The 71191-nt window shown below is 34.7% G+C and overlaps 7 protein-coding genes and 1 non-coding gene across 11 annotated transcripts in view; 5 read left to right on the top strand and 3 right to left on the bottom strand.

The window, feature by feature from the left end:
* Nucleotides 1-1755: 1755 nt before the first annotated feature.
* Nucleotides 1756-9481, bottom strand: LOC107646486 (receptor-like cytosolic serine/threonine-protein kinase RBK2). Its single transcript, XM_021105441.2, has 9 exons — nt 9355-9481; nt 8245-8378; nt 4536-4934; nt 4149-4442; nt 3566-3723; nt 3410-3489; nt 3182-3317; nt 2955-3104; nt 1756-2023 (listed from the first exon to the last, which is right to left on the bottom strand). The coding sequence occupies exons 1-9, from the start codon at nt 9369-9371 to the stop codon at nt 1946-1948; spliced, it is 1446 nt and encodes a 481-aa protein (XP_020961100.1). The 5' UTR covers nt 9372-9481; the 3' UTR covers nt 1756-1945.
* Nucleotides 9482-20623: 11142 nt separating this feature from the next.
* LOC148554695 (sugar transporter ERD6-like 5) lies at nt 20624-25698 on the top strand. Of its 2 annotated transcripts, XM_088489398.1 has the most exons (18): nt 20624-20969; nt 21047-21109; nt 21928-22017; nt 22128-22187; nt 22381-22446; nt 22548-22613; nt 22738-22813; nt 22891-22955; nt 23102-23194; nt 23281-23361; nt 23449-23533; nt 23643-23686; nt 24398-24460; nt 24542-24601; nt 24691-24744; nt 24915-24974; nt 25045-25159; nt 25235-25698. In XM_088489398.1, the coding sequence occupies exons 1-18, from the start codon at nt 20799-20801 to the stop codon at nt 25363-25365; spliced, it is 1443 nt and encodes a 480-aa protein (XP_088345524.1). In that variant the 5' UTR covers nt 20624-20798; the 3' UTR covers nt 25366-25698. The 2 variants fall into 2 exon arrangements, with proteins under 2 accessions (XP_088345524.1, XP_088345525.1); XM_088489399.1 differs by lacking the exon at nt 24398-24460.
* Nucleotides 25699-26136: 438 nt separating this feature from the next.
* Nucleotides 26137-33988, top strand: LOC107645870 (sugar transporter ERD6-like 5). Of its 3 annotated transcripts, XR_015885682.1 has the most exons (19): nt 26181-26501; nt 26613-26675; nt 26816-26905; nt 26995-27054; nt 27259-27324; nt 27442-27507; nt 27609-27684; nt 27780-27844; nt 27958-28050; nt 28175-28255; nt 28343-28427; nt 28518-28561; nt 28660-28722; nt 28919-28978; nt 29069-29122; nt 29473-29532; nt 29843-29957; nt 30173-30937; nt 33660-33988. XR_015885682.1 is itself a non-coding variant. In XM_016349999.3 (18 exons), the coding sequence occupies exons 1-18, from the start codon at nt 26331-26333 to the stop codon at nt 33788-33790; spliced, it is 1443 nt and encodes a 480-aa protein (XP_016205485.3). In that variant the 5' UTR covers nt 26137-26330; the 3' UTR covers nt 33791-33988. The 3 variants fall into 3 exon arrangements, 2 of the variants coding, with proteins under 2 accessions (XP_016205485.3, XP_088345523.1); XM_016349999.3 differs by lacking the exon at nt 30173-30937 and having other exon boundaries at nt 26137-26501; XM_088489397.1 differs by lacking the exon at nt 30173-30937 and having other exon boundaries at nt 26213-26478.
* A 5188-nt stretch (nt 33989-39176) lies between these two features.
* LOC110263177 (uncharacterized) lies at nt 39177-40355 on the top strand. The gene has a single exon (XM_021104062.2). It carries the CDS (start codon nt 39274-39276, stop codon nt 40231-40233), a length of 960 nt encoding a protein of 319 aa, XP_020959721.1. The 5' UTR covers nt 39177-39273; the 3' UTR covers nt 40234-40355.
* Nucleotides 40356-42828: 2473 nt separating this feature from the next.
* Nucleotides 42829-44304, top strand: LOC110263702 (uncharacterized). Its single transcript, XM_021105440.2, has one exon. It carries the CDS (start codon nt 42829-42831, stop codon nt 44302-44304), a length of 1476 nt encoding a protein of 491 aa, XP_020961099.2.
* Nucleotides 44305-62245: 17941 nt separating this feature from the next.
* Nucleotides 62246-62349, bottom strand: LOC148554694 (small nucleolar RNA R71). The gene has a single exon (XR_015887055.1). It is a non-coding gene; the product is annotated as a small nucleolar RNA R71 (small nucleolar RNA).
* Nucleotides 62350-67621: 5272 nt separating this feature from the next.
* Nucleotides 67622-68215, top strand: LOC148554693 (uncharacterized). Its single transcript, XM_088489512.1, has 2 exons — nt 67622-67672; nt 67748-68215. Exons 1-2 carry the CDS (start codon nt 67622-67624, stop codon nt 68213-68215), a joined length of 519 nt encoding a protein of 172 aa, XP_088345638.1.
* A 1832-nt stretch (nt 68216-70047) lies between these two features.
* Nucleotides 70048-71191, bottom strand: part of LOC148554692 (uncharacterized) — a 3516-nt gene continuing 2372 nt past the window's right edge. Inside the window, exon 1 of the mRNA XM_088490442.1 lies at nt 70048-71191. This exon is cut by the window's right edge and continues 2372 nt beyond it. Coding sequence (XP_088346568.1) covers nt 70048-71191 — 1144 coding nt within the window.

The raw sequence follows: 71191 nt of genomic DNA, 5'->3' as shown, positions 1-71191 counted from the left end.
TAAATTAGAGTTTGGATTAAAAGGTAGTGGTTGAGAGATTTGTAGGAACGAATTGAAGTTGAGCAAAAGAAATCTTATACGTATCTCTCTATTTCTTTCTTTCATCTTGAAAAATAATAAGTTTGATGAGAGATTTTAAACCTCCATTCTTTTTCTTCAATAAGCAAATAAACAAAATCAAAGATCAAAATAATAGTTTTTCAAATCTTTAAGTTCTTCGTCTTTTTATGTATTCGGCCCTCTCTTTTTGATAGACTTCTATTAGCATTGAAAAATAACAACTTAAATATCCTAAACCAGATACATTCCATATGCTTATTATAAGAAGATCATCACACGTTCGAACTTGAGTCAATCTAGATTGGCAAGTTGATCTTAAAAGAGTTATTTCTTTTTTTTTTTTAAACAAACTTATGAAATATTGGTTGTATATCTGTTATTGATTAATTATATAGCAAAACTATCTTTGGGCCCTAACTATGAATCATTCATTGCAGTATATGTCCTATAATTTTGCTGCATATCTTAAACCGCCTAGACATGGTTCAGTTTGGAAGATCACTGGTCCACCTTTCAGTGTAGACAAGAATATATTCTTTTGTCACCTACTGAAAAATTAAAGAAGAAATAGAAAATGAAAGTTCGGGATTGAATAGAAAAAATGATGTAAACTATATAAGTTACAGAGAAGGGGACAATATTATCCTGAAGTTGACCTCTCTACCGAGAGTTGTTGATTGAAAGATCTTAGATCTTATAAAAAAAGACTTCTTATATATTACATTATGTGAGACATATTTTAAAATATATATTGAATTGTATTAGAAATATTTTATTTTCTTGTTAATAAATATCTGACAATCCATGTTTTTAAGATTATACATAATAATAAACTACATTTTTATTGGACTTTTTTTTATGTCTAAAAATATTCATTATATTTTATTATCTTAAGAAACATATTTAAATATTGATTGATATACTAGATAATTATTATATTCTATTATTTTGTTTTAACGTAACAATAAAATTTATATTATCGAAATTTAATATAACATACATATTTTTTTTAACATATTTTAATTATATCTTAATATTTTTTATTCAAAAATTTTTAAAATACATAAATCCCGTGCAGTTGCCCAGGTTATCATGCTAGTATAATAGAAACAGAAAAGGGAGGGGCTAACGAATATTGAAACGTGCAAAATCTAGACTTAGAATTATTTTAGTAATTCTATAATGAGTACTACTACGGTATATTTAGATCGGATGAGTTGACCTGGGGAAAGGAAAATTATTATTGTTTTTAACAATTATGGATGTGTTTGGCTTAGCTTTAAAACATTAAACATACATCTATTTTTTTTTTAATTTCACTTTTTTTTTTTTGTTTAACTTTTTTGTTTGTTAAACACAAACGTGATTCTACTCTTCAATTTAGTTTTACCTAAAATTAGAAATTTATATTAAAAACAAATTAATATATATTTATACATTAATATATAATAATTAATTTAATCATTATTTTTTGTATACACGTATCGTTTTTTTAATAGAAAATCTACTACTTATCAAAACCCCTAAGTCACGATTAAATCTATTGGTTATTATTAAGTTAAACTCCCATCACCTAAATAGACTTGCATCCGACCAATATCAAGCATGTTATAAGTAATCAAAATTAAATTTCCAGAGAGTTCATTTTCATATCATATAAAATAACTAGAGTTTATAACGGGAATAAAGCTCTGCTCTATTTGAAATTACTAAGAAAAAATAACAATAAAGAAGAAAAACGGGATAACATACATAATTAATGGGGACACATAGAAAGCTTTCTGAATATGATGATGTGCCCAATAAGTTCTCAAGAATCCATCCCAATTTGCATTATTGTTTGTTTATATTATTAGGATTCTATGCAGTTTTGGGTGGAAGTAAGTCAAGTAACGCGCCTTGGAGTTCCATCGTTTTCAAATTCGAAGATTATATCTTCTTCAGGTTTCAGCAATTCCATAGTCTGCAGCCAACACTCAAAATAAGTATATATAATAACAATAATAATAAATAAAATTGCATGCATTGTATGTTATTGCACAATTTATCAACTTCTAACTTGAATGTTTGTTTTCGTTTAATTTAGTTTGTTTCTCCCCTCCAAGTATGATGAGTTTCACGTGACAATTATATACTATCTCACGAAATTATTTGCCCCCACAATTTAAAGTTTAAATTGATAAAAAAAATAATTATATCGCTAATACAAAAAGAGAGGTATCACATAAAATTAAAAAAAAATGAGATATATGCATTTTTGTTTAGGTAATTATTATTAGTTAAAAATTGTTAGACAATTGTGTTATTATTAGTTAACACAATTTATTATTTTGATTAATAATTAGCCGACAACATTTAAAAATGTTGACAAAAAATATAGTGTTAGACTACTAAATTAAAAATACTGGATACTAACTAAAAATACGGACCAATATAAATTAAAATTACTAATTTTTAAATTTTTATTATATATATTAATATCTAAATTATTATCTTAGGCAACTATTTTGTTAAAATATATGTACACTAGTAATCTATTAGTTTAGGATGTGGGTTAACGAGATGTTATTTGTGAGACGGATGATGTGGAAGCATTTAATTTTGTTATTAATTACCAAGATGGTTTTGAATTTATTGATCCATTGGTGTTCAAAATAAGAGATATCATGTATTGGAATTGGCGTGTTGACTTTCGTTTGATTATGAGAGATGCAAATACAGTGGCAGATATTATGACAAAGATGGCGATGAAGTTACAACTTTCTCATGTAGAGCTTCTTTCACCTTAGAAGAAGTTTAAGAGTAATCTTAAAAAAGACATCCTTTATTTTATTTTTCTTTATTTAGTTTATTTCAGCAAAAAAATAAGCACAGTAGTAAGAATAAATGCTTGCCTGAACCATGCGAGGACGCAAGAATGGAGAATGCTCAACACAGAGAGAAGCAGTCAAAAGAAGACGTTCCACCTGCTCTATGTCATAATCTTCACCAAGTGATGGATCAACAAGCTCCTTAACATTATGAGCATCAATTAATGGCTTTGCCTATAATAACACATAACACATTATTAATAGCATATATAGTTTTAAGATATATATATATAACATACATGCAAACATACCCATATCAAAATGCTTTGTTGCAAATAATCCAAGGCCTTACGCCCGGTTAAAATCTCCAGCAACAGGATCCCAAATGCATAAACATCTGTTTTCTCATCTACTATTCCATGCGTCAAATATTCAGGAGCAGAATACCTACCAAATTTTATATCCTAAATAATGTTATTAAAATTATGAATAATACTAATTAGTACTATATATTATATTGTAGTGCATTGCATATATACCCAAATGTGCCTTCAAATTTTGTGACATGTTGCTGATCAGCATCTGGTGGCAACCACTTTGCAAGCCCAAAATCACAAATCTGCATAAATTAATTATTATTATTATGGTAATTAAATCAGAAAAAAAGAATAACACTTATTAATATAGTTAATTACCTGTGGCTCAAAATTTTTAGTGAGCAGAATATTATCAGATTTAATATCTCTATGAATGATTCGCCTGTGACAATGATCATGCAAGTACAACAGCCCTCTTGCTATTCCCAGCGCAATATTATACCTTCTATTCCAAGTTAATATGTGCCTATTTGGACCTGAAAATATATACCATCAACTTTAGTAATTAAAAAGTGTCCGGAATATTAAATTGCATATACTTACAAAAATACGGTCATTATATATTTAAATGATAAAATAAAAAATAAATTATATATTTTTTTAATATTTATATATTTTTTCAAAAACATTTCTAAAGTTTAATTGTATTTAATTTTATCCATAACGTTTTAATTTACATAAAAATTATTCCGATCCTGAATGTTGATTTCATCTAAAATATTAAGGATAAAATTAAAATTATTCAAAAATTTTTTTAAAACAAATCAAAAACATTAATTACAAAATTGAATTAAATTAAACTTACTTTACCTAAAATCAAAATGAAAAACATATTAATTATTATTAAAAAAATACTAACTATGATAGAAATTAAGGCATATATAATATGATAAGTAGTGACCATGGAGAATAGAAGCTAAACTTCCAAGTGGAGAAAGTTGGAAGACGAGGCAGAATTCCTTTTCTGAACTGTATCCAATAAGCTTTGCAGTATTAGGATGGTCGATGTAGGCAATGATGTTTAGCTCTTTCAGAAAGCTTGACGATGATGACGTCGACGACGACGAGGAGGACGGCGACGGCGAGTTCTTATTTGCAGCATTAATCCCTTTGTTCAATTTTTTTATAGCTACCATTTCCCCATTCAAACGACCCTTGAAAACATCAGCATACCCACCTCTTCCAATTAAATTCTCTACATACAATTCATAAAAAAAAAAAAAAAAGCAATCATGTAAGAAATTATTTTATTACAATCATGCGTTTAAAAATTATCTGACCTACGTACCTCTGCTAAAATTGTTGGTTGCATGACGAATTTGGAAGGATCTGAAAGCGATGAGCGGAGGAAAATTAAAGTTGCCATGGCCTCGGTTTGGCAGCGGCGGTGGCGGCGGCGGCGGAGGAGGAGGAGGAGGAGGAGGAGGAGGAGAAGAAGAAGAAGGAGGAGGAGGAGAGGGCCTAGTAGTTGATGGTGATGATGATCTTATATTATTATTATTCTTCTTCTTCCATGGCTTAAAGATATTTTTCCATTTGAAGCTTAAACAAGTGGCTGGTGGAGGCAATGAATCTTCATCATGATGATGATGTTGTCGAAAGGGAAAGGGTGGTGGTGTTGTTGATACGGAATATTCAGATCTTGTTGGGGTTAAGGATCTATTATCCCTCTCAATGTGCCTCGACCCTGAAAGACATTACACTCATCAGGATAGAATGTGCACATGATATGTACAAATTAAGGAAAAAAAGGTGAAACTTATGTATAGTCCACTTCATGTGAAGTTGATAATGAAGTCGATAATTTGAGAGCCTGTTAGATCAGGTACGGACCTAGTAAGCACCATGAAGGGCACTTGCCCCCACTGGATTTTTATTTTTTTAAAAAAAAATAATTATATATAATGTATTTTTATTTTAAATTTTAAATGACTCTATTATAAATAAATTAAATTTAATTGACTAAAGTCTCATTTATTTTTTATTTTTTTATTATTTTAAATATTATTTAATTTAATTAAATTTAATTTTTGTGACGTCATTTTTTTATTTTCTTAAATCCTTTTTTATTTTTATATTTTTAACATATTTTTTTTCTTTGTCTAGTAGTCATCTTCTATTCATCAAAAGATAAATTTTAAATTCCCCATAATTTTTTTATATAACTTTCTATGACTCTATATATCTTCCAATTTCATTGTTTCTCTTTTCGATATTTTTAATTGCAAATTTTAATTCAAATAATTATAATTTAGGTATTAATCTAATATTTTATTCTCTTCATGACTTTATATATTTTATTTTATTTTCAATTTATTCATCTTTATTATTTTTTTTATCTTTTGTTCTATTATATGTATCTGTGTTGCATATAAAATTTTAAAATAAATTAATTAATTTACTAATTTAGAATATATTTTTTATTTTTAAAAATAGTAATGACAATATTTTAATTACAATACATAATTAAATAGATGAACAAAATCTTTCATCTAATATTATATCAAAATTAAATTAAAAAATATATAATCAATTTAATTATTTTTAAAAGAAAGAAAAAAAATTGTAAATTAAGGTTCTATTATTTTATATAAACATACTTTTTATATACAGATTTAATTTTTCTAGTATTTATATATAATTCTAGTTTTAAATTATAAATACTAGTATATCATTAGTTGTTAATGTGCCAATTAAATCAGTCTTTTAGTATTAAATGTGTATAAAAAATTAGTTAAGATAATAAATTATTTATAATTTAATTAAAATATTTTAAGTCAAAGTTTTAAAAATAAAAAAATACTTTTTTATAAATTATATATAATGAATAGTATTTTAAGAAAAAATATTCATTCATTTTTTTTTAATGTTTATATCTTCATATAATTAATAATGTTCAACAAAATTTATTCTAGTGTATATATTTTTGCCCCCATTCTTAAAATTTTTTGGATCCGTCACTGCGTTAGATGATAATTTAGTGTCCGTTTAGATAGGTTCATAAGTGACTTTTTTTACTTTTAACTTATAAAAATGTGTAGTATTAATATTTGGTACAATTTTTAAAATAAAATTGTAACTTTTTAAAAGGTTATTTTGGTACTTAAGAAGAAGTTAAAAAATGGTTTTTCTCATAATAAAAAGTTTTTTTATCATTTTTCTCTTAAAATAAGTACTTTTAGAACTAAAAAACTAAACACAAAATAATTTATTTATAAGCTACTTTTAATATAAGCATTTATTGTTTAAATTATTTCTTCAAAAGTAACTTAATTAAGTTGTTTACTCAAACTTGGCCTTAGTCAAATAAGTCAAATCATTTAACGACGTTCAATTATCAACTTCACGTGAAGTCAACTGCATCTGAATTTTCACAAAAAAAAAAATCATTTAAATCACCGTGTTGTTATTAGTAGTGATAAAGTAATATTTTAATTATTTTTAAAGTTATAATTTTATTATTTGTGAATTTTATTATTTTAATTTAAGGATGATTAGTGATGTAAATTAATTCATTTTTTTTAAATGGTTAAATAATTTTAGAGAGATTAGATCGATCTAAAAATTAATTAACAAAATTGATGTGTTAAACTCAACTATTAAAATTAATCCTTATATATTTATATATAAATATATATTATTTAATTTATTTTTAATATATATTTTATGTTAATAATTAATTTTAATACCTACATAGCATATTAGCATGGTTAAATTAATAATTTCGGTGATTTCCTTCTCACGTGATTATTTCCCAAAAGAAAAAATTTGATTAGTCACCAAAAAAAAAAGAAAAATTTTTTTTTTACCAAAAATAAGATACTCGAACCCGCAACTTCTTAATTGAGTATGTGGAGACTATGCCATTTGAGCTATAACTCATTGGCAAAAAAAAAAATGATTGTTACTAAAAATATTTTTTTAATAAAATATTTTTTACAGTCACTAGTTGTCAAACAAGAAGTATTTAATATTATTAAAAAAGTATTTAAACGTCTTTTTGATGGTTGCTTAATTATTAAAAAATTTAATTATTCTATTATTTCATATAATTTCACTAATTTTTTAATTAAATTTTTTTAATTTTTTAATTAAATTTATATATTAGATAAAAGAATTATAATTATTTAAAACAAAAATAATTAAGCCTTTAAAATATTTCATAATCCATCTTACACTAAAAACAAAAATAAATATTTAAAAATTATATTTTTAAACAAAAAAAGTTAGAAAAGGACCTAACTAAGTTTTTATTTAATATAAAGATTCATTACAAATCTAACTAAAAATTAATAAAATTATAAAAACTAATTGAATAATTAAATTTTACTAAAATATTTTTATTGACAATACTTATGTTGACACTTATTTTTACAATAAATAATAGCCAAATATCAATAAAAATATTGTCAATAAAGTTTTTTTTTAGCAAGTATGACCATTAAAGTTATATATATTCGAATATATATATATTTTTTGGCAACTATTGACCATTAATACTTAATAATACTATAATATTTTATGATAATTAATGATCATTAAAATACATTTGAACTTTTTTGACATAATCATTAATTGTAAAGGAAAATACTTTTACAAATAATCACTTTTATACTAATAGTAGTCAATTTATTATTTATGTTAAGTTTTGTTCTAGTAATAAAAATATTTTTATATAAAAATAATAGTTAAAAAATATTAAATAATTTAATATAATATATCTATCCTAATATATTAACTATTATTTTAGGTAAAAATATCTTAATTTGAATAATAGCTTTTATAATCAATGAGTTTAATTTTGATACAATAGTATACAATATTTTACATAATTATTAATCACACTTATTTTTTAGATAATTATATTTAAGTAGTTAATATAAAAATTGATTAATTTTGTTAACATAACCTTAAATTGATCAGATACATTTATTTTATTATTACAGTACATTAAAATTAAATTTATAATTAATAATTAATAACCTAATAATAATTACCTTGCAGTGGAGAAGGAGAAGAAAACAAGAAGCTGGTTCGCCTTCTGGGTTTTGCGGCGAGAGAAGCATCGTCCAATGAGAACTTCTTTTCTGAACCGGCACCATGGCTGCTACTACTTTTCTTCTTTCCAAACCTATCAATTAACACGCAAAATTAAATTAATTATTCTCAAAAACTTAATTAGGAATCGCTGTTTCTGTGCGCAGTCAAATACAAAAAGAAAATGAGAAAGCATTAATATAATATTAAATTAATTTATCTGCATTAATGAATTATCAACGGCATTAAGGATAGAGTTAAAATAAGGAAACACCGCTACATTTTTTTTTTTTGGTTTCAAAATAGACTACTGTTTTAAGAATAAATATTATTATGCATGATAATAATAAATGAAATATATAGACTTTTTTGGACAGGGATTTAGTTATTTTAAAATGACGGTTACGTTTCATATGTTATATATATATTATTAGTAAAAAAGCATTCATATCAAACAATTTTTAATTTGGATCATGCAATGATAAAAAGTATTTTTTTAATGAAGAATGAAAATTATTTTTTGTACAATAGAGAAAAAAATAAAATAATAAAAATATCATGTACAATATATATATGCTTTTTTGAAAAAAATTAATTGTAATTTCTATTTGATAGAAATTCAGATAATGCAATTAATTTTACATAAAATTTATAATTAAGTGTTATTAATATATAATTATCAATTTTATATGAAGTTAACTGCTGAGTCTTTACTTTTTTATTTTGTTTGTTGATGGGTTTTAAATTTTAATAGTATTTTATATATTGGATTGAACAGAAAACCCAGAAAAATATCGGAACATATTTGCACGTGTATGTGCATTATGGTTAATTAATTAATTAATTAAACTCAAATCACCAAATGTGTTGGATCAGAAATTGAGAGATATGATGATGAACACACTGCCAAAACGAAAAACATCGAATAAAACCATGCTCATGCTCATGCTCTTTAAAAAAGAGAGAAAAGCAAAACGTACGAACCACAATGGCGTATGAAAAAGAAAATTAAAAAATAATAACAAGAATAGAAGTATATATAGTATACGAGAAAATGCATGCATATATACCAAAATCTGCTGGCCATTGAATTGATGAGTAGGTGAAGATGATCGATAACAAAAGATTTGAAGGTGATGAAGAATGTAAAGTAGTTCTGGTCTCAGACACTTCCACACACGCCTCTACTCTCCTTTCTGTGTATGCTCTTTTATAGAGTCTAGAGTCTAGATTGTCTTATTTTTAAAGTTTTATTTGTTTTAAGTTAATGTAATTAACTTTAACTTTTTGAAAATAAAAAATGACATTTAATTTGTATTAGCTTCTTTGTACACTTTTAAGAGTGAGACTCCTGAGACTTCTAGATGAGAGTGAAGAGACTATGTTATTTGAACTATATAGTTCGATGGTATATATTTCTATTTTTAAAGAATATAATAATATATATGTATAAAAAATAAAAAATAATATTTACATACTAAAAATAATTTCTATGTATTTATATATAAATATATGTGTAGTTTAATTTATTTTTAATATAGTCACCAAAAAAAATTATTTTTAATATATGTATTTTATATTTTAGTATATAATTTATATATTTATGACTGATTTTAATGTATATATAATAATTTAAAAAATATAATACAAATATCATTTTTTTTATTTCATGGTATAAAAGACAATTTTTTTAATCTTTATTTTTTATAATCACTTTTAATATAAAAATAAAAAAATATATACAAAACAATGCATATAACATTTCTCTCTAAATTATTACTATTATAAGCTTGAATGTTGATATCCTCTAAAAGATTGAGAGGGATATAGAGCAAATTCGTAGATAATTTGGAAGGAAACAAAATGTTAAAAATAAGTTGAAAACTTGTGTATAATTGTTTTTATCTGAAGTTAATAACAAAAAATATTAGATAATTTGATATATTTAATTAATTTATTATTTAATATTATTGAATTATAAATTTTATATAAAAATAATTATTTGACTAAAATATAAAATGTAGGCTAGTCAAACATGAAGAAAAAAAATTATACTTTTCTCCAACTGTATAGTATAGTTTGGTTAAATTATAATATATGTTAAGTTTCAGGATTTTATTTTCTAGTCATAAACATAAATATTAAGTCAAATGAAAAAGAGTTAGAAAATTAATTTTTTCTCTATCCTCTTTTAATTTTATTTGATTTTTTCTTTTTTAAAAGGATGTTTTTGAAGTTGCACGAATAATATATGTTCAAATCTCATTTGGAGAATCTATATATATATTTTGTCCTCTCTTTATTCATTCTATGTTTGCTCTCTCTTTAATGCATATGATTTTTTTTACTTAATAGATGGAAAAAAGATAAAATTTAATGAAACTTAATAATTTTCTAACTTAAATAAATGTTTAGTATTTCTTTAGAGAGTAATATTCTAAAGAATCTTGCTAGCACGTGTTACAAAGACACATTAAAAATGCCATGCAAAAAAATATTTTATTAAAAATAATTATTAAAAAATAAACTTTTTTTATTTCTAATACATTGAATGTATTAAAAATTGAAAATTTTTTAATAAAATAAAATATAAATTCTCTTTAAAGTTAATTAAAAGTTTTAAAAATATCACTAATTTTATTTTGTTCTAATTTTATCCTAAAAATTTTTTATTTACATCAAATATATTTCTAATAGTTAAATTTTCAAAAAATTTAAAACAAATCTAATAATAATACATGACAACTATATCTAGTTTAATTTGCTTATGTTGAAGATTTATTCTTGTGAAATTGTTACTTAATTAGTCATAATTTTTTTTGATAAATTAGCCATTAAGGATATATTTGACACAAATTAAAAATTTTACGAGAAAATTAAAACAAAATAAAACCTAAATATATTTTTGAAACTTTTAACAAATTTCAAGAAAAAAAAATACTTTACCCTTTATGTTATTATCATCTTAAAATGTCGTTAAGACACAAGATACACTACAAGAAAAAAGCTGAATGTCGTCGGATTTAACATTAGAGGTTAGCGGCGAGTTTTCCGTCGGATTGATCGTCGAATTTGGTAATACATTTGTCACCCTAAAATATTACCATCGGAACAACGATATTTCCGACAATAACGTCCATGGTAATATTTGGAGGAAAAAAAAGAAATTTTGGCACGCTACTACCGTCGGATTTACTGGTAGGACGATCTAACGATAAGAATGTATAGTAAAACGCTGCGTTTTGGACACACAAAAAACGTTACCGTCGGATTCATCGAACAATAATAATGTCCTAAATGAAAGTGCAAACATCGTCTCCCCCATTTCAAATTTCACAGTCTCTCTCTCCATCTCCACCCTCTCTCTCATCACTGCCACCACCTCAGTTCTCTGCCCCCTCCCGTCGCCGCCGAGAGCACTGCTGTCGCCACCCCCTTCCTGTCGCCGTCGTCCCTTTATAGATACCCCTATTTCTTCTCCTTCTTCCCTTTGCCTCTCTCTCTCTCTCTCTCTCTCTCTCTCTCTCTCTCTCTCTCTCTCTCTCTCTCTCTCTCTCTCTCTCTCTCTCTCTCTCTCTCTCCTTCGCTGTCACCACCATCTGCCGTTACCACCATCCGTCGCCACAGTAACTTTGGTGACCACTACTGCAACATCCACGTGTTTGCTTATTTCTTGCTTTGTTCTTCATTACAGGTTCTTGAACAACTCTTTTTCAATTCCTTTAATTGTAGTTTAATGTAGCTTAGGTTTGAGTAGAATTTCAACATTAATTATGAATAAGTTTTAAAGTTAGTCCAGTTTAGTTTTCTACTTTTAGCGGATTTAGGTTGATTAAGTCAAGTTAGATTCAATACATTATGTTTAGAATAGTTGAAGTGTTTGGAATTGTCTAATTGTGTTTATTGTTGTGTTGATGATTGTTTTGCTGAGATTGCTAGATAATTTTTTAATTTTAGTTTAATTTAGTTTTGGTTTGAGTAGAATTAGAACTTTAATTTTAAATCAGTTTTAAAGTTAGTTCATTTTAGTTTTTTAATATTAGTGTATTTAGATTGATTAAGTTATGTTTGATTTAATACATTAGATTTTGAATGGTTGCAATATTTAGAATTGTTTAATTGTGTTAATTGCTGCGTTGATGACTATTTTGTTGAGAAATTATTGCTGAGATTGTTAGATAATTTTTTAACTTTAGTTTAATTTAGTTTAGTTTTGAGTACAATTAGAATTTTACTTTTGAATCAGCTTTAAAGTTGGTTCAGTTTAGTTTTTTTAGTGTTGGTGTATTTAGGTTGATTAGGTTATGTTTGACTCACCACATTAGATTTTGAATACTTGAAGTGTTTAGAATTGTTTAATTATGTTAATGCTGTGTTAATGACTGTTTTGCTAAGAAATTGTTGCTAAGATTGTTTGATAATTTGATATATGAAGATATGACGACAGGAAGAGGTGCTGCGGATCAGGCTGCTGGTCGTGATCGTAGCCGTGGTTAGGATAGAGGAAGGGTTTTGTCTGGTACTCATGGGACTTCTGGATCCTTTCCCACTACTCCGATCACCCCTATCATGCCACAGGTTGCGGGTTTAGCGGACCAGCTGTCATTATGATCCCTAACCCCAATTACGTGCCTTCATCTATGGTGAGGACGCTGCCTCCTACCGCTCAGCAGCTCGCATCCACGGCAATTCAGCCTCTAGTGACGGATGCCGCCACGGCCCTTAGTCCAACTATAGAAGTGAGGCAGCATCTGATGCCCCACCACCACGTCCCATCGTACGGTTGCGCATTTGGCCTGATGGCGGCACGGGGTAAGTATCACAGTCAATACTCACGTATTGTTTGTTTATGGTTATCGCTGAAAGTGTTTGAATTGTTTCTAATTTAGTTGATTTAGGTTAGAATGATGGTTATTATTTTCTAGCTTTAATGATTATGGTTCCTGTTATTGCTGAAAGTTCCTGAAAATTGATTCCTTTTTAGTAGATTTAGGTTGATTTGGAATGCTGGTTAATGATTTCTAGCTAGTTTTAATGATTATGGTTTCTGTTATTGCCGAAATTTCTTAAAAATTAATTCCTGTTTAGTCGATTTAGGTTGATTTAGAATGCTGGTAAATGATTTCTAGTTTTAATGATTATAGTTCCTTTTATTACTGAAAGTTCCTGAAAATTGATTCATGTTTAGTAGATTTAGGTTGATTTGGAATGCTAATTAATGATTTCAAGTTTTATTGATTATGATTCCTGTTATTGCTGAAAATTGATTCATGTTTAGTGGATTTAGGTTGATTTGGATAGATTCAAGTTGATTTTTGTTTGTGGATTGTTGTTAGATTTTTGCCGAATCCCAACACATGTGCTCAGAAGATGACCAATATCATCAAACTGATGTACGACCAGCCCTGGCCTAGCTACACGAAGATCCCCGTTGAGACCAGGTAGTGCTGGTTTGAGAAATGGGAGGTAATTACTTTCACTGTTTCTCTTTCAAACCTTTTTAGTTAGTTTATATCCTCTATCTTGCTTAACTAATTTTAACGTTTTTTTGTTGCAGCTGGGCGGGAGCAGCGGACAGGCTGGTTTCGACCAGAGGTAAAGAAGGCCATGTTAATTCATTGGGAGACCAATGTGGGGTTCAGGCATCGGCGTCTCACTAACAGAGCTAACAGGGCATTGGCCAAGTCGTCCAAGTATACCGACGGCTTGACGACCTTCATGAAGACCAAATCCAGGCTGGTAAGTAGTTCCTTTAATTTCGTTAATAACTTCATTATATTCTTTTTGCATACTATTACTAGACATTCTAATAATTTTGTATTTCGATGCAATGTGTAGTTGAAGTCGTTGGACCGCAAGACTACATTGGCGGGGACGTTCAAGTACACCCACACGCTGAAGGAGAACATAGCGAGATTTATTTATCAGCGGTCTCAGGACCATTATGTGAGTAAACATACATATGATTATCTTCTGCTATAAAATTATTAGAAATTAACTGTATATCTGTCTTACTAATCCCAATAACTTGTGTTAACTGCCAAGAGTCCTACACACAGAGACTAGAGGCTGCGACTCAGCAATCTCAGCAAAGTGAAGGACGCTGCCGATGGCTCTGCGGCCTCAATCGTCAATCTCGATGCGGTTTTGTACAAGACCGCCTCAGCCCCATACAGGAACCGCGTATATGGCATGGGGGCGTTCTTCGCCAGTAGTCTCCGCACCTCGACGTTGAGGCCGTCGTCATGCTCTGCTACCAGTCAAGGTGTCGAGCCATCCAGCCCGACGAAGACGTGGATTTGAGGTTGTAGGTGCAGGAGCTTCAGCGCAACCTTCACCAGTAGACTCAAGAGCTTAACAATTATTGGGAGAAGTATCAGGAGATCCTCACCCACATGACATCTACCGATGAGCTCAGGTTGGAGTTTAGGGAGTTGCTGGAGTAGATGCAGCATATGGAGGCTCAGATGGAGGTGTACCAAGCACAGATGTGCGCTGCTGACATCGAACCTGCTGGTGGCTGCACCGTTGCTGGTGGCTGCGGTCCTACTACAGGTGGCCCACGAACATCACCACCTTTTGTGCCGTCGACTCAGGGCCATGGAGCTGACAACGACGATGGCTACCTGAATCTGTAGATATTAGTTTTGTTTATTTATTGTTTCATTGTATTTATTTGATGTACTTGACTTTTAACTTATTTGATCATTGTATTGTTTATTTTAAATAAAAAGTTTTCATTATTTATGAATTAACCACTAGTTGTGTAAAAAAAAAGATAAATTTAAAATTAAAATTGACCATTAATTTCAAATTTAAAAAAAAATTGACATCACCGTCGGAATTACTGTTGGAATCATACGACGGTAATATGGTGCAGAACAATTTTTTTTGGCGCCAATATTACTGTTGAAAAAATTCACCGGTAACCAATTGATTTTCCGAGCTGATTATCCGTCGCAAAATCCGACGATAATCGTAAAATATCCAACAGTAAATATTTACTAGTGAGGGTTATACCGTCCAATTATTTCTGATGGAAAATTCGACGATGAATTGATTAGCGTCGGATTTATTTGACAAATACAACGGTAAATCTGACGGTACTCAACGTTTTTCTTGTAGTGATAGCTAAATCCTATCCGAAAATCAGTCTCCAAACAATTTTTAGTCGGATAATTTAATCCTCGTCAAATTTTAATTACCAAATTCGTCTTAAAAATTTTATTTTATTAGACATATCAATTCTCACGTAAAATGTTAGTAAAAAATTAGATAATTTAATCTTTATTATAAACCCCGAGAAAATAATAAATAGTTAGCGAATAAATTAATTATTAATCAAAGTGATTAGAAAATGGAATTTTTATAGTTTAATGAGATAGAAAAAATTAAAACAAGAATTTTGATACCAATTTTAAAGAATTTGGCCCAAGATTGGGCCGAATAGACGAACCGGACAAACTGGACCCAAAATGGGGCCAAGGCCCAATTCAACCCAATAACCCTTATGAAGACAGCTTCCCCTTCCTCTCTTCTCATCATTCACGCTGCAAAACATTAGGGGAGGAAGGAAGAGAGGTCTCAAACCTTCACTTCAATTCAAACCACCATAACTCTCTGCTCCGAGTCTCGATCGTCGCACCGATTGTGGCCACACGTTCGCTGCGTTAAGCTCTACGATTCTATCAGATCAATTTCATAGGTAAGCTTCAATCTCACCCCAGCCTCTCTATCCCTCAATTTTTGAAATTAAAGAGAATCCAAGTTGAGGAATTATTGATTTTGGTTCTCTAGGTTCAATCTAGCTTGTGGAGCTTGTTGGACTTAGCTCTCTTGGTCCGTGGGTACGGTAAGGATTATTAACTCGAGTTAATTCGTTGAATTAGTGTATGAGTATTGAATTTTATATATGGGTATGTGAAATTAGGTGTGTATACATATATTGGAGTTTGATTTTGGGCATTGAAAGGCTTGGTAGAGGATTAGTGTTGATGCTTTGGGTGATTTTGGACTTTGGAGTTGTGTTTGGCTTTGGTAATTTGTCTTGGACAATACGTGAAAATCGGCCAAAGTATGGTTTAGGTTTCACGTATTTAATATATAATGTTCTGTGAAAATTTAGGCTAGATGACCGTAGGATAGAAATGAATGCTTGAGTATGTAAATTGTTTAGTGCTTCAATGATATGTCTTGAACAAGGTTGGGTTTTGGTTTCATGTTGATATTGGTGTTGTAATTTATGATGATGAGTTAATGATGTGGCTAATGTATGAGGATGAATATGAGTTTGTGATGGTTGATTGATGAATCTTATTGATTAGGTAATAAGTGTTTGGTTTGAGGTTATGTATATATGTGTGTATAAGTTGGTATGTTGATGATTGTTGGCAAGTTTGTGAAGTTTAGGTGGAAAATCTAGTTGATTGAGGTAGGATGTGAAAGTGTTGACATTTAAATTGGTATAATGTTGTGTTGGATATATGTAAAGAAAGTAAGGATTGAGTTTGGTTTTTATAAAAATTGAGGTTTGGACTCATTGTAAAAAAAAATTGCTTTTTGGCCGAATTTTGACAAGCCATAACTTGGCTTCCGGACCCTGAAATGGTTTCAAACTTGTTTTATGTGAAAATAGGGTATGTGAAGTTTATACCGTTCGAAGAACGGAGGAAAAATGATTTAAAATAGAAAAGTTATGTGCATCGAAAGTTTGGTGTTTAATTTAGCAAATTTGCAAATTTCAGACTTAGCCAAAATTTTGATAAAATTCACGCCCACGCGTATGCGTGGCCGACGCGTACGCGTGGCAGGGGCAATTTGTGTACGCGAAACCTTCACACGCATAGGGTAACTACAGCCTCGCGTGTATGCGTGCGCGGGCAAGCCTATGCATACGCGTAATGGGCTAAGTTTGCACGCTCACGCGTATGCGTGGCCCACGCGTACGCGTGACTCCCCTGTTTTCAGCGAAGGTATTTTGTGTTTTAAAGCTCAATTTTGAACCTCCAAACCTCTGTTTTTACCCTTTTAGTCCTAGAACATAATGATAAGCTTAGTTATAAGTTGGAGCTAGGAAATAGGGATAACTTGGGAATGAAGTAAAGGTTAAAGATGATGAATTGTATAAGAAGAAGGTGCATGTATGAACGAGTTTTGATGCTAAGGCTTGAATGATTGATTTTCTACAAGTATTATGAAATGTACGAGGTAAGTAAGAGAGTAATGTAAGAAATTGAGAATTGATGATATTAATTAATCAAGGATAATAAAATGTATGATCAACGAGTTAAGTGAAATTGAGAATGATGAGAAGAGACATGAATTAGTATCAAGAATGAAAATGATATATTATAAGAAATGATTGAATAATTTAAGCTTGGGGCGTTGCCCCCATGTCAGCCGAGATTTTTTCCGTGGTTATTATTGAGCTTGGGGTGTTGTTTCCCCCATGTCAGCCTAGGATTCGTCCCAGGGATAACATTCAGCTTGGGGTATTGCCTTTCCCCTGTCAGCTTGGGGTATTGTTTTCCCCATGTCAACTTGGGGTATTGTCTCTTCTTCCCATGTCAGCTTGGGATTCGTCCCATAGATATTATTGAGCTTGGGGGCGTTCTCTTCCCCATGTCAGCTTGGGAATTCTCCCTATGGTGTATTTTTGAGCTTGAGAACATGTCGGGATGACTACGTAACCGACAGTTGATATCAACGGCCATAGAATAGGCATGCATCATATGCATTTGTATGCCTGACTTGTTTGTGCATTAATTGAAATTTTCTAATTGATTATAATATGCTAATTGTCATAATTGATATCTGTATTCTACCTGTGCTTGCCTTGTCTGTTTGTTTGTCCTTGTATTTACTAGAGATGGAGGAACGAAGGAAGGATAGAAGGGTTTAGTATTTAGGTCAAGTTCTAGTTAAGTTTCGGAACCCTTAGAAGACCACCTCTTATGGTTTCTATTTAATATCTTAAGATTATAATCTGAGTGTCGGCGTTCTAGGATTGCCTCTGACATTCCCAGGACCTTATATATTATGTGCGTAACACCTTTACTATGCTAAGAACTTCCAGTTCTCACCTCATACTGTGTTGTTGTTTTCAGATGCAGGTCGAGAGGACTTCTGAAGCGGAGTAGTCTCTGGATTTTACTTTGATGTACAGTTTTATATATATGTACTTAACTTTCTCTCTGAGTAACTTGTTTATTTTGTTCCACTTAGAGGCTTAAGGAGAGTTAGGGTTTTATCTATGTATTTTGGAGTTTTTGGGATACGTATATATGTATGTGAATATTTTCCGGCCAGCCTTGACTTCGCGGACTGAGTTAGGAGCTTGTTATTTTGTATTTTTGATCCTCTATTCCCAGTTTTGTTATCTTTCACTTGTTAACTATAGCTTTCTTGGCACGCAAGTTATCTCGTTTCTTGAGCGTTGTGGTTTTATTTTGCGATTTTGTTTTACCCGTTTTTCAAGACTCCTAGTTAAATATCTCTTTTCCTATTATATATATATATATATATATATATATATATATATATATATATATATATATATATATACTTTTAGATGTCGTAATATCTTACTATCTCAGTCTTATGACTTAAGCATAAGATTAAGTGTGGTAGAGTGTTACATTTATCATTATTTAATAAAAGATATAATAATTTTAAAAATATTTAAAATTTTTATTTTAGTCTCTCTTTATAAATGAATAATTTGATATGATAAAAACTAATTTTTCTAATAAAATAAAGAAGACTAATTTAGTGATTAAAATTTATTTAAAATTATAATATCAACTAACATTTTTTTAAAAGCTCATTCGAAGTATTATTCTTTTTTATAAGATACACAAATTTTTGTTCTGATCATTAACTATAAAAAAAGCAAAAATATTGTGGGTATATAAAAAGTTAGTCATTATATCTTAAAAAATACTAAATAAACAAGTAATTATTTTTATATCTAAGCTTAATTAAGTCTTTTTTTTTCTTATGTGTCTTTTTTTATTTGATTTTTATTATGTCAATAAGTTATTGAACTAATTTGATTCAATTTAGTTACCAAAATAATTTAGTCATGCAGTATCAATGTTATATTTTTGTAATACATGTATTGTTTTAAAATTTATAATACGGGTAAAGTATTATTTTAGTATCTAATGTTTGGTCTGAATACTAATTTAGGTTTTAACATTTTAAACATTTTATTTCGGTACTTTCATCAAACGCTCTATTTTAATTTCAAAATCTTTTTAAGCGAGTTCAGATCATTAAATTTGACACAAATAATTATATATTAAAGAGTTAATAACATTCGATTTCAGTATATAAGTAAATTTGATTCATCAACAATTTTTTTTTTATTTTGAAGTGTTGATCAACAATTATTTTTTTTATTTTGAAGTGCTGATTATTGATTGTTAAGATTTGGAGTTTTATAAAAAAAAATTGAAGAGAAAAAGTGTTACAAGAAGGTTTTGGTTATATTTTATAATACATGGAAGAAGATATGACTTAACTAATAACATTATTAACGTCCACATCACTCATTCTATTAATTGATAAGTGTCAAATTTAACACGGTAGGAACATATTGAACCTATTTAAAATTTTTTGGAATAGAAATAAAATATTTAAAATGTTTGAAATTAAATTAGAATTTGTCCAAAATCTTGAAGACCAAAATAATATTTTATTCTTTATAACATATTTATATGAAGAATATTAGAGTACTATCAAAATTTTATTATTTTTGATTATTATCTATTTATTAGCTATCAACGTTTAAAAGTATGAAATAAAGTATATGTTATTAGATTATTAAACTAAAGAAATTATTGAGTTGATAATTAAGCAGTAACCTAAAATAATAAATTATAATAACCTCCTATAATATATATGTATTTATATAATGACTAAGTTTTAATATATACTTTATACTTAACATGGTTATATTAAGCTTTGTATCTGAATATTTATGTAAAATTATTTGCATTAAAATTAAATTTTTTTGATAAATAATATTTAAAATTATTTATTAAAAAAATTGTTATGATAAGACATGATGTGTTTTTAATTAATAAAAAATATTATTTATATACTAAAATTAATTATTAAAATAAATTATTATATTTTTGTATAAATATATGTATATGTATAATTGAATTTATATTTAATATATATTTTATATTTTAATAAATATTTTAATGATTGATTTTGATATATATTTACTATAGTTAATAATTAATACGTCTAATAAATTAATTAATGATGAAAAATAAAATAAAATAAAATAAAATAGTATAGAAGGTGTGCATAATAATAATATAATTTATTGTTTCTGATGAAAAAACTAAAAAAAAAAAAATTAGCAGCACCAGTTTTGGTGAAGATGACCACCATTTTTGTCTACTTCATAGTTTTCTAGATTCATTAACTGTAACTCTCTCTCTCTCTCTCTCTCTGTGTGTGTGTGCGTGTTTAGATCTTATTACAGAGACAAAGAACCATGGAGCGTAACAGCACTACTTCTGAAACATGGCAATCATCGATCCCTCTTCTTGTTCATAAGGCTAATAAGGGACCATCATCTTCATCTTCATCTTCATCTTCGATACCCACCGTTCTCATGCTTAGCACTCTTGTTGCTGTTCTTGGTTCTTATGTGTTTGGCTCTGCTGTAACTTCCTTTCTTTTCTTTTCTTTGTTGTCCAATCCATCATCACAGATTCACACTGATGAGTTCTGTTCTTGCAGGTGGGTTATTCATCCCCTTCACAATCTGGAATCATGCATGACCTCAATCTTGCTCTCGCCCAGGTTTTTCTTTCAACTCTCTTAATTTACATGTCTTCAATGAATATAATTTTGATGCACTATGAGTATAGAGTACTTTTACACTTCCATCTAATTACTTAATACCACGCAATATTACATTGATTGGGCTATGTATAAAACGTGGAGAAAAATCCAAAATAGCCCTGACAATTACAAGAAAGACAACGAGGCCCTTGACAAAAAAAAACCTCAATCCAGTTTCTGACAATTACCTCGAAAGGACAACGAGGCCCCTGTGCTAAAAAAAATCAATGTTGTTTTTTTTGGCACAGGAGCTAATCAGTCACAAAAAAAATAATTGGGGCCGGATTGAGTATTTTTTTTTTCTTGGAGGCCTCGTTGTCCTTTCGAGATAATTGTCAGGGCCGGATGGGGTATTCACTTTAAAACGATTTACATGCATCACAATTAAACTCATCTTATATTCATATTCATTGAAGAAAATCTCGAGCTATTCAAGCTGTGATGTTGATGATTTGATGAAGTAGAAGAGAGAGGAAGAGTGAAGGTTGAGAGAGAAGGAGAAAATGAACTCTTCTCATTTCTTGAAATTTTATAGAATAAAAAAAAAAAACTAAAACACTGTTTTGTTAGATGGTTACACTTTATGTACCCTTACTACAATTAATTACAGCTACACATTAAATAATTAACAAGCTAAACTAATTTTTATTCTAATTATCATATGCTAAAATGACTAACTAATTACAACTGAGCTTACATCTACTGTTAATAGAAAATGATCTAGATAACATTCATATTTATCTTTTTGTATTTAATCATTGGATTCTTTCATGCAGTATTCCATTTTTGGTTCAATATTGACAATTGGAGCCATGATTGGTGCCATTCTCAGTGGTACAATAGCAGATTATGTGGGTCGTCGGCTTGTAAGTTCCTCCAATTTTATGTTTTCTTTATATATCAAAGGTGTAGCTTTCACTTGTAATCTTTTACTAATGAACTTCATTTTGGATGCTATGTTATTTTTTCTATGAAGGCCATGGGATTTGCCGAGGTTTTCTGCATATTTGGATGGGTTGCCATATCATTCGCGAAGGTATAAAATTGATTTCATTCCCATATATTGAGCTCTAAGTGTTTGTTGAATTGCTGCTTTTCTTTAAAACCAATGAAGTTAGAGATATAATTAATGAAAGGGTTGCATGAAGATTCTTTGAGTTGAATGTCTTCATTCACAGCATTTCCATTAGTTCAGTTGTTGATATCTAATATATGGTGCTTCTTTGAAGGATGCTTGGTGGCTTTACGTTGGAAGATTGTTTGTGGGATTTGGGATTGGTCTTCTATCTTATGTGGTAGTTATTGTGACATGTAAATAATTTTGCCATCATTGCAGTTCAAACTGTATTCAGTGTCATCCAACACATACAAATGGATAGTTCCCTTTCCATAATAGGTACCGGTTTACGTAGCAGAGATAACACCCAAAAATCTTCGAGGGGGATTCACTACAGTTCATCAGGTAGATCACAGCTGCACTTGATATTCTATTAAATGCTGTTCTATTCTTATCGAGTGTGCCGCTTATGTTTTGCATGCTTTGTGTGTAAGCATATTTTAATCCCTATTCGGTATCATTTTGACAGTTGATGATATGTATTGGGATGTCATTAACTTACCTAATGGGAGCAAACTTGAATTGGCGGGTTGTTTCTCTAATAGGTAATGTTGGTGCTGGTGTTAATGTCAATAAACAAACTTTATGCATAGTACTCACATCGATGTTGTTTCTATCTCAGGAACTATTCCGTGTCTTGTACAGCTTCTGAGCCTTCCCTTTATCCCTGATTCTCCTAGGTGGTTGGTAAGTGGGTGCTAGATGCTGTCAGTTTCTTGATCGAGCTGTCTTGGTTGGAACATAACATGCCAATGCAACTGAAGTTTCTCATCAATATTTTCTCATAGTTGGACTAAAAAGTATCATAACTGTTGCTTCACAATCTTGTGTAGTCAAAGGTTGATCGCATGAAGGAGAGTGATTCTGCTTTGCAGCACCTTAGAGGGAAGAATGCCGATGTTTATCAAGAGGCCACTGAAATTAGAGTATATAATAAGTTTTTGTCCATTAAAAGTTGAGTATGTTTGGTTACAATAACCGGGACATCACTTTGTAAATTAACTTCTCGCAGGAGTATATAGAAACACTTCAGCAGCAAACAGAAGCTAGCCTAGTTGGCTTATTTCAGTTGCAGTATTTGAAGTCACTTACTGTGAGCTCTCTTAACTAAACCAATTTGTGTCATCTACAGCTTATTTTAACTGTTTGCAAACTTCATAATATTTAGTTACTTGCCTAGGTAGGAGTTGGATTGATGATACTGCAGCAGTTTGGAGGGATTAATGGCATTATTTTTTATGCAAATTCTATATTTATCTCTGCTGGTATGTGCTACTCTTTCTTTATGCTTTTATCTAACGACATTTAAAATTGAGTATCAAATGTTATACTTAAAAAATTATTTATACAAAGAAATATTCTCATCTATGACAGGTTTTTCGGAAAGTATTGGTACAGTAGCAATGGTCGTTGTTAAGGTTTATACTTCCTGTTTCACAATTTAAGTAGCATAAAGTATTACTTTGGTCCTCAACATTTGGGCCAAATCCTAATTTAGTCTCTAACGTTTTAAGCGTCCTATTTTAGTTCTAAAAAGTTTCAAACGTCCTATTTCAGTTCAAAAAAGTTTCAAATGGATTCAATGTTGTCCCACTGTTTAATTTGACATGAATAATTAGCATATTGAAGAGGCAATAACAGTCAATTTTAGTATGTAAGTAAAGTCAACTCACCAACGATCACTAACGTAAAAACTTTTCCTTTAATTATGAGGGTTGATGATTGATTGCTAGGTTTTGGATTTTTTTTTTACAAGAAGGAGATCTAGAAGAAGTGTTAAAAGAAGGTTTTAGTTATATTTTTCTAAGGCATAGAAGAAGATGTGACTTAAGAATAATATTTGTTAACATCCACGTCACTCACTCCGTTAACTACTTGTGTCAAATTTAACTGTGGGACAACATTGAACCCATTTGAAACTTTTTGGGACAAAAATATGGCGTTTAGAACATTAGGGACTAAATTAGGATTTGACTCAAATGTTGAGGACCAAAATAGTACTTTATCCATTTTATTATTTCTGTCTACTTAGTGCCATATACGATAAGATGAGATATATGCCACCTTTGTTGAATGTACCCTTCATTCCCACGTCTCTTGACACGATTCCTATCATTTTGGTGCTTTAGATCCCAATGACAACTTTGGGAGTATTTTTGATGGATAAATCTGGTAGAAGACCTTTACTACTGGTACAAAGATTGAACATTTATTTGTACTTAATTGTGGCGCATTCAGTAGATTCTAAATCCAAAAGTTGGATTATTATGCAGGTCTCTGCAGTGGGAACCTGCTTAGGATGTTTTCTTGCTGCTCTATCATTCTTCATGCAGGTTCTTTTAATTACAGAATCTGCTCTAGTAAGTTTCTTTGGCATGAATTCATTTTCTTTTCTTTGACTAGTTCTACTACCTATATGCAGGACATACATAAATGGAAAGAACTCAGTCCAATTTTGGCACTTGTTGGTGTACTGGTAATACGAATCTTCGACTAGAGTGTGAAAATCTCATAAATCTAAATGCAATGTTTCAGTATCTAACTCAAATGGATTCAAAGTCATGAATAAGACTTAATTTGGAAGAAGAATATAAAACTGTTATCTTTCTTAAAGGTAATTTACATTTGAATCTTGATAATGAGCAGGTATATGTAGGATCATACTCCATAGGGATGGGGGCGATTCCGTGGGTTATAATGTCTGAGGTAGCTTCCTCTTACTATGAGATGAGAATTGAGAATCTTAATCATATATAACAATAAATTATTTGTGCAGATATTTCCCATTAATGTGAAAGGCTCTGCTGGAAGCTTTGTGACCTTTGTTAACTGGTTGTGTTCTTGGATTGTCTCATATGCTTTTAACTTCCTCATGAGTTGGAGTTCAGCAGGTATGAATCCTTTTCTTGGTGAGGTATTAAAATATATGAGTGAAGTTGGTTGTTAATTTGTTATGGTTGGGGCAGGAACATTCTTCATATTCTCCGGCGTATGCGGGTTGACAGTTGTATTCGTTGCAAGATTAGTACCAGAGACAAAGGGGCGCACACTTGAACAAATTCAAGCTTCTTTGAATTCATATTCTACAAAGAAATGAATTTGGTTTTCTGGTTCTCCCTGCTTGAAAGGCATATACACAAGTTTGCATGAAGGAAGCAACCAACAAGACTCATACCTTATATATATAATATATAAAGAGAAATGATGTGTGTATCACCTTTTGTGTATACTTCTTTTGTATACCTTCTTTTTATGGTATAAAAAAAACAATTTTTAAATTTTTTTTTTCACTTTTTATCAATCACTTTTAATACAAAATATGAAAAGAATATTAGAGAGATGTGCACAAAAGTAGTGCATGTAATATTTCTGGTCTATAAATATTTGATTTTAGAAATTCAATGTCACACTGTCATGGAAATATTGCTTCGAGGAATACATTTTTTTTTTTTTGGTTTTTAAATGACACTAGGTAGTTATCAATACATACATATATAGTTATTTATGTACAATTATTTAACTAGATATTACTACATTCGAAATAAACTCACAGTTCAGTAGTTAAGTCTTCCAAATTTTTGAGTATGAGGTCGTGTGTTTAACAAAATCCTGAAATCTGTTACAGAATATTCGAACAAACTATAATGATTAAGTTGAAACATTCTTTTTATCTACATATTGGACCGTCATTAATGGTAACTCCATTGTCAATTCCTCAGACCATGCAACAACAAAGAAAGTACAGGAAGAGGCGTTTGTGTTTCACTTTCAGAGTTTTTCTGAAAAGAAGTTAAATATATCCAACAAGAGTAAATAAATAAATAATAAAGGAATTATGTATAAATCTGGGTATGAAGAACTAGTCAATACACCCCATGATTCTTATTATTACTAGATAGATATATTGTATAAATATCTTAACTCAACTCAAGTCAAGACTCATCCACAAGTCACTATCACTCCATCACTGATTGATTCATTATCTTTTCTGTCATAACCTTGAAATTCTGTGTAGCTTCTTTGTGCAGGAGAGGTTGGTCAATCTTGGAGGACAGTAAGAGCATGGAACCAAGCCAATCATGGACTCCTTTGCTTTCCAACACTGAATCACAAGTTCATGGTGTTATTACCTGTGATAAACAGATGATGCAGAGTGAAACTTGTTCCATGCCAGCTACTCTCATACTCACCACCCTTGTTGCTGTCTTTGGTTCTTACGTTTTCGGATCTGCTGTATTTAATAAATTCCCATTTACACTCTTTGGTTTGAGTTTGGAAAAATCATCATCAGAATTCAGTATCATAGTACTAATTATTAATCACTGTCACTGACTGGTTTTGCAGGTTGGATATTCATCACCTGCTCAATCTGGAATCATGGATGAACTCACTCTTGAAGTTGCTGATGTTTGAACCTTTAAATTTGAATCACAACCTTCTTTTCATCATTACATTGAGATGAAGTTCAATTGTTAACTATAATGAGATGCTTGAATTGTGACAGAAAACGCTTAAGCTTATCTACATAAGTATTTCCTTGTATGCAGTATTCATTTTTTGGTTCAATATTGACAATTGGAGCAATAATTGGTGCTTTTGTCAGTGGTAGAATAGCAGATTGTGTTGGACGTCGAGTTGTAAGTTTCTTTTTCTCCGATTTTATGTGTTTAGTTACTCAACTTTCTTATTTTGATGTTCTTTTGTTATTTTGCATTTTGCAAATCAGGCAATGGGATTTGCAGAGGTATTCTGCATCTTGGGATGGCTTGCAATAGCATTCTCAAATGTAGGTTTGTCATTTTTTCGACTTCATTTCTCGAATTAGTCTAGCTATGCCTTTTACTAGAAATTTGTGTTGAGGAAGGTTGCATAATCTTAGTTATCTTTTTTGCAATATTCCAAGCACAATGTCCTTAAATGCAATTAAGGATGGAAGAATCTGTGCCGGTGCTAAGATTCTTGGTATTTAACACTTGCTGCTTGATTGAAGGTTGCTTGGTGGCTTTACATTGGAAGATTGTTGGTAGGGTGTGGAATGGGCCTTCTATCTTATGTGGTAATGTTAAGATTCATAAACTTTCGTATAATTTCAGTTCAAACTTCAAATTGCATTCAGCTGATCAAGTCAAAAGAAACACAAATAATTTTTTTTCCCTTTTATATAACATAACAGGTTCCAGTTTATGTAGCAGAAGTAGCACCGAAGAATCTCCGAGGAGGATTCACCACGGTTCATCAGGTAAAGTGATAAAATATTCTCTCAAATGTCATTCTACTTGCATCATGTTTTACATATTTCATGCATTGGCTTATTCCAAATCCTTATTATTATGTTGACAGCTTATGATTTGTTGTGGGGTATCATTAACTTATCTTATTGGAGCATTCTTGAATTGGAGGATTTTGGCTCTGATAGGTAAATGACCTTCTTTCTGGTGTTGTTTTAACAAAACATGAAATCAAACAACTGGGTTGATGAAGCTACTCACATGTTTTTCATCTTTGTCTCAGGAATCATTCCTTGTAGTGCACAGGTTCTGAGTCTACCCTTCATTCCTGAGTCTCCTAGGTGGCTGGTTAGTTGTTCCTAGTTGCTTACTATCATTCAAACAAGCAACTAATCATTCTTCACTTTTTATTAAAATGATTGGAGTTGCGAAATGTCACCGATACTTACAATCTTCTGCAGGCAAAGGTTGGTCACTTGGCGGGGAGCGAAAATTCTTTACAGCGCCTTAGGGGAGAGAATGCCAATGTTTCTCAAGAGGCCACTGAAATTAGAGTATATAACAAGCGTTTGTTCATTCGAGTGCTAAACTCGTGTGTTACAATCTATCTAGAAAGCAAAAGAAGCAAGGAAAAAGATACCACAAAGTCTAACACACTAACATGCACTGTTTTGGTAGGATTATACAGAAGCACTTCAGCAGCATTCAGAAGCTAGCATTATTGGATTATTTCAATTGCAGTATTTGAAGTCACTTACTGTGAGCTTTCATTTTTCGAAGTTAGATTTACTTGGAATTCTATCTTAACTTTTGCACACTCTTACTGTATCTTGTTGCTTGATGTAGGTAGGTGTTGGCCTAATGATACTGCAACAGTTTGGAGGGGTTAATGGCATTGTTTTTTATGCAGGTTCTATATTCATTTCTGCTGGTACGTCGCTGTAGGAGAAGATGAATATGAAAATATTAAGAGTTATAGTAATACAATTCTCAAGAAAGCAAAAACTCTTATCTATGACAGGGTTTTCAGCAAGTATTGGAACAATAGCAATGGTTTCTGTTCAGGTCCTTAATTATCTTCATACAATTCTTTTTCATTAGTCTTCTCTTCATGTCTTAGTCTCTTCACAGTGCACACTATTTGGATATTTTTGTGTTTGCAGATTCCAATGACAATTTTGGGAGTACTTTTGATGGATAAATCCGGAAGACGACCACTTTTGCTGGTAAGAAGGTTTAGGTCCTATTTAGTTTCGATTTTCATTTCAAGGTTGTCTAAAGCCTGAATTTTTATTGTTTTTACTTTTATTTTTTTGTTTTAAAGCAATATCTTGAAAACAGAAAACACTGAAAATAAAGACAGAAACCGAATTTTTTTGTAAAAATTTTGAATCCAAAAGCTTATTAAGTTCTTGCATACAGGTCTCTGCTTCGGGAACATGCTTCGGATGCTTACTTGTGGCCCTATCATTCCTTTTGCTGGTTCTTGGATTTGCAATTATGCTTCATTAAGTTCTGTTTTCACTTCAGTTTTGCTGAGATTAATCAGTTAATTACGGTTGTCATATGCAGGACCTACATAAATGGAAAGATCTAAGTCCTATTCTTGCTCTTGCTGGTGTACTGGTAATGATTTAGTAGTGAAAATACTTATGTTGTAAAACACTCTTATTTGATTTGATTTAATTTTTACTTAAACGTATCAATTTAATTTGATAACGAAACATGGATGGTGGAAACTCAGGTGCAGTCGACTTCACGTGAAGTTGATACCTGAGAGCCGTTAAATAATTTGACTGATTTGACTAAATTTTCATCTAACAGCTCTCAGGTATCAACTATCAATCACATAATCTTGCTAGAACTTTTCACAGTGCCTCTAACGTTAGAAAGTTTGTTTCACTCAAACCAATATACATGTCAGTCCATACATAAAGGTAGTTCAATGATTTACATTTTAATTTTATGATGAACAGGTATATACAGGATCTTTCTCTCTTGGCATGGGAGGAATCCCATGGGTTATAATGTCTGAGGTAGTTTCTTATCAGAATCTACTACTGCCAAAAGAAAAAAACTATGAGAAAATTGTTAGATTGTGATGTTTAGGGTTAGGTTTTAACGAAACTTAATTTTGATGAAGTCGGATTCAACTAAACCTTAACCCTAGACATTCGTCGTAATTTAACTCGAAAAATCATAATCTAGTATTTATATTTCGCCATTATTATTTTATATATGCTCTAATGATGGAGTATAATTTCTTATCATGAGATAGATACAAACAAATCTATCATTAAAATAGTAAGCATTAAGGTTGATTAATTGGAGAATTTTTTGTTTCAGATATTTCCTATAAATGTAAAGGGGTCTGCTGGAAGCCTAGTGACTTTGGTTAGTTGGTTGTGCTCTTGGATTGTGTCATATGCCTTTAACTTCCTTATGAGTTGGACTTCAACAGGTAAAAAATAAATTTGGTAAAAAGTTACATAGATCAATCCCATTAAAATTTTTTTAAAGTTCCCAAATTAGTCTCTCTGTATAGACGATAAATTTGACGCAGGAAGTGATCAATTTGTCTAACGAAATAAAAGTTTAGGGTTGATTGGTGATTAACATTTGTTGTAAATTAAATTGTTTTATTGAAATTTTTTAGAGACTAATATGGAGTATTAGTTGAAGGGAAAAATAAAAAAGTTAAGAAGTCTGGATTCCTGGTTTACGCATGAAGGTTTTCTGCGAATGGTGAAAAATGAATGGAGAAGTTTGGGAGATGCTCAATTCATGTGGAAGCTGAAGGTGTTAACGGGTCCTTTGCGGCATTGGCACAATAATACTTAGGGTAGCGTTTGTTTTGAAGTACTGAGACAGAGACTGAGAAACTGAGACTCAGTATCGTGTTTGTTAGTTCAGAGATTGGTACTAAAATTTCTGTCTCTGTCTCTAAAATTTCAGTATTTCAGTACCTCCAAAAAGTAGGGACACAGGGGACTGAAATTTTTAGAGATGGAGATTGAAACTTTAATAACATTTTATACCTAAAATACTTTCATTTCAATTAATTAATTCCAAATTTACCCTTTGTGCAAATTAAATTAGAGTTTTATTCTTATTTCAATTCCTGTCTCCTATTTTGCACCAAACAGAATATTGAGATTTATTTTAATCCCTGTCTCTTAGTCTCTGTCTCTCAGTCTCAGTCTTTTCGTCTCTGTTTCTCCACCAAACGCTACCTTAGGGACATGGATAAGAGACTGGGAATGTTTAAGGAGGAGATCACAAGGCTGGACAACTTAGTGAGTAATGGGATATATGATGGTACAACGGAGGCTAGACGTAAGGCGCTGGTGTGCTTCTGTGAAAATGGTACGTCAGGAAGGAAATTCACTGGAAGCAGATGTCTCGATCTCAGCATTCGGCAGACATGGACAAGAATACCAGGTACTTCCATATCATTGCCTCAGCTAGAAGAAGGTCTAATAGGATTGAAGCTCTGATGTTAAATGGTCGACTTGTGAGGAATCAGGCGAGAATTAAAGGGGCCATTAGGGGGTTTTACAAGGAGCTTTATAGGCAGGAATATGCTCCGAGGATTGGCTTCAGGGATGGGTTGGTGAAATAGATTAGTGGAGATGAGGCTGTGGCATTGGAGGTCATGCCATCAGAGGAGGAAATCAAGGAGGCAGTGTGGGACTGCGGATCGTCTAAGGTCCCAGGGAGTGATGGGTATAATATGAACTTCATAAAGAAGTGCTGGGATGACATTGGTCCGGAATTCAGTGCAGCTGTACTGGGATTTTTCCGAAGTGCGCAGTTACCTACAGAGGCGAATGTCACCTGGGTGACATTAGCCCCAAAGGTTGAAGGTGCAAAGGAGGTTTTAAGGACTTTCGGCCGATTAGTATGGTGGGCTGTCTGTATAAAGTGATCTCGAAGGTGTTGGTGAGGAGGATGAGGCCTGTGATACCGGGGTTGGTAGGAGAGACTCAGACTGCATTTGTAAAGGGTAGAAAAATTCATGATGGAGCACTCATAGCCTGTGAGACAGTCCATTGGCTGAAGGCGCGTAAAAAGGAAGTGGTTATCATCAAGCTGGATTTTCAAAAAGCCTATGATAGAGTACGATGGAGTTTTATAGATATTGTGCTACAGAAGATGGGTTTCGGCCAAAGGTGGAGGAATTGGGTAAAGGAGTGCGTTACCACGGCTACTATGCTGTTCTGGTGAACGGGACACCGTCTAAACCGTTCAAGATGGAAAAGGGGACTAAGACAAGGAGACCCCCTATCTCCTCTCCTTTTTGTACTCGTCGTTGATGTGTTGCATCGGATGCTGGGGGAAGCCATTAGGAATGGGCGCATTGCGCCATTACTAGTAGGGGGGACCATGTGGAGTTGTCGCACCTACAATTTGCAGATGACACAATCTTATTTTGCCCGCCAGAGACGGAAACAATTGTGAACTATAAGCGATTGCTGCGGTGTTTTGAGTTGATGTCTGGGCTGAACATTAATTTTGAGAAGTCGAATCTGATCCCGGTGAACTATGAGCAGGAATGGATAGAGCGTGCATGTAACCTACTAGGGTGTCAAAAGAAAGAGTTGCATGTGCGATACCTTGGGATTTCCTTGGGAGCTAATCCGCGGTTGGTAAAGACGTGGAAACCAATCATTGATAAGGTGGAACAGAAGCTCAGTTTATGGAAAGCGAAGGTGTTGAATAAAGCAGGTAAGCTTGTTCTTATCAAATTAGTCCTGAATAGCTTGCCCATTTATTACCTTAGCTTGTATAAGATGCCACGGGCGGTGGCGACCAAGCTCATTGCTTTACAAAGGTACTTTATGTGGTGTAAGGAGGACGGTACCTATGGCATCCCATTGGTCAAGTGGGAGTTGGTACAGGCTCCGAAAAAGGCTGGGGGCTTGGGGGTGGGGGATGTGGTGCTTAGGAACACAGCACTACTGTTTAAATGGTGGTGGAGGTTTTCAAAGGAAGAATGCCCGTTGTGGAAAAAGATTGTCTGTTCTTACAACAAATTGTCCCCTAATATAATGCTAGCAAATCAGTCTGTACCGGTCAAAGGGGGCCTTGGAAGGACATCTGCCAGCTAAATATCAAAGAGCAAAGGGTGCGAGATAAAATGGTTAATGGTTTGGCAATGGAAGTCGGCAACGGTAGGAAAACCCGGTTTTGGGAAGATAATTGGGTTCAGGGTGGTCCACTGAGAGTGAATTTCCCAAGACTCTTCTCTGTTTCAAGCCAACAAAATTTTGTGATTGGGGATTGTGGTTTTTGGGATGGGTTAGAGTGGATATGAAACTTTCAATGGAGGAGGGAGCTGTTCCAATGGGAGCTAGAACTGGTACATCAACTACATGAGCGACTAAGGCCAGTGAGGATGTCACCTGAAAATGAGGATACTGTGGTATGAAAACTTGATAACACAGGTGTCTTTTCCACGAAGTCTTTTATGCAGGTAATCCAAACGGAGACGTTGTCAGAGGAGATCACGAGCTATAGCTTCACAAGTGCAATATGGAACGGCTTGGTACCCCCAAGAATTGAACTGTTTGGATGGTTTGTGCTAGTTGGTCGCATTAATAATAAGGAGCGATTGACTAGATTAGGAGTTGATATTCATAGTGATACTACTTGCGTCCTGTGCCACAAGGGGGTAGAAAATGTTGAGCATCTATTTCTTCGGTGTGAGGTAACATGGCAGGTGTGGTGCTACTGGTTGCGATCCTTTAGTAGTGTTTGGGTTACCCCTGGAACCATGAAAGATCTTTTTGGGAGTTGGATTGGCATGATCGGCAGAAGACAAGGACAGAAGCAGTGGATGGTGGCGTTCTTTGCAGTGATCTGGAACATCTGGTTGGAACGTAATGCCAGAATTTTCAAGAATGCACGGGAAAATATTGAATCCATTCAAACAAAGACGGTGTTGAGTTACAAAGAGTGGTATGATTGTGATGTTTTCGGGAGTTGTTAGCTGAGTTGAAGGTGTAAGGGGATTGGTTGCTTTGTCTGTAGCGTTTATATTTTTATGTTTGCTTGTTTTGCTCCACTTTAATGTGTTGAGCTTTCTCTTAATTCCAAAAAAAAAAAGTTAAAGAAGTTCTTATATGTGAAGTTAATTACTTAATGTATTATGTTTGGGCAGGAACTTTCTTCATATTCTGTGGCATTTGTGGTTTCACCGTTGTATTTGTGGCAAAATTAGTACCAGAGACCAAGGGCCGTACACTAGAAGAAATTCAAGCATCTCTCAATCCATTTTCAACAAAGACATGAATTGTAATTTGGATCAAATATTTATCATTAGGTTAAAAATTATTATAATTTCTTAGAATTATATCCGGCATCAAATGCTAGTGCTTGTTGTCAAGGTGGTGTGCCAAATTAGTTTACGTTTTGAATTATCACTTAAGACAAAATTGCAAGCTATTCATGAGTTTCAATTTTAATTTTTCCTTTTGTTTATTTGATAAATTAAAGGATTTAATTCCATTAAGACATAGTAGGATGTTATTCCAATTGGTACTTGTATGTGGATTCAACCTTCAACGAAAGTGTAATTTTTGCTATAGCATAATTTTAAATAGATATTCTCATGTCATGTGGGTACATTGGAAAACGTATGTTATCTTCTATTTAGATTTTAGAGGGTACTGACAAATTTTGGGTTAATAGTTAAATTTGTTTTTAAAAGATTATTTATTTTTAAATTGATTCTCAAATAATTTTTTTAGTAATATTAGTTTCGGAAAGATAAAATATAAATTAAATTGATCATTTTATTAGTTAGATGATGACGTGTCACATTAAGTATCATGTAACATGATGACGTAATAGGTTAATGCCACATGTCACAAAATGATTAGTTGACGTATTAGGTCAGTGACACTCGACATGTCACATATCATTTGATATGTCTTAAATTTATTTATAATCAAATTAGTTCCTGAAAGTATAAATATAAGTCATTTTCATCTCTAAAATTTTATAAATTGATCAAATTAGTCTTTATATAAATTTTTTTATAATATTAAATTTTTAATATTTCTTAATCCTACTCATTTTAATCTTATTTTTTACACCTTAATAAAAAAATTTCAAATAAAATAATAAAAATAATTAAATTGTTACAAAGTTATTTTCTCATATATATTTTTAGATTTTTCATTTTCAAATTCTAATTTTTTTTAGTGAAATTGTTTTATATAAATAATTTTATCAAACTATTATTAATTATATACTAAAAGTTTTAACATTTTAGATTTCACTAAATAAATATAGAAGTTATTTTAAATGTTTTAATCTTTTAGATTTTACTAAATAATTTTAGTAGCTATTTTAAAAAAAACTATATTAAAATATTAAAATTTGAACAAGTGATCTTACAATTCAATTTTTCAATTATTCAGTTTTATCATATAAATATACAATAATATAAATTATAATTTTAAAAATTTAAAAGATTTAAATTTTAAAATAACTACTATATTATTTAGTGAGATTCAAAATATTAAATTTTTAATATATAATCAATAATAATTTGATAAACTCATTTAAAAAAAATTCACTATAAAAAAATTACAATTTGAAAATACACAATTTCAAAATACAAATATCAAAATAACTTTATAATAATTTAATTATTTTTATTATTTTATGTAAAGAGAATTTTGTTTATTAAGATTTAAAAAATAAAATTAAAATTAATAGTATAAAAAAGTATTTTAAATTTAATATTATGAAAAAAATTTAAAAAAATTTATATAAAGACTAATTTGATTAATTTTTAAAATTTTAGATATGTAAATGACTTACGTATGGACTTTTAAGGGCTATTTTAATTATAAATAATTTTTTTACATGTCAAGCGATACGAGACGTGCTAGGTGTCACTGACCTGATACGTCAACCAATTATCTTGTGACACGTAGTATTAACCTATCATATCATCATGTCACCTGTTATTTAATGTGACGTAGCATTATCTAATTGATGAAAAGACCAATTTAATTTATGTAACTAAAATAATCATTTGAGTACTAATTTAAAAAATAAATAATTTATTAGAGACGACTATTAACCCAAAAAATTCAACTCCTTCTTTTACCCTAGCAAAACGTCAAAACACCTGAAAAATAACAAACACGTGAGATAAAAAGAACAATTTATCCACATAACTATAATTAGTTTAGGCACGTCCCTGGTAATCCCAATAGTAGCCTCAAATATAGGGAAGATAGTTCCATGCCGTTAAAGAATATATCTTCTTCCAAAATGCTCAGAATCCAAAATACAACAGTAAATCTAGACAATTAAAATATTTTAATGAGAATAATGTTATATATTTAAATTTTTTTACAAATAAAGTCTAGTTAAATTAAATAATAAAATTTAAAATAATATTAATTATAACTAATTTTTATTATGTTAGACTAATTTAATTAAATTTAATTAATAAAAGAATTTAAATATATAATATTATTTTTTATTTAAGTCTAATTAAATCGTGATATATACATTTTTTTATTTTTTATTTTTTTTTCAGTTGATTTTTTTCTTTTTTTTATCATCACCTTAATCATCGTCATTATTGACATTATTTTTTTTCTTATAATTTTTTTGTTCTTATTTATCTTCTTTGTTCATATATTTTTTATTTTATAAAAAAGAAGAATAATGAAAAAACATAACACAAAAAATATGATGATAATAAAGAAGAAAAATGTATTGAATTTTTCATATAAAACATAGAAATAAAAAAATATCAAAATTTGTTATATAAAACATAACAACTTTATCACGATAAATACAAAATTTAAATTGATTTTCACATTGCATTGTAAAATAGATTGTTGATTAGAATTTAGGAATATACAATTCAACTTTAAAACAACTCTGTTATGATAAAATTCTCTATTTTTAAAATAAAACAATAGAAGATACTGAAAAATTTTTGTATCAATAACAAAATATGAAAAAGAAGAATATATTGGGAGAAAAAAAAAGATAAAATATAAAAAAATAGAAAAAGAATAAAAATATATTGGGAGAATTTTTGGTACAATAGTTGAAAAAGTTTAATGTTAATTTTAAAAAATTTTGATACTATTTTTGTTTTTAATAACATCTAATTAGTTAAAAAAATTTTTTGTGTTATTGTTAAAAAATTTATACGTCAACATCTAGAAATTTCTTATATTAAGCTTAAAAAATTTTTGTGTTATTTTTCGGATAAATTTTACACAAACTCTCATTTTCATCATCGTCATCATTATTATCATCATTATTTTGTTTTTTTATTCATCATCTTCTTCTTCTTATTTCATTTTTTCATCATTTTTTTTGTTTTCATTCCCTATTCATCTTCTTCTTCTTATTTTATTTTCTCATAATTTTTTTCTTTTCATTCTCTTAAAAAATATAAAAGTAAAGAGAAAAAAATAATAAATAAAAAATGATGCAATAACATAAAAAGAGAAAGAAATAAAAAAAAAAACACAACAACAGTAACAATAATAAAATAACAATGAAAAAAAAAATACACGAAAAAAAAGAGATATGCAAAAAGAAAAAAAAGTGTCTAATATACACAAACTTTACTACATAAATTTTATGTGAGTAATTTTTATTAAATTTAAATTAATTTAATTAAATTTAATAGACAAAAATACTTGAATGCGTATCGAAACTCAAAAAAATAACTATTGAATTATTCATTATTATTATTATTATTATTATTATTTTTTTTTTTTTTTTTTTGAAGTAAAGAGCTCAATACAAGGTGGAGCATTAAAACAAACCATATAACACATGAACCCAGTTAACAACACCAGACAACTCAGCATACATGACAACTCTTAGTCATCTTCGACAATGCCATCAACAACCAAAGAGTTCACCACCAAGCCATTCATTAGAGAATTTGAAAGACCTGTTTAGGATTTCTTCCACATTAGATTCTTGGTTTTTGAAGATTCTACGATTCCTTTCTTGCCAGATTGTCCATATAACAGTAAAAAATTCAATGAACCATCGTTTCCTCTCATCTTTTCGCACTGAACCATTCGTCCAACTTAGAAAGTGCTCCTTTAAAGAACTCTCATCTTTTCGCACTGAACCATTCGTCCAACTTAGAAAGTGCTCCTTTAAAGAACTTGGCATTGTCCAAAACCTCCCAAGAGCGAACAGCCATGCACTCCAGCAAGTGAGCTCACACCTAATAAACAAATGAAACGCAGTCTCTTCAGACTTACAGCATAACACACACAAATTATCTTGATGTGCAATAACGATGCAAGTTGATTATTAATCTATTATAAAGTTAATTATTTCACTGTTACACATTTTATTATTCTAATATTTAATTATTTAATTAAAGTAATAAAAAATTAATATGTATATATAAATATATAATGTCTTATTTGATAATTTATTTTCTTTTAAATTAGAGTGAGATTCGAATTCGAAATTTTTAGTTAAAAATTGAAAGACTATGTGTGTGTTTGGATTGCAATTTACACATAAGAGTTTGCACAAAATTGATTTTGCAAATTTGATTTTGATAAAAAAAAAAATAAGTTTGTGTTAAGGTAATTTATGTTTGACAATTTTTATATCAAAATGGATTATAATAAAATAAATGTTGTTTGGATTAAACTATTCAAAATCACTTTTAGATAAAAATTACTAAAATAGACATCAACTTAAATAATTTTTGTATATTATCTTATTATTTTAATTTAGAAATTTGAATAGATCTTATTAATTAATTTTATAATAAAATTAATATTTATATACTAAAATAAAAACAATATAAAAAAATTGGCAAAAAATATTTTTAATTAAAACTAACAAAACATAAATTTTAGAGAGTACTACAAATAATAAAAAAATTAAATATTTATTTTGGTAGTGATTGAAATAAATCAAAAAAATTTTTATAATATTTTTTATATAGTATATTTTTAGTACTTTTAGTACTCTTGTTTAGTATGCTATAATTTATTATTATTATTATTTACAATTAATTTTTTTATTTAATTTACTTTACCTAATAATAAGATCAATAAATCATATTATAAAAAAATAATAAAAAATAATACAAAAAAAATCACAATTATAAAAGTGTATAATATCAAATAAATAATTAATAAAAAATATAAATAATAAATAATAAAAAAGAGAGTTAATATAAACAAAAATAATAAGAATTTCATAAATAATACAATAATATGCATAAAGAATAAAATTGGTATACGGTAAATAAAGATTAAATATTGATGGCTAAAAATCCATTGGTGAAATGCAAAAGTTTAGAATAATTGCTTTTTGTAAACGTAATTTTAAATGCAAAATCATTTTTGCGTTCATAAATAAAAAATTTGTTTAAACCAAAAATTAAAACTTTCAAAAGTCTAAACATGTTTTTTTTTTTTCAATGAGTTTGTCAAACACACCTTATATCATTTGAATTATAACTCGTTAGCTTATTTGATAATTGAGTTATTTTATATATTTTTAAATATATTATTTAATAAAGTAATAGTTAATTGTAACATAATGGCAACACGGTGTTTGTAGTGAAGGTGGTGGACTGAGGGAGTAAAAGTAAGAGAAAGAGATGGATGGAAGATACATGAATAAGTCAAACGTGGGACCCGGCACCGTTTGCTCTCTCTATTAAAAGACTGTTCCATCTCTTTCTTCTCATTTCTATTTCCTATTATTCCCAACAACAAATTTCAGTTCTATTTATATATATGTTCTCATCTAATCTCATGACACTGGAGCCAATTTCTCCCACATTTTTGTTCTTTTTCTATTTGTCTCTTCTTCTTCTTTTACCTATTACCATGATCAATACTTTTCTCAAAAACAAGAACATTCGCTTGAAACTTCAACAGCATCACCATCAATCACCAAGATTAGATCTCCTCACTCTCCCCAAACATGATGAACAACCCAAGAAGCCTCCCAATGTTGTGGAATCAGCCATGTTGATGAACCATCATCATTATTCTTCTCCATCCACCGCCATTGGATTTGATGACGATGGGATGACGTCATGCACAGAAAGTCTTGGATTCGAGAGTTCAAACGAGAGGTGCTTCATCTGTGATCATCAACAAGAACAAGAATGGATCCATGACGAGAATCATGATGCTGATGTTTCTGATTGGAGGAGGAATAATATGGACCGGAAAGAGAGCCGACGGGGGAGGAATTCAAAGGTGAGTAGGTCGTTTCCACCGCCTTTGACATCACTGAACCGCAACGGACAGCCGAGTTTCTTTCTCCGTCCCGTGAGGAAGGACGGCAGGTTAGAACTCACACAAGTTAGAATTCAACGGCAGGAGATCCTTCACGCATGCCGGCAGGATGGACGGTTGATATTACACCTCATCCCTGACCGTACTCTCTTTGAAGAAGAACAAGAACAAGCCGCATATGATGCTGCTTATAACCAAGAAGAAGAAGAAGAAGAAGAAGAAGAAGAAGAAGAAAAAGAAGAAGACGAAGACGAAGATGAAGACGAATATAAATATGAACATGAACAAGAAGTAATAATTGCAAATGGAAAAGATGATCAACGGAGTAGATATGGAAATGAGTTGAGGAGGTGTCACGAGATGGTGAATATGAACGTGAACATGAATATGAATCACCATCATGATCACCGACATCAACATCTGCAACTGTGTGGAATAAGCATTGTGTGAGAAACGGGTGATCTTATATGATCAAATTATTTTAGTAACCGAGTTTAACTATGTTGATTCAGTAGTTTATTGAGACATAATAAGAAGAAGAAAGAAGACTTAGTTAAAGTTGATTACAAAAATAATTTGTTCATTCGGCATATGTTTTTCAGTAAAATATTGTTAAAATAAGATAGGACAGGTGGTGGCACACGCACAATTTTGATACCGATCCAAAGCTAAGGGGACAAAAGCAGAGAGAAGGAAGCATCCATGCATGGAAATTAATGATGAAAATGAAAATGATGAGGAATAATTTAGAAGATAGTGGTAGAAGCAGTGTGTGTATGTGTTGTTGTATCGGTTAGTGTGTGAAGAAAGAAAATATCTACTATCACTCACAAAATGCTAACTTTTATGGTAATCATAATAAATAAAAATAAAACAAGATTCATTCATTCATTCGGTGCGGTCGTTTAATTTTCTTCAATTAGCTTTACTTTAATTTCCTGATGACCATCCTGCATCGTATGCACCCATTCATATTCTCATGTATTTATCATTTTGAAGCTTAGTTTTATGTTAGAAAGAAACAAAATAAAGAAAAATCATAAAACCAAACAAAGAAAATAGTCGTTTTAGTTTCATTTTGTTGATTACTATAGAGTTTAGACCATGTAAAGTTCAAATTAGGATCATTGTCCCTTAATTAACACAAAAGTCAGAGTTAAATCCAAACCTTAATTGCTCTATTTTTATTAACAATATTATAAATTTTAATTGATATCAGTATACTAAGCCTCTTAAGTTAATTATTGATGATTATTTTAATCATTGATAAGTTATCTCAATTTTGTTCCCGTTGATTAGTAAGTATTGTTATATTGGTATAAAGAGTTTAGGAAAAGAAAAGAAGGATAATTTAAAAAAGAAGAATAATTTAGAAAAAAGATTTAAGAGTATCGTATTGATTTTTTCACTTGATTATAAAATTCTTCTCAATATATAGACTAAGAGTACACTAATGAGTACACTAATTATAGAATAATATTCTAATAAATTACATTAATTTTTTTAAATTCTTTTTTATATTTTTCTGATTTTATTCCTTATGATATTCTAACAAGTATTGGTCAAATAATGTGAGCTACTTAATCAAAATTATATTCAATCAACAATCAAGTATATAGGTGTTTTTAATCAACTATGCTTTGATGTGGAAAATTTGAAAAAGAATATAATAGAAAAATCTAAACCAGGATTCTGCTATACTAACCAAATTTAATTTATAATAATCATTGACATTGGTTAATATGGAAAATTCAGGACGGATAGAACTACGGAACAAACAAAAGATTCTAGGATTTAAAACAAAAAAAAGAGTACTAACATTTAGAAAACGAATCTTTCTTTACAACGAAGAGAAGAGCCCTAAAAGCTATTGCAAAAATACATCATATTAGATTGAGAAAAAAAATGTTGGTAGGACAGGTGAAGTACAGAAAATTGACGAAAAAAAAAATAGAAAAGTGGTACAGGAAGGAGGCAACAGTTGGAGAACTGTAAATCATTAGGTTCAGGAAGAATTTGGTACAGATAATAATGAATGTGAAAGGAAAGTGATACGTCACCCTTGTCCTCGGTTGCATAAAAAGCTCGGCACGTGAGCCAATAAGTTCGGCCCTGTATCAGTTACCCGAAATACTCGGCGCGTAAATATCGGGGGCTGGCGTCACATTAAACAAGCTCGGAACAAGAGCAGATAAGCTCAACCTTACCTGTCCGAATAAAAAGACACGTGCATCATAAAGCTCGGTCCCGTATCAGCCGTCCGCAAATCTCGGCACGTGATCGGGACCAAAACAGCATCACTCAACTGAAAATAGGAAACGTGCTCAACTAGTTTACAGCACCAAAACAGAATATCTCAACCAACCTATAAACTAGGACTTATTCACTAACGGGCAGAAGACAACTCCTATAAAACCTAGCTAATATGCTTGGCTAGGTCTCAGGTTCTATCACTCTTATTCTCTCACTCTTTTCTCTTAACTCACTCACCGTGAATCACTACTGACTTGAGCGTCGGAGTATCTTGTGCAGGTATTCCCGCCGCGGTGTTTGACTTCCGGCCGGCGTCAAGCTCTTCCTCCTCGGTGTCAACTCACTCGGAAGCGCTTAAGCTCGGCCTCCCTAGTGTTCGGACGAACCACTTGGCGCCCACCGTGGGGCCCGGAGTACATCTAACCCCATCTTTTCCTTCGTTTAGTCTTCTACTTTATTTTGCAGGATTCCCGATCCTCGGACATGGCTGACAAGGAAAATCCACAACTCTCACAGGACGACCTCCTGGCTCAAATCGCTGAGCTTCAGGCGGAGGTACGGAGGATAGCCGAGCTCTCAACGCAAAACAATGGAGAGAACTCCAAAGGCTCGGCTCAAAGTGCGACGGACCCTTTAAACATCGTCCCGCCAAAGGAAAAGCTCACCCTTGACAACCCTTTCTCCGAGGAGATCACGAATTACCAGATGCCAAAAAACTTTACGCTGCCCACCGCGCTGGAGCCGTACAAGGGGTTCGGCGACCCCCGAGCCCATGTGAAGAAGTTCCAATCGATGATGTTCTTCAACGGCCCGAACAATGAGCCCGTCCTCTGTCGAGCATTTCCCACTTACCTAGATGGTGCTGCGTTACTCTGGTTTTCTAAACTTTCTGCAGGTTCGATCTCCTCCTTTGAAGACCTCGCCAGATCATTCATTGATTACTTCGCTGCATCAAGAATCTATGTACATGGCTCGGACTTTCTCGGCACCATCAAACAAGGTCAGCACGAGAGTCTGAAAGACTACATGACCAGATTCGCTGACGCCACTATGGAGATCCAAGACTTAGACCCGGCCGTTCACCTGCACGCTCTCAAGGCCGGCCTCAGGCCTGGCAAATTTCGGGAGACCATTGCCATAACAAAACCAAAGACGCTAGAGGAATTCCGAGAAAGGGCGGCTGGGCAAATGGAGATTGAAGAACTCCGAGAAGCCCAAAAATCAGACAAACAGCCACATCGGAGAGATGAGGAAAGGACTTTCAGATCGCCAGGCAACAGAGACACCAAGAAACCTCCTAAGCCCGCGTCAAAATACAACACATACACCAGATTCAACACCAGAAGAGAGAACATCATCAGAGAAATCCTCAACGCCAAAATCATAAAGCCACCAGCCCGAGCAGGGAACTACCAGGATCAACGATTCGTGGACAAGACAAAGCATTGTGCCTTCCACCGGAAGTTCGGTCATACTACAGATGACTGCATCGTTGCAAAGGACCTCCTGGAAAGACTAGCGCGCCAAGGGCTCCTGGACAAATACATCGAGATCCGGAAGGGCAGAGGAGGAAACTCGGACAGGGTAGAACATAAGCAAGCGGTTGCCGACGACAAAAAAGAAAGGACGACTCCTGATCCACCAAGAGGAGTCATCAACCACATATCAGGGGGATTCGCAAGCGGAGGAGAAACAAGCTCGGCTAGGAAACGAAGCTATAGAGCGATGCTGGCAATCGAAGGAACTATACAACCAAAGAAGGACAAAGAACCAGATGTCACAATATCCTTCAGCCAAGCAGACTTCAAATCGGCAAACCCTAACCTCGACGATCCCGTGGTAATTTCAATCCAGATCGGAGAACTGTTGGTAAGAAAAACATTGTTAGATCCAGGTAGTAGTGTTGATGTTTTATTTTACTCTACTTTTACCAAGATGAAATTATCAGAAAAATTGATACAACCCTCCTCCAGAGAGCTAATTGGGTTCTCTGGAGAGAGAGTCCCTATCATGGGACACATATGGCTAAAGACCACAATGGGAGAAATCCCTATATCAAAGTCGATTGATATTCAATACCTAATAGTAAACTGTTACAGCCCTTACAATATTATACTTGGGAGACCCGCCCTGAATATATTCAGGGCAGTGGTTTCCACATTACATCTGTGTGTCAAGTTTCCAGTGCAGGAAAACAAGATCGCTACGGTGTATGCCGACCATCAAGAAGCTCGGCAATGCTATAACGCTGGTCTAAAACCAGTATAAACAAAACAGGAAGCTCGGCCCCAGGTTCAAGCAATCCACACGTCTGCCAACACAGCGACACTAGCCGATCTCGACCCAAGGGAAGACCTCGGCGAAAGACCTCGGCCAATGGACAATCTTCAACAAATAACACTGACATCAGACGACAAACAATGCACATATGTTGGAGAAGCATTAGAAGGGGCAGACCGAGCAAGACTCATTCACATACTACGTCTGAACGCCGACCTTTTTGCATGGACACCAGATGACATGCCCGGAATCAACCCAGAAGTCATCTGCCATAAGCTCGCAATCGACAAAACAATCCGACCAGTTGCACAGAAGAAAAGGAACCTCGGAGAAGAGAAAAAACAAGCAGCACTCGAAGAAACCCAGAAGCTCTTCAATGCAGGCTTCATCAGAGAGATTCGCTTCACCACATGGCTGTCTAACGTGGTAATGGTAAGGAAGAGCTCAGGTAAATGGCGCATGTGCGTCGACTTTACAAACTTAAATAAAGCTTGCCCCAAAGATGCATATCCACTGCCTTGCATTGATAAATTAGTTGATAACGCCTCTGGTTTCAAAGCTTTGAGTTTTATGGATGCATACTCTGGCTACAACCAGATCTTAATGCACCCAGAAGACCAAAGCAAAACAACTTTTATAACAGAACATGGAAATTTTTGTTACAAGGTAATGCCATTTGGCCTAAAGAATGCAGGTGCGACATATCAAAGGCTAATGGACAAGGTGTTCCAACAGCAGATAGGCCGCAATATGGAGGTCTATGTAGATATGGTCACAAAAACACCTATGCAGAGGTCCCACTGTGACGACTTAGTAGAAATCTTCAGACAACTCCGAGCATATAACATGAGACTCAATCCAGACAAATGCGCGTTCGGAGTGCAAGGAGGGAAGTTCCTGGGATTCATGTTAACATCTCGAGGCATCGAGGCCAACCCGGAAAAGTGCAGGGCCGTGCTGAACATGACAAGCCCAAAAACGGTAAAGGAGGTTCAGCAACTTGCAGGACGAATAGCTGCCCTGTCACGTTTCCTACCTGCAGTGGCAAACCGATCTTATCACTTTTTCCAGACATTCTCTAAAGGCAGGAAGTTCAACTGGACAGACGAATGCGAAAATGCTTTTATCGAACTTAAACAACACTTAACATCACCACCAATCCTCCAAAGACCAGAAACAGGTAACCCACTGTATTTATACCTATCAGTATCTAACCATGCTATAAGCTCAGTTTTAGTAACAGAAACAGGAAGAAAGCAAAGCCCAGTATACTTCATCAGTAAGGTGCTACAACCAACAGAAACAAGGTACCCGAAGATAGAACAACTGGCGCTAGCACTAATCACCACAGCAAGAAGACTACGGCACTATTTTCAGAGCCACACAATCATAGTACGAATAGACCAACCGCTGAGGCAGATACTAACCATACCCGAGCTCGCCGGCAGATTGATAAAGTGGTCGGTCGAGCTCTCCGAGTTCGACATCCAATACGAATCAAGGAAAACACTGAAGTCACAGGTGCTAGCCGACTTTATATCGGAGATGACTAAAGACACACACAATACAGAGGCCAGTTGGAGCATACATGTGGATGGAGCGTCAAACAAAGAAGGCAGTGGCGCAGGGATACTACTAAAAGAAAGCGACAAGGTGGTGGCCGAGCAATCACTACAGTTCCGCTTCAACGCAAGCAACAATCAGGCAGAATATGAGGCCCTACTCGCTGGACTGAAGCTCGCCCTACAACTACAAATACCTCGAATAACAGCCTACTGCGACTCTTCCTTAGTGGTACACCAAATAAAGGGCGAATTTCAGGTAAAAGATCCTTTGTTAGAGAAATATTGGCTCATAACAAAGGATCTAATTTCAAAATTTAAAGAATTTAATATTATCCATGTAAACCGAGAACAAAACACCAGGGCCAATGTGTTATCTAAGTTAGCCACAACACGGCAAGCCGAAAATACATCGGCACTGTCCCAGCTAACACTTGACAAACCAAGTTTTGAGCAAGAAACAATTTTGAGTATTACACAGGTCCCAGATTGGCGAACACCTTTTATCGATTACATTAATACAGGCACCATTCCAAATGATGAGCCGAACTTGCCGCTCTTCCGAAGAAGAGCAAGCTTCTATACAGTGCTCGGAAACACCCTATACAGGCGAGGACACTCACAACCATTGCTCAAGTGCATCAGCAACGAGGAAGCCGAGGAGGTTATGGCCGAAACGCATGAAGGAGTCTGCGGCAACCATATCGGCGGCCGAGCATTAGCAGCAAAGATATTGCAAACAGGATACTATTGGCCGACGATAAAACGGGACTGCATCACAAAAGTCAAAGCATGTGATAATTGTCAAAAGCATGCCACCCTTTCAGAGACCCCAGCCGAGGAGCTCCATACCATAGAGGTAAGCTGGCCTTTCGATAGGTGGGGATTGGATATCCTTGGACCCTTTCCGAAAGCGCCAGGCCAGGTAAAGTTCCTCTTAGTGTCAATCGATTATTTCTCTAAGTGGATAGAAGCACAACCACTAGCACACATAACATCAGAAAAAGTGCGATCTTTTCTATGGAAAAATATCATATGTAGATTCGGTATCCCAAGAGAAATAATCTCTGATAACGGAAGACAATGTACAGACCATAAGCTCGCCGCCTTTCTGACAAACCTTAACATCAAACATCACTTCAGCTCAGTAGAGCACCCGCAAACTAACGGACAAGTTGAATCAGCTAACAGAATTATCTTGCAGGGATTAAAGAAAAAGCTCGGCGAAGCTAAAGGGGAGTGGGCCGACCTCATTCCAGAAATTCTATGGAGTTACAACACCAGCATTCAATCTGCCACAGGGGAAACTCCCTTCAAATTGGTATATGGCGCAGAAGCGCTCATTCCAGTAGAGGTCAGCATCCCAACGCTAAGGACCGAGCTCTATAATCAACCGAACAATCAACAAGCTCGGTCAGCCGAACTAGACCTCGTAGAAGAAGACAGAGACATCTCCGCCATAAAGCAGCAAGCCAGAAAACAATACCTAGAGCAAAGACACCACAAAAGAGTAGTTCACAGGTCTTTCAACAATGGAGACCTTGTACTCAGACGAACAGAAGATGCACGAAAACCACCAGCACATGGCAAATTAGCGGCAAATTGGGAAGGTCCTTTCCGAGTTCTCCAAAACCTCGGAAAGGGGGCTTACAAATTAGAAACCCTTAGAGGAGAGCAACTTCCGGGAACATGGAACGTCTCCTCTCTAAGGGAATATCAATCGTGACATAGCCTGTGTAATAAGCGAATGATGGTACTCTTTTTCCCTCCGACGGTTTTTTCCCAAAACACAAGGGTTTTACTCGGAAAGGGTTTTAATGAGGCCGGACGCAACAAACCATTGTAGCCATACAACTTAATGTGCAACCAAAACAGTTCTCATTTTGGCAGTTAGCATACATTTCAGCTAGTAAACACTTCAAATTATCCGAGCATAATCCTCGGAACCTTAACATCACGAGCCGAGCTTATCCCTCGGAAAACCTCCACCACAAAAATAAGTCAACGTTTTTCCCAATGAACAAACCAATCCGAGCTTCATACTCGGAATTCTAAATGCGCATACCGAGCATAATACTCGGACAAGTACAAACTAACACATTTTTACGATGGTCTCCACCATACATTCCAACAAATAAACATTTAAAATAAATCCGAGCCTTATACTCGGAGAACAACGCACGCATTCCGAGCATATTACTCGGAGAAGTACAAATGAATACAACAAACAAGTTATTTCGAGCGAATCCTAAGGGATCATCAAAACAGTACATTAAAGCCTCTACTATCTTAATCAACGGATCAAACAAACAAAGAGTGGCTTCAGCCATCATCAAACACAAACAGCCGTTTTCACATAACGGCACACTACTATAATCTAACCAAAATATATATATCACATTAATCAACAGAAGCTATAATTTCAAACCGAGCTATATACTCGGACCACAAAACATCATTGTCAAACATTAGGAAAAAAGTTCACGACAAAAATAGCAACAAGCTTCAAAGATACTACAAGCATACAAAATAAACAGGACAAACACTAAAGCCTACTCTATCTTATCACCTATGCTAGACCCCTCACTCTCACTTCCAGCAGCACCTTCATCTTCCATAAGTTCTCCATTAACGACAACCTTCATAACATCAAGCTTTGAAGAATCAGCTTCGGGATACAACACCTTAACTTAGGAAACGGCGCGATCAAACCCTTGGGCAAAGGCCTCATAGACCCCGCCTTCTAACTCTTTGATCCGAGAAGACAATCGATCGACCTCAGACTTCGTGTTCTTCAAAGAAGCCTCGTGCAGTTTCCGCTCCTCAGCAAATTCAAGCTCTCTCTTCTCAATGGAGGATGACAGCTCAACAATTTTATCATCTTTTTTCTGGATAATTTCAGACAACTCCTCTACATGTGCAGCTTCTTTTTCCTCCCGCTCTAAGGCGAGCTCCTGAGATCGACCAATGGCGACGATCCGAGCACCAATAACCTAGAAGAAAAATAACTCAGTAAACAAACAACACTATAAAGGAACATTCAGCAAGCGCAAATACTTAAGTCATACCTGGAGAAAACGACTAACACCAGCTCGGCCCACCTCATCAATCATTTTCATATCATCAGGAAAACAGCAAAGCTCGTCAGCCATAACGCCAAAAGGATAGAGCTTCGCCCACAAAGATCTGCCATGCTCGTTCTCATCATATCCGTGAAGCCTTTTCTGCGATTCATAAGCAGATTCAACTGCTTGAAGAATCAGCGACGACTCCCCCTTACCATCCAGCACCTCGGCAAGACTACCTTTAGCCTGAACCCTCTTTCGCTTAGGCTTCGGCCCAGGACCATATTGGGCTACTATAGCGGCTGGCCCCTTTCCCACATTAGACGACACTTCCTTCTCACTTTTCTTCCGTTGGCTAAAGTACGACTTCAACCCCGCAGTAGTGATTGCAGGAGCCTTCTCAGCTGTAAAATAACATGCAAACAAGTCAGGAGAAACATGGAAAATCAGAAACACAATACAAACATAACAAAGTGCAGTTACCTATATGATCATACACTGCTTGCCTATCGGAATCCCATTTCAACATCTCAGCAACTGACAACAAACCCTTCGGACCCAGAGACTTAAACAAAAAATCCATGACAATATCATCATCAAGTAACCTATCGTCTACATCCAGGGCCTGGTAAGGTTTGGAGCACCAAAATAAGGGAAACCTTTCAACCAAATGCTCGTTCAGATAGAAGGGAAAATCCTCGGGAACACTCCTAACCTTAACGAACATTGATTTGAAATCCTTAAATGAAGACTTATACAAACCGAATACCGCCCGACGAGGATAGCTACTAAGATTTACCCACAAACCTCTATTCACTCCCTTTGCCTGAAATAAGGAGAAAAACAACCTAAGAGACGGCGGACACTCTAAAAGCTCCATCAAAACCTCAAAAGCTCGAACGAAACCCCAGGAGTTGGGATGTAATTGGGTCGGGGCACAGTTCAACCAGTACAAAACCCCACACTCAAATTCGGTAAAAGGAAGTCTTACCCCCAGCTCTGTGAAAAGGCAACTGTACATATAAAAATAGGACCAGTCGTCTAACCGGTCACAAACACGATCCTCCTCCCCACAAGGCAGCAACTCAATCCTAATATCACTACCAGGCCTAACCCAGACATCCGACCCTAATAGCTTCACAGACTCTTCATCATCAAACTGGGATTTGCGTTCTCTCACCCTAACATCAACCCAATCGTATGAAGCACCCACATTACAGTTCTCCATCGAAGACAAAGAAAGAAAAAAGCAAGATGAAGAGGAAAGAAGAATTAACACTGACCTTGCTTGCTCATCTCTCAGACAAGAAGAAGAAAATAACCTCTATCCCAGATTACAGCAGTTGGGAAGAAGAAGAAAACGCAAAGTAACATAAAACCCACAAAAGAAACGGTTACTAGGCCCTATACATTTAATTCAGAGTGGCAAAAAAGAGGGAGGCATTAAATCCACTGCAAAATCCAATGGACAGGGGTGCCTAGAGAAGCGGAGCGGTTTTCACATCAATCATGTCACAACGGCACGAAACGCGAGGAAGCCAGAAACGTTCCACATTCTGAAGCAGAACTAAGCCGAGCTTGGGGGCTACAAGGGCCATACACGACATACAAACTCGGCAACCGAGGATTACGGCACTCCTTGTCTAAAAGCTCGCCTTAGTCTTGTCCACATCAAGGCAAGCTTGGGGGCTATGATACGTCACCCTTGTCCTCGGTTGCATAAAAAGCTCGGCACGTGAGCCAATAAGTTCGGCCCCGTATCAGTCACCCAAAATACTCGGCGCGTAAATATCGGGGGCTGGCGTCACATTAAACAAGCTCGGAACAAGAGCAGATAAGGTCAACCTTACCTGTCCGAATAAAAAGACACGTGCATCATAAAGCTCGGTCCCGTATCAGCCGTCCGCAAATCTCGGCACGTGATCGGGACCAAAACAGCATCACTCAACTGAAAATAGGAAACGTGCTCAACTAGTTTACAGTACCAAAACAGAATATCTCAACCAACCTATAAACTAGGACTTATCCACTAACGGACAGAAGACAACTTCTATAAAACCTAGCTAATATGCTTGGCTAGGTCTCAGGTTCTATCACTCTTATTCTCTCACTCTTTTCTCTTAACTTACTCACCGTGAATCACTACTGACTTGAGCGTCGGAGTATCTTGTGCAGGTATTCCCGCCGCGGTGTCTGACTTCCGGTCGGCGTCAAGCTCTTCCTCCTCTGTGTCAACTCACTCGGAAGCGCTTAAGCTCGGCCTCCCTAGTGTTCAGACGATCCAGAAAGTATCAGTGATAAAGGAGAATCTCATCAACTGGTTACAGAAAAGTCTAGTAGACAGAACGACGAAGGCTACTGATTATAATAAATTGAAGAAAATAATTGGGAAGAACATGTCTCAAGTAGTTTAAATACGAGAATTTGGAGCGTTCAAAGCTCTTCTGACTTTTGATTTTATGTTGAGTGCGGAAGAGGCGTGCACATTTAAAATAAATATCCTTTTGCAATTCTTTGATAGTATATGGAGATGGAGCAAAGTGAAACCCGTAAAGTGTAGTTAGAATGTTTCGGAGTTCTGTTGCATGCTTGGTCAGTTGACATTTTTAGCATGTTAAGAGGACAAGAGGGAAAATTAATAAAACGACGAAATTATGCATTTCATTTAGTGTTAGATGTGTGCAACTTAATACTTGTGTCATGGATGTGATTAACGAATAGATCCATATCACAATAAATACTAGTGGATTCGATGTGTTAGTGAAGGAAGTTGGAGGTGAGATGTATGGAGAAATTAGTAATTTGGAGCATGAGGGCGAAGTAGGGTCTAGCCAAAAATAACCAAGGAAAGAGACAGCAAAAAAGCATGTGGACATGGATGTAGTGCTTACATGGAAAACAAATTCAAAAAAGTGTCGAGATTAGGCAGCTGAGGTAGTGGTGGAGGTGCAGAGGGAGGAAAGAGAGGAGAAGGATAGGTTGGTAAGTTTCATAAATAATTTTGAATGAATGGAGTAATGTTCATTCAAAATTGAATCACAAAAAATATATAACGTATCAAGTAGATTATGAAGGAATTGAAGAAAGTGCTGAATTTGTGGGATGTGATATAATGAGTAATGATTCCAACTTTGAAAGAACATTGACTTGGATTTATAGTGATATGAATGATGGGCCAAAAAATAGGGGTATAATGAATCAAAACAAATGATGGGACACTTATTACATGTGAAATTGTACAGTGGTTTAAGTTGAAAAAAAAACGGCAATAATCAAGTTAAACTTTCAGAAGGGATAGGGTCAAGTGGAATTTTGTGAATATTGAGTTGCAAAAGATAGATTTTCATAGGAGATGGAGGAAGTGGGTTATGGAGTGTGTTAGCACAACTTCTATATCTGTATTGATAAATGATTCATTATTTAAACCTTTTGAGATAGAATTGAATTTGAGACAAGGAGATCTATAGCCTCCTTTCTTATTTGTTTTTGTTATTGATGTGCTACATCAAATGGTGGGTAAGGCAGTTAAAATGGACGTATATTCTCTCTACTAGTTGGGAGGGATAATATAAAGTTATACTATCTTCAGTTTGTAGATAACACTATATTGTTCAACCCATTTGATGAGGAGACTATCAGAAATTACAAGAGGATTCTGCGATGCTTTGAGGTGATATCGGGGCTAAGCATTAATTTTTTGATAAATTCAATTTGATCCCGGTTAACTGCGAGCAGCAATGGGTGTAGAGTATGTGTGGCTTACTGGGTTGTAAGGAGGATACTATTCTAGTTAAGTATCTTGATATCGCATTAGGAGCAAACCCAAAGGTTGGTTAAGACCTGAAAATCAATCATAGATAAAGTAGAGGAGAAACTCAGCTTATAGAAAGCTAAGGTACTCAATAAAGCTGGTAAGTTGGTTCTTATCAAATCAGTCTTAAATAGCTTGCCGATATACTACTTGAGTTTGTGTAAGATGCCGAAGGCTGTTGCAGAAAAGTTGATTTCATTGTAGAGAATATTTCTATAGAGTAAGGAGGATGATATGAATGGTATGGCATTGGTTAGGTGGGAAGTGATGCAGGTTCCAAAAAAATTAGGTGGACTAGGAGTCGAAGATGCAGTGATTCGTAACACATGTCTTTTATTTAAGTGGTGGTCGCATTTTTATAAGGAGAATTATCTGTTATGGAAGAAGGTGGTATGCTCATGTAATAATTTGAATCCCAATGAGATATTGTTAACCAAGCACTATCTAATAGAGGCAACCCATGAAAAGATATTTGTTAATTACAGATTAAGGAACATGTGAGGGAAAAAATAATTGCTGGCTTATTGATGGAGAAAAGTGGCGCAAGAAGGATTTGATTCTAGTAGGATGTTTGGTTACAATGTGATTTTTTGAAAGATTGGTTTCCGAGATTCTTTTTTTTTTTCAAATCAAAGAGGATATGTCATAGGGGACTATAGGTTCTGGAATGACTTAGAGTAGATTTGAAATTTTTAATAGAAGTGAGAGTTACACTAATGGGAGTTAGAATTGGTTAATCAATTACATGATAATTTAAGACCGGTTAAACTAACAAATGACATTGAGAATAGAGTTGTATGAAAGTTTGATAAAAAATATGTTTTTTTTTACTAACTCTTTTGTGCAAATATTGCAATCAGAATATTTTGGGAGGATGTAACAAGTTACAACTTCACTAAAATTATTGTAAATGCTTAGTTCCACCAAGAGTGGAATTGGTTGTTTGATTTGTATTGGTAAGCAGAGTTAATACCAAGAAAAGACTGAGTAGGCTAGAAGTGATTAACTTGCAAGATAATGTTTGCGTATTATGTAAAAACTCGAGATCTTTTTCTGTTTCAAACCAAAGAGGATCTATCATAGGAGATTGTGGGTTTTGGGATGGCTTAGAGTAGATTTAATTCCATTCGATGCCTTGATGTGTTTGTTGAGTGATTTCAAATTCACAAGGCAAGGTTTGGATGGAAGAGGTCAAGAAAAAAAGCATGCAAAGTGGAGAATTCATGAAGAAATGAGCATTTGGAGATTTGAAGGCCACGCGCACGCGTCACCCACGCGTACGCGTGAGGAGGAATTTTGGCCAGCGATGTGCACACGTCATCACGCGCACGCGTGACGAGCGGCACGTGACTCACTTAAAGTGAATTCGCTGGGGGCGATTTCTAAGCTTTCCAGGCCGAAATCCAACTCATTCCTGAGGTTATTTGATGCAGAACTCAAGAGGGGTCAAGGGGGGACAATTAGTTTAGTGTAGGAAACATGCCTTAGGTTAGTTCTAGAGAGAGAAACTTCCTTTTCTCTCTAGAAATTAGGGTTCTTAGTTTAGTTTTCTTCTAGATTTAGGTTTAGGTTTAATTACTTGTTTTGATTTAGTTTTCTTTACTTTTCCTTGTTGATTTACTTCAATCTTCTTAGTTTTCCTTGTTAATTTCTCTTTTTGGTTACTTTTATGTTCATGCATTCTTATCAATTTCAATTTCCTTTAATGCAATTTGAGGTATTTCAGGTTTAATGTGCTTTCTTTAGTTGTTATTGTTAATTTCTTGCATTGGGTAGATTTTATATTTCTTGCAATTTATTATGCTTTCCTTTTATGCCTTCCAAGTGTTTGATAAAAATGCTTGGTTGGATGTTAGAGTAGTTTTTGAGCATTCTTGGCTTGGAAAGAGAAATTAGACAATATTGAGTCACGAATACCCAACTTATGTTGGTGATCTAGAGTTGTTAGTTAATATTGTTTCCATTGACGCTAATCTTTTGCTAATTCAATTAGTAAGTTGATTAGGACTTTTAGATTGAGATTAACTAGTCTTATTAGACTTTCTTCGAGTGTTGGAGATGACATTGTACCTTCTTTCGTTGGGGATGACTTAATAGGATAAACTCTTGATAATTATTTTGTTATGATTAATGACTAGGATAGAAAGCCTATATTCTCAATCCTTGCCAAGAATGTCTCTCTTTATTACTTGCTTTCTTTAGTTGTTTGTTCTATTTTCTTGTTAGTTAATTTCTTCCACCTTTACCAACCCTTTTGACCTCATAACCAATAATTGAGCACTCGATTTTGATTCCTAGGGAGAACGACCCGAGACTAATACTCTCGATTATTTTATTGGGTTGGACTTGTGATAACCAAAATTAAACTTTGATTTGAGGATCGAATGTCGGTTTGGGCTATGCTCACAACGAAATTATTTTGCTAAATTTCGAACTGGTATAAATCTTTACATCAAGTTTTTGGCACCGTTGCTGGAGAATTGCAATGTGTGCTTGTTATTGGTTATTGTATATATGTAAATATTGTGAATAGTTTGCTCTTTCATTGGTTTGCTTGTTTGAGTTAGTAGTTAGATTTTACCTCTGTTTTTTTATGCTTTTTGTTTTTGTTTCTCTACTATGAATTCTCATCCCTTTGACTATGAGTTTGGTTCAAATTATGTTGTAGGAAATGAGAACTACAATGACAACATGCATGCATCAAGTATGGTACAATCAAAGATGGGAGGAGTCTCAAGGAATTGATCACTCTTCGTGGCAACAACCTCCTCCGGTTTCTTATAGGTATAATTCAACTCCTAATGCATATCAACCTAATGGATGTGGTGACCCTTATTGTGGTTGTCAACCACAATCATCATATGCCTATGAACCACCTCCTCAACATAGTTTTGAACCACCAAATACCTCATTATGACCCTAATCCTTATCCACCATACCGACCACCTTGTGAGCCATATGAACCATACATAGAACCACAAGAATTCCAACACAATTACTCCCAAGAACCACCTCAATATACACCATCTCCATACCCTTACCAAAATGAACCACCTTCCAATTATGAACCCTTTCTCTGAAACAATGAACCCTCTTTTCCACCACCACTTTCATTGGACCAATCTCTCTAACCCCTAATGCAAGAACAACAAGAACTTATAACTCATTACCAAAACCAAAGGAAAACCATGGCTAGCTTAACCAAAGTGATGAGCCAATTGGCATCATTGTGCTCAACTATCCAAGATACCCTTATTGTTAAATGTGGAGGATTAGTTAAGGAGCACAATGAGAAGGAGAATTTGGAGCTTCAAGGTGGAGAAAAGGAGTTGAAGCAAGAAGTGCAACAAAGGGAGAAAGTTGAGACAATTGAGCCGGAAGGAATAGTTGAGATTTAGGAGATGTTGAAGGTCCATGGGAATGTAGACTTATATAATTCTCTTCCAAGAAGCTTGATATTGATGTTGAGGAGGGTGTACAACCTCCAAAGCATATCATAGTTGGAGATCTTAAAGAGGTTGATCAAGAGATGGATTTAATCATTGATGAATTTCTATCTACAATTGAATCCTCTCCCATTGGACTTGACATAGAGATTAAAGAAGAAGATACACAACCGCCCATACCCTTGGTAAGCAATGAAGAAGAGATTAAATTGGAAGAAAGCTACCAAGAGGAAGATGTTAAAATTGAAGAAGCTTGCAAGGAGGTGGAAGTTGTCAAGGAAGATTACAAGGGAGTGGAGCTCGCATTGTCAAAGTTGTTGGAGGCCTCCCTTCCTAAGTTACCATCATCCTTTACACCATTCAAGTGGGTAAACTTCATATCTCTAAGCTTTCTAATTCCGCTTGAATATGGTTTGCTTGAAACGGATGGTCAACTTAGAGCTCTTTGTGGAATGGAAAGAAAGAAAGAGTTGGTTAGTGGTAGGCGTCACAATCCTCGGTTCATTATGGTTGGAAACTTCAAGTTTGGGAACAATGGTTGGTGTAGAACCAATTTGCATGGATCTAGGATGATGTTTGAGTGTCCTCATGAGAATTCTAAGAACTTGCCACCCGAATGGAATCACCATGATCAACTTGAAGACGTGTGTGAAAACAAAGTGTGGGATCTCGGATTACAAGAAGAGAATCAATTTTGGGAGCTCATGGTTTGTGAAGAACTCCATCAAAGCTTGGAGCTATCAATTTTGAATGATGGAGCTTATTGAAAGTCCAAACATTGGTGGATGTTCAAGGATGGATTCAAGCACAAACTACCTTGATGAGAGCTCCCCATAAGTCCAACTTAAGGACACTAAATAAAAGTGCTAGGTGGGAGACATCCCACCATGGTAACATTTTTTCAATTTTTTTGTAAATATTGGAAAAAATAGGTTTAATTTCATGTTTATGTTGGTTTGTTGAGTTTAATTAGTAGTCTAGTATGTTAAATAAGGTTTTATGGTATTTTGGTAGCTGTTTGGAGGTTTGGAATGCTTGGTTTGGTGCAAGAACTTGGAAAAATTTTGAAAAATAGAGCACCATGCCATGCGTACACGTGACCCCAAGTTTTTTGACCACTCACGCGTACACCTTGCCCTCGCGTACGCGTGACATCCAAATTTTGCAGGGTCAGTACAAAAACCAGAGAGTTACACGTGGAGTGTGCTGAAATTGTGCCTCTAGCACAATTTTCACCCACGCGTACGCGTGACTTATATCTCTCTTCACTCACACGTGCGCATCGCCGATGCGTACACATTGCAGCTCATTTCTGTAACTCACGCGTACGTGTGACACGAAGCGTACGCGTGACTCTGCCCTGTTTCACCACTCATCTTTTCTTCTCTTCTTTCTATTTCTTTCCTTCTTCTCTCTTCTCTTTTCTTTTCCTTTTTCAACCATCATTCAATACTACCAATCACCATTTCTTTTAGTTAGTTATTTAGTTAGTTTAATTTTTGTTTAATTTTCTATTTTTCATTATAGGTGTTGGATTATTAATCTTGTTTGCTATCTATTGCTGCTGATTATTGATGGGATGTTATTTTAACATCATTGTTGTTAATTTTCAATGTTAGACTTCTTTTTATTGAGTTTACATTTTGTTACTTGGTCTTGAATTTTTCATGTTTGACATCTTTGCATACCGAGTACGTATGATATTGCCTTCAAGCATCTTAACTCTTTTGAATTGCATGCTTTGACCACCATGCATTCATCATCCATTGTTAGGCAATTGTGTATTATCAATGCATTTTTCGTTAGGTGATGCTTGTTTATGATTGAAATTTATTCACATCACCTATTTCATGCATTGAGATTTTGAAATTGTGGAATTGGATCGAAAGCTTACTGATGAGCGGATAATTTATACGCTTTTTGGCATTGTTTTTAGTATGTTTTTAGTAGGATCTAGTTACTTTTAGGGATGTTTTTATTAGTTTTTATGTTAAATTCACATTTCTAGACTTTACTATGAGTTTGTGTGTTTTTCTGTGATTTCAGGTATTTTCTGGCTGAAATTGAGGGACTTGAGCAGAAATCAGATTCAGCGGTTGAAGAAGGACTGCTGATGTTGTTGGATTCTGACCTCCCTGCACTTAAAGTGGATTTTCTGGAGCTACAGAACTCCAAATGGTGCGCTTCTAATTGCCTTGGAAAGTAGACATCCAGGGCTTTCCAGCAATATATAATAGTCCATACTTTGCTCGAGTTTGGATGACGCAAAAGGGCATTGAACGCCAGTTCTACACTGCAGTCTGGAGTTAAACGCCAGAAACACGTCACGAACCAGAGTTGAACGCCAAAAACACGTTACAACTTGGCGTTCAACTCTAAAAGAAGCCTCTGCACGTGTAAACTTCAAGCTCAGCCCAAGAACACACCAAGTGAGCCCCGGAAGTGGATTTATGCATCAATTACTTACTTCTATAAACCCTAGTAGCTAGTTTAGTATAAATAGGACTTTTTACTATTGTATTTACATCTTATGATTTTTAGTTCAACTTTGGATCATATTGATCACGTTTGGGGGCTGGCCATTCGGCCATGCCTGAACCTTCATCACTTATGTATTTTCAATGGTAGAGTTTCTGCACTCCATAGATTAAGGTGTGGAGCTCTGCTGTTCCTCATGATTTAATGCAAAGTACTACTGTTTCTCTATTCAATTCAAATTATTCCGCTTCTAAGATATCCATTCGCACCTAAGAACATGATGAATGTGATGATTATGTGACGCTCATCATCATTCTCACTTATGAACGCGTGCCTGACAAACACTTCCGTTCTACATGCAAACAAGCTAGAATGAGTATCTCTTAGATATCTAATACAGAGGACCGAGTCCGAGATATTAGAATCTTTGTGGTATAAGTTAGAACCCATGGATGGCTATTCCTGAGAACCGGAAGTCTAAACCTTGTCTGCGGTATTCCGAGTAGGATCTGGGAAGGGATGGCTGTGACGAACTTCAAACTCGCGAGTGCTGGGCGTAGTGACAGACGCAAAAGGAGGGTGAATCCTATTCCAGTATGATCGAGAACCTCCAGATGATTAGCTGTGTCGTGACAGAGCATTTGGACCTTTTTCACAGAGAGGATGGGATGTAGTCATTGACAACGGTGATGCCTTACAGAAAACTTGCCATGGAAAGGAGTAGGAATGATTGGATAAAGACAGCAGGAAAGCAGAAGTTCAGAGGAATGAAAGCATCTCTACACGCTTATCTGAAATTCTCACCAATGATCTACATAAGTATTTCTATCTTTATTTTCTGTTTATTTATTATTATTATTCGAAAACTCCATAACCATTTGATATCCGCTTGACTGAGATTTACAAGATGACCATAGCTTGCTTCATACCAACAATCTCTGTGGGATTCGACCCTTACTCACGTAAGGTATTACTTGGACGACCCAGTGCACTTGCTGGTTAGTTGTATCGAAGTTGTGACAAATTATGAATTAAGATTAGAGCACAAAGTTTTTGGAGCCATTACCAGGGATCACAATTTTGTGCACCAAGTTTTTGGCGCCGTTGCCGGGGATTTATTTCGCATTTGTTTCCGGTAACAATAGTGCCATGTTTTTGGTCCGGCAACAACACTAAGTTTTTGGCGCCGTTGCCGGGGATTGTTCGAGTTTGGACAACTGACGGTTCATCTTGTTGCTCAGATTAGGTAACTTTATTTTAATTTTAAGTTTTTGTTTTTATTCTTTTGTTTTTCGAAAAAAAAAATTTCCAAAAAAAAAAATATATTTTTCTTCAGAATTTTTAAGAATCAATTCTAGTGTTTCATGATGATTTGTTGAATCCTGGCTGGCTGTAAAGCCATGTCTAAATTCTTTTGGACTGAGGATTCAACTAATCACTTCAATGCATGTAATAGCATACTAAATCTTGGTTGGTCATTGGCCATGTCTAGTGTTTTGGACCGGAGCTTTCAATGAAAGCTTGGCTGGCTAGTGAGCCATGTCTAATTCCTGGACTGAAGCTTTAGACTAAGAGTACAAGATTCCTGGAATTCATATTAAAAATTTTGGAATCCTTATTTTTCTTTTTCAAATAATTTTCGAAAAAAACCAAAAAAATTAGAAAATCATAAAAATAAAAAATATTTTGTGTTTCTTGTTTGAGTCTTGAGTCAATTTTTAAGTTTGGTGTCAATTGCATTTTTCTAAAAAGTCATGTATTTTTCGAAAATTCATGCATTCATAGTGTTCTTCATGATCTTCAAGTTGTTCTTGGTAAATCTTCTTGTTTGATCTTGATGTTTTCTTGTTTTGTGTCTTTTCTTGTTTTTCATGTGCATTTTTGCATTCATAGTATCTAAGCATTAAAGATTTCTAAGTTTGGTGTCTTGCATGTTTTCTTTGCATAAAAAATTTTTCAAAAATATGTTCTTGATGTTCATCATGATCTTCAAAGTGTTCTTGGTGTTCATCTTGACATTCATAGCATTCTTGCATGCATTCATTGTTTTGATCCAAAAATTTTCATGCATTGAGTATTTTTGTTGTTTTTCTCTCTCATCATAAAAATTTAAAAATAAAAAAAATTATCTTTTCCTTATTTTAATCAAAATTTTCGAAAATATGATTTGATTTAGTCAAAAAGTTTTTAAATTTAATTGTTTCTTATGAATCAAATCAAAATTTCAATTTAAAAATTCTACCTTTTTTCAAATCTTTTTCAAAAAAATCATATCTTTTTCATTTTTCTTATTTATTTTCGAAAATTTCAAAAATCTTTTTCAAAATATTTTTCTTATTTTATCATATTTTCGAAAATCACATCATCTATTAATGTTTTGATTCAAAAAATTTCAAGTTTGTTACTTGCTTGTTAAGAAAGATTCAAACTTTAAGTTCTAGAATCATATCTTGTGATTACTTGTGAGTCAAGTCATTAATTTTGATTTTAAAATGCAAATCTTTTTCAAAACTAATTTTAATCATATCTTTCTATCATATCTTTTTAACTTATATCTTTTTCAAAAATTTGATTTTAAAATATCTTTTCTAACTTCTTATCTTATCTTTTTAAAATTGATTTTCAAATCTTATCCTTTTGTTTCAATCATATCTTTTTAAATTTTAATTATATCTTTTTTAAAACTACCTAACTAATCCTCTCTCTCTTATTTTCGAAAATTTCCTCTCTCCTTTTTCAAAATTTCTTTTTAATTAACTAATTGTTTTAATTTTAATTTAATTTCAAACTTCAATTTTCGAAATTTAACTTTAAATTTTAAATTAATTTTCGAAATTCTCTCTCTCATATCCTTCTATTTATTTATTCATCTACTAACACTTCTCTTCACCCAAAATTCGAACCCCTTCCTCTCCTCTGAGTTCGAATTCTTCTCTTCTACATTCTTATTCTTCTTTTCTTCTACTCACACAAGGGAACCTCTATACTGTGGTAAAGAGGATCCCCGGTATCTTTAGTCCTCTTCTTTTTCACATGAGCAGGAGCAAAGACAAGAACATTCTTGTTGAAGCAGACCCTGAACCTGAAAAGACTCTGAAGAGGAAGCTAAGAGAAGCTAAAATACAACAATCCAGAGACAACCTTACAGGAATTTTCGAACAGGAAGAGGAGATGGCAGCCGAAAATAATAACAATGCAAGGAAGATGCTTGGTGACTTTACTGCATTAAATTCCAATTTACATGGAAGAAGCATCTCCATCCCTACCATTGGAGCAAACAATTTTGAGCTTAAGCCTCAATTAGTTTCTCTGATGCAACAAAACTGCAAGTTTCATGGACTTCCATCTGAAGATCCTTTTCAGTTCTTAACTGAATTCTTGCAGATCTGTGATACTGTTAAGACTAATGGAGTAGATCCTGAAGTCTACAGGCTCATGCTTTTCCCTTTTGCTGTAAGAGACAGAGCTAGAATATGGTTGGACTCTCAACCCAAGGATAGCCTGAACTCTTGGGATAAGCTGGTCACAACTTTCTTAGCCAAGTTCTTTCCTCCTCAAAAGCTCAGTAAGCTTAGAGTGGATGTTCAAACCTTCAGACAGAAGGAAGGTGAATCCCTCTATGAAGCTTGGGAGAGATACAAGTAACTGACCAAAAAGTGCCCTTCTGACATACTTTCAGAATGGACCATTCTGGATATATTCTATGATGGTCTGTTTGAATTAGCTAAGATGTCATTGGATACTTCTGCATGTGGATCCATTCACCTAAAGAAAATGCCTGCAGAAGCTCAAGAACTCATTGACATGGTAGCTAATAACCAGTTCATGTACACTTCTGAGAGGAATCCTGTGAGTAATGGGACGCCTCAAAAGAAGGGAGTTCTTGAAATTGATGCTCTGAATGCCATATTGGCTCAGAACAAACTATTGACTCAGCAAGTCAATATGATTTCTCAGAGTTTGAATGGAATGCAAGCTGCATCCAACAGTACTCAAGAGGCATCTTCTGAAGAAGAAGCTTATGATCCTGAGAACCCTACAATAGCAGAGGTAAATTATATGGGTGAACCCTATGGGAACACCTATAACCCCTCATGGAGAAATCACCCAAATTTCTCATAGAAGGATCAACAAAAGCCTCAACAAGGCTTTAATAATGGTGGAAGAAATAGGTTTAACAGTAGTAAACCTTTTCCATCATCCACTCAGCAACAGACAGAGAATTCTGAGCAGAATCCATCTAGCTTAGCAAATTTAGTCTCTGATCTATCTAAGGCCACTCTGAGTTTCATGAATAAAATAAGGTCCTCCATTAGAAATTTGGAGGCACAAGTGGGCCAGCTGAGTAAGAAGATCACTGAAACTCCTCCTAGTACTCTTCCAAGTAATACAGAAGAGAATCCAAAGAGAGAATGCAAGGCCATTGATATAACCATCATGGCCGAATTCAAAGAGGAAGGGGAGGACGTGAATCCCAAGGAGGAAAACCTCCTGGGACGTCCAGTGATCAATAAGGAGTTTCCCTCTGAGGAACCAAAGGAATCTAAGGCTCATCTAGAGACCATAGAGATTCCATTAAACCTCCTTACGCCCTTCATGAGCTCTGATGAGTATTTCTCTTCTGAAGAGAATGAGGATGTTACTGAAGAGCAAGTTGCCAAGTACCTTGGTGCAATCATGAAGTTGAATGCCAATTTATTTGGTAATGAGACTTGGGTAGATGAACCTCCCTTGTTCACCAATGAAATATATGCATTGGATCAACTGACATTGCCTCAGAAGAAATAGGATCCTGGAAAGTTCCTAATACCTTGTACCATAGGCACCATGACCTTTGAGAAGGCTCTATGTGACCTGGGGTCAGGAATAAACCTCATGCCACTCTCTGTAATGGAGAAACTGGGAATCTTTGAGGTACAAGCTGCTAGAATCTCATTAGAGATGGCAGACAATTCCAGAAAACAGGCTTATGGACAAGTAGAGGACATGTTAGTAAAGGTTGAAGGCCTTTACATCCCTGCTGATTTCATAATCCTAGATACTGGGAAGGATGAGGATGAATCCATCATCCTTGGAAGACCCTTCCTAGCCACAGCAAGAGCTGTGATTGATGTAGACAGAGGAGAATTGATCCTTCAACTGAATGAGGACAACCTTGTGTTTAAAACTCAAGAATCTCCTTTTGTAACAATGGAGAGGAAGCATGAAAAGCTTCTCTCAGTACAGAGTCAACTAAAGCCCCCACAGTCAAACTCTAAGTTTGGTGTTGGGAGGCCTCAGCCAAACTCTAATTTTGGTGTTGAACTCCCATATCCAAACTCTAAGTTTGGTGTTGGGAAGTCTATAAAATTGACCCGATCACCTGTGTGGCTCCATGAGAGCCCACTGTCAAGCTATTGACATTAAAGAAGCGCTTGTTGGGAGGCAATCCAATTTTTATTTATCTAATTTTATTTTTATTTTTATTTTTTATTATTCTTTCATGTTTTATTAGGTTCATGATCATGTGGAGTCACAAAATAAATAGAAAAATCAAAAACAGAATAAAAATAGCAGAAGAAAAATCACACCCTGGAGGAAGGGCTTACTGGCGTTTAAACGCCAGTAAGGAGCATCTGGCTGGCGTTCAATGCCAGAACAGAGCATGGATCTGGCGTTGAACGCCCAAAACAAGCAGCATCCTGGTGTTCAGACGCCAGGAATGCACACTGAGGAAAGCTGGCATTGAACGCCAGAAACAAGCATAGAACTGGCGTTCAACGCCAGAAACATGCTGCATCTGGGCGCTGAACGCCTAGAACAAGCACCAATTCGGCGTTTAAACGCCAGAATTGCATGCAAAGGCATTTTACATGCCTAATTGGTGCAGGGATGTAATTCCTTAACACCTCAGGATCTGTGGACCCCACAGGATCATCTCAGCATCTGTGGACCCCACAGGATCCCCACCTACCTCCACTCTTACTCTCCCCTCTTCTCATTCATTCTCACCTTCCCTCCTCATAATCCTATATCTCTCTTCCCCATCACCCCTTCACCACTCACATCCATTTCTTCTTCTTCTATTCTTTCTTCTTTTGCTCGAGGGCGAGCAACATTCTAAGTTTGGTGTGGTAAAAGTATAGTTCTTTTTTGTTTTTCCATAACCATTGATGGCACCTAAGGCCAGAGAAACCTCTAGAAAGAGGAAAGGGAAGACAAGAGCTTCCATCAAGGGTCTATAACTCAGTGGTAGAACATTTGACTGCAAATCAAGAGATCCCTGAGATACCTCAGGGGATACATTTTCCTCCACATAATTATTGGGAGCAACTAAGGATAGGAGCACCAAGAGCACTCCATCATCCTCCATGGAATTAGAGAAGATCAAAGAGCAATGAGGGAGGAGCAACAAAGACAAGAAAGAGACATAGAAGAGCTCAAGGACATCATTGATTCCTCAAGAAGGAAACGCCACCATCACTAAGGTGGACTCATTCCTTGTTCTTAAATTTTCTGTTTTTTTTTTTCGTTTTCTTTATGTTAAGTGCTTATCTATGTTAGTGTCTTATTACATGATCATTAGTATTTAGTAACTATGTCTTAAAGTTATGAATGTCCTATGAATCCATCACCTCTCTTAAAAAAAATGTTTTAATTCAAAAGAACAAGAAGTACATGAGTTTCGAAATTATCCTTGAACTTAGTCTAATTATATTGATGTGGTGACAATACTTTTTGTTTTCTGAATGAATGCTTGAACAGTGCATATGTCTTTTGAAGTTGTTGTTCATGAATGTTAAATATGTTGGCTCTTGAAAGAATAATGACAAGGAGACATGTTATTTGATAATCTGAAAAATCATAAAAATGATTCTTGAAGTAAGAAAAAGCAGCAAAGAATAAAGCTTGCAGAAAAAAAAATGCGAAAAAAAAATAGAAAGAAAAAGAAAAAGCAAGCAGAAAAAGCCAATAGCCCTTGTTCCGTCTGAACCAGCCGAGGTATAGGTCCCCAACGAGATTTGCTTAGCTCCAGGAGCTGTGCGTCGTCAGGGAGGTGGTCTCCAGAGGTAACCTCGGTGTGGTGAAACACGACAGCGGGAGCACCTGCAAAAAGCACTCCGACGCTCAAGTAAGTGTATGAGTTAAGAGGAGTAAAGAAAATGAGTTAGAGTGAGTTCTGTCACCTGTCCTTCTTAGGTTGTTTTTACCCTTATTTTATAGATGACTGAGGCGTCAAGTGGAGCCTGATTTGTTCCGATATTGGTGGCTTGGATGATGAGTTCTGTTTTCGCAAGTAACGTGTATAACTCACGTGCGTGTTTGTTTCAGTTTTGGTTTGTTTGTTTCCGAGATTCATGGTCGGATTGTTGTTGCTGATGCTAACCCCGAGCTTAGCGGGATACACGTCATAGCCCCCAAGCTCGGCTGGCATTGTATGTAAATGATAGACGAGCTTATTGTTTTCGTTGTGTCTTCTGGTCTTGAGCCGCTCCAAAATTGGTCTCCAATGGTGTTAAATGGTCTTGGAAGGCGTTGCTATTGCTTTTCTTGCAAAACGTGCCCGCTTTTAATGCTTTTATTTGCCGTTTGGGTTATCCACGCTTGTTTAACGGTTGTGAAGTATTTACCCACTAAGTTAGTGGGCTTGCAATAATTTTCCTTTGGGAATTTCGTTGATGTTTCAAATTCTTTCTGACCTTTGCCATGACTTCTAAAGGTTCGTTTTTTCCTCTGTAGTTCGTTTTCTTTTCTCTGTTCTTTCTTCTGGGATGGCGAGGGATAAAGAAAAATATAAAGTTGTGGAGGAGGATGAATCTAACCCTTATTACTGGGTTCATGATGATGTGTGGACCCGCTCCTCTTCTTTTGTTAGTGCCGACTCCATTGGTGAGCTTCGTAGCTTGCATGTTGTGAGGGAGGGGTCTGGTATTGTGGTTGAGTTCCTTCCCTGTTCTAGTGAAGATAGGGTTTGCGAGAGGAGGGGAGATTGGCAGTATTTCTATTTTTATACTCCTTGTCTTATTGAGCCTCACGTTAGGTTCCTGTTTTCTGCATTTGAATGTAATGTGTTAACCCAGTTGAACTGTGCGCCTTCACAATTACATCCTAACTCTTGGGCGTTTTTGCGTGCTTTCCAGTGTTTAATGAGCTTTCTTTCTACCCCTTGTTCTCTTGCTGTCTTTTTTTCGTTGTTTCAGGCGAAAGGGGTTCGAAAGGGGTTATGGGTATGTCTGAGCAGTTACCCCGGTCGGCCTCTCTTCCTTCTTTATAAGTCTTCCTTTAAAAACTTTAAATCTTTGTTCGTAAAGGTGAGGTCGGCGGAATCTGAATACCCTTTTTACTTAGATGACGAGTTGGTAGAGAGATTTCCCTTATACTGGTGTTCGGAACCTTGTCAGATTCTTGAAGCTGTTGAACGGAGTGAGGAGGAGGAGCGGTTACTAGACTTTTTGGTTGAGAGTTTTGCTGGGGGGGAGTGTTTGTCTATTCCTGACCTTCTTCGCTATTATGACTCTGGTGATATGGATGGTTTGAAAGCATATTTAGGTATTTCTTGACTATTTTGTGTTTGTTTCTTACTTGCTTTATTTATTCTGACCTTTTGTCTTCTGTGTAGGTGGACGGGTGCCTCTTCTTGATCCAGGGCGTCTTCAGACTTTTCTAAAAAAGAAAAAGGAAAGACTTACCGATGCCTCTCTGGCAGTGAATGAGGGGGGAGGTGATATTGCTCAATCTGTTGCTCAGGCTGCGTCTTCCTTTAAGAGAAAAAGGGATAATGTTGAGAAATATGTGGAGGTGATCTTGGAGGAAGTAAGGGAAGTTGTTGGAGGTGGTGGGGTTGCCTTTGATCATCAGAGAAAGCTTCATGGCTTTATTCCTGGTTGTGGATCGCATTCCTTGTGGAGCGATCAATTTGACTTCGCCGATCTTTCTGATAAGGTGTCTCAATACCCTGGAGATATGCTGATGACTCGCCGCGTTGGTATGGAATCTCTTGGTAAATTTGTTCAGGTAATGCCTGCTATAGTTTGAGCATTTTGGTATACTTCTTCCTTGGCTTTTGACTTTTTGTGGTTTTTTATGTAGATTGTTGCTTCTCGCCTGATGTGTGTTGGTCGAACTACCGAGCTTATCGGTGCCGAGCAGCAGGGGATTGTGAATCGAGTTGCCGATCTGGAGAAGTCGCATAATATGAGGATAGCTGAGTTGGAAAAATCTGCTAAGGAGAAAGATGATGCTGTTATCAGTGCTTTGGCTAGGGCAAAGGATTCTGAAGAGGAGGTGACTCGCTTAAGGGACCAGATCCGTTTGCTGCAAGCTGAAGTTATGGAACATGATGTGGCCAAAGGTCGGCTCACTTCTCGCGTTCATGAGTTGGAGGAGCATGGTATGGAGATGTTCTCCTATGGATTTGAACGAGCTGCGAGTCAGATCGCTGTGCTGGCCCCAGATTTTGACAGTGATCAGCTTGATATGACTAAGATAGTTGTTGGTGGAAAATTAGTTGTAGATGGGACTGCGGAGGAGCATGATGAGAACGCTCCTCCCTCTTAGTTTGTGTATGATTGTCTATTATTGACTATTTTCTTTCGTTTGGCCGAGGTTTGGCCTTGTTTTGCTGATATTTTTGAACTATTTTGTTTTGGCCGAGGTTTAGGCCAAGTTAATGATGTCATTTTGTTGTTGATTTTGTATACATCGTTCTTCCTTATATGTTGTTTGTTAGGCTTAGATTTGAGAGAAACATTCGATAAGTTGAATGTATTGGGCGTCCGGCCTCGTTAAAACCCTTGCTTAGGCAAAATCCTTTTTGGGAAAAAAGCTCTAAGGGGGAAAAAGGGTGCCTTCATCCGCTGATTGTACATTTTATGATCTATACACTTTTAATGAGGAAACATTCCAGTTTCCTGACACTGGGCTGCCCTGTAATGTCTGTAATTGATAAGCCCCCATTCCGAGCACTTTTGATATTCGAAAGGGTCCTTCCCAGTTCGCTGCGAGCTTGCCGTGTGAAGGAGGTCGTCTTGCGTCTTCAGTTCGTCTGAGGACAAGGTCGCCTTCTGAAAAAGCCCTCGGGACGACTTTGCTATTGTGTCTTCTTACAGCCAATTGTTTCATGGCTCTTTGTTTGATTGCCGCGATATCCCTGTCTTCTTCGATGAGGTCAAGCTCGGCCCTTCTTATGAGAGTGTTGTTTTGTTCGTCGTATAGCTCGGTCCTAACTGTGGGTGTTCTGACTTCTACTGGGATTAGTGCCTCTGCCCCGTATACCAACCTGAAAGGTGTTTCGCCAGTGGTTGTTTGTATTGTAGTGTTGTAGCTCCATAGTATTTCTGGGATTAGCTCGGCCCATTCACCCTTCGCATTGTCAAGCTTTCTTTTTATTGCCTGCAATATAACTCGGTTAGCAGCTTCGGCTTGCCCATTGGTTTGTGGGTGTTCGACCGAGCTAAAATAGTGCTGTACATTAAAATTGCTTAAAAATGTGCCGAGGTTATTATCGGTAAATTGTCTACCGTTATCTGATATTATCTCTCTTGGTATTCCAAATCGGCATATTATGTTTTTCCATATAAAAGATCTTACCTTTTCGGCTGTTATCTTTGCTAAGGGTTGCGCTTCTATCCATTTTGAGAAGTAGTCGATTGATACCAAAAGAAATTTTACCTGACCTGGTGCTACTGGAAATGGGCCGAGGATATCGAGTCCCCATCTTTGAAAAGGCCAGCTTACCTCCATACTGTGCAATAGCTCGGCTGGCTTTGTAGAAATGGCTTCATGCTTTTGGCATTTGTCGCATTTCTTGACTTTCGCTATGCAATCTCTTTTTATGGTCGGCCAGAAATATCCTGTTCGGACGACTTTTGCGGCTAGGGCTCTTCCTCCGGTGTGATTTCCACATACGCCTTCATGTACTTCGTTCATTACTTCTCTTGCCTCCTCGTTGTTCAGGCATTTCAGTAATGGTTGTGAGATGCCGCGCTTATACAGTTCTCCTGCTACGCTTGTATATAGGCTTGCCTTTCGTCTGAAGTGTTGCGGATTAAGCTCATTCTTAGGCACGGTACCTGTATTGATGTACTCAAGAAAGGGCGTTCTCCAGTCATGGAGATGGTTAATGTTTGTTATAGATATAGATTCAATGCTGGGTTTTTTAAGTGTCAGCTGTGTTAGTGCTGATGTTTGTGTGTCTGCCCTAGTGGATGCAAGTTTAGATAATATGTCGGCTCTAGTGTTCTTTTCTCTATGTACATGTAGGATGATGAATGAATTAAATTTCGAAATAAGATCCTTTGCTATCAGCCAGTAACGCTCTAGCAAGGGATCTTTTACCTGGTATTCTCCTCGGATTTGTTGGACTACCAAGAGGGAATCACAATGTGCTGTCAGGCTTTGTATCTGAGGTTGAGGGCGAGCTTGAGTCCGGCTATGAGGGCTTCATATTCGGCCTGGTTGTTGCTTGCTGGGAAGTGGAATTGTAGCGATTGCTCGGCCACTACGTTTTCTCCTTCTTTCAGAATTACTCCGGCTCCGCTTCCTTCTCGGCTGGATGCTCCGTCTACATGTAGCTCCCAGTGCTTGTTGTGTTCGGCCGAGGTTAATTCTGATACGAAGTCGGCCAGGATTTGTGCCTTTAGTGCCGATCTTGGTTGAAACTGGATATCGAATTCTGAGAGCTCTATGGACCATTTGGTCAGTCGTCCAGCTAATTTCGGCTTTGTTAGTATTTGTCGTAATGGTTGGTTTGTTCGTACTATTATTGTGTGGCTTTGAAAGTAATGTCTAAGTCTCCTCGCCGTTGTTACGAGCGCCAAAGCTAGCTGTTCAATTCTTAGGTACCTTTGTTCTGTTGGCTGCATGACTCTGCTGACGAAGTATACTGGTTGTTGAGCTTTCCCTGATTCGATCATTAAGGCCGAGCTTATGGAATGTTCGGAAGCGGATAAGTATAAGTATAAGGGCTTGCCGATTTCAGGTCTTTGTAGTACTGGAGGTGATGATAAGACGACTTTGAGTTCAGCGAAAGCTTTTTCACATTCTTCTGTCCATAGAAACTTTTTGTTCTTTGTTATTGTTTGGAAGAAATGATATGATCGGCTCGATACTGATGGTAGGAACCGGGATAATGCTGCTATTCTCCCTGCTAGTTGTTGTACTTCTTTGACTGTTTTGGGGCTTGCCATGCTGAGTATTGCCTTACATTTTTCTGGGTTCGCCTCTATACCTCGTGATGTTAGCATGAATCCGAGGAATTTTCCCCCTCGTACTCCAAAAGCACATTTTTCTGGGTTGAGCCTCATTCTATATGTTCGGACTTGTTCAAATATTTCTTTAAGATCATCGCAGTGTGACTTCCCATGGGTGGTCTTGGCGACCATGTCATCCACATAGATCTCCATGTTCCGACCTATTTGGTGATGGAACACCTTGTCCATCAGTCGCTGGTATGTTGCACCTGCATTCTTTAGTCCAAATGGCATTACTCTATAACAAAAATTTCCATGCTCGGTTATAAACGCGGTTTTGCTT

The sequence above is a fragment of the Arachis ipaensis genome, chromosome B6, assembly GCF_059453495.1.
Source record: "Arachis ipaensis isolate K30076 ecotype BB chromosome B6, ASM5945349v1, whole genome shotgun sequence".
In the NCBI taxonomy this organism is placed as follows: domain Eukaryota; kingdom Viridiplantae; phylum Streptophyta; class Magnoliopsida; order Fabales; family Fabaceae; genus Arachis; species Arachis ipaensis.
This window is presented reverse-complemented; position numbering and strand designations above follow the sequence as displayed.

Bases quoted from the DNA above. Each gene is read 5' to 3' on its own strand.
- LOC148554693 (XM_088489512.1), top strand. From the start codon at position 67,622: ATGCTGATGACTCGCCGCGTTGGTATGGAATCTCTTGGTAAATTTGTT. The intron at 67,673-67,747 runs GTAATGCCTGCT...TTTTTTATGTAG, and splicing joins CTCTTGGTAAATTTGTTCAG to ATTGTTGCTTCTCGCCTGAT.
- LOC110263177 (XM_021104062.2), top strand. From the start codon at position 39,274: ATGTTCTCATCTAATCTCATGACACTGGAGCCAATTTCTCCCACATTT.
- LOC110263702 (XM_021105440.2), top strand. From the start codon at position 42,829: ATGATGTTCTTCAACGGCCCGAACAATGAGCCCGTCCTCTGTCGAGCA.
- LOC107645870 (XM_016349999.3), top strand. From the start codon at position 26,331: ATGGAACCAAGCCAATCATGGACTCCTTTGCTTTCCAACACTGAATCA. The intron at 27,685-27,779 runs GTAAATGACCTT...TCTTTGTCTCAG, and splicing joins GAGGATTTTGGCTCTGATAG to GAATCATTCCTTGTAGTGCA. The intron at 28,256-28,342 runs GTGAGCTTTCAT...TGCTTGATGTAG, and splicing joins AGTATTTGAAGTCACTTACT to GTAGGTGTTGGCCTAATGAT.
- LOC148554695 (XM_088489398.1), top strand. From the start codon at position 20,799: ATGGAGCGTAACAGCACTACTTCTGAAACATGGCAATCATCGATCCCT. The intron at 23,687-24,397 runs GTTTATACTTCC...TTGGTGCTTTAG, and splicing joins TAGCAATGGTCGTTGTTAAG to ATCCCAATGACAACTTTGGG. The intron at 25,160-25,234 runs GTATGAATCCTT...TGGTTGGGGCAG, and splicing joins CATGAGTTGGAGTTCAGCAG to GAACATTCTTCATATTCTCC.
- LOC107646486 (XM_021105441.2), bottom strand. The intron at 4,443-4,535 runs GTACGTAGGTCA...AATTGTATGTAG, and splicing joins AACCAACAATTTTAGCAGAG to AGAATTTAATTGGAAGAGGT. The intron at 3,724-4,148 runs GTCACTACTTAT...ATATATTTTCAG, and splicing joins TTTAGCTTCTATTCTCCATG to GTCCAAATAGGCACATATTA.